Source organism: Macrotis lagotis, chromosome X (genome assembly GCF_037893015.1).
Source record: "Macrotis lagotis isolate mMagLag1 chromosome X, bilby.v1.9.chrom.fasta, whole genome shotgun sequence".
In the NCBI taxonomy this organism is placed as follows: Eukaryota; Metazoa; Chordata; class Mammalia; order Peramelemorphia; family Peramelidae; genus Macrotis; species Macrotis lagotis.
Genome location: NC_133666.1, coordinates 558,707,722 through 558,779,810, shown reverse-complemented (window position 1 = coordinate 558,779,810; position 72,089 = coordinate 558,707,722).

Below are 72,089 nucleotides of genomic sequence, written 5' to 3'. Positions count from 1 at the left end.
CACTAAAAGGCATCAGACTTTATGTCTAATGTGTGACCAAATCTTGGTCCCAGAGAACAATGAAAAAACATTCTTTTCTTCTTTTAGAAAAGAGATTCAGGACCTTGGGTGCAGGATATTGCATAAACTCTTAGGCATGGTTTCTGAATTGGGCAGTTTTGCTTAACTGCTTTTCTCTTTTGAGTGAGGGCTTTATGAGGGCTGGGTGGGGCATAGTGGGAAGTGAATGGTATTTTGCTGGGGTTTTTTTTTTAAGGCATCAATTAAAAAACATTTCCTTTCTAACCAGCAGACAAATAACATTTTGATGCTTTACAGACTATAGCAACTACATAGATGTATTGAATTTACTGAAATTAGTATTATGCTGTCAAATACCAAATAGTAGTTTAATGTAAAAACCTAAGTTGGAGATTTGTTGCTCAAAAAAATAGTAAGATTTTCTTGAGAATAAGGTGGGGGGTAGTCAGGGGGCATAATGGATAGAGTACTGACCCAGAAGTCAGGAGGACCTGATTGAGACCAAGAGGATCTAGTCTCAGATACTTGATACTTACCAATTGTGTGACCCTAGACAAGACCATTTAACCCTCATTGCCTTGCAAAAAAATTAAAAAGAAAAATTAATGGCCCACGACATGAAATGCAAGCATCCTATAGGAAAATGTACTTTGATTTGAACAATATTGATTGAAATATAGATTGTACTTTCTTCCCACATATGGATTATATAAAACCCATGTGCACCTATAATTATTATATTAGCTTAATTAATTTTAGTTATCTTTTTTCTATATGATGTCATAAAGCAGTAATTATTAAAAATTAGTTTAAAATCCTTATTTTAATGAAATCTTAAAAATAAAATTTCCTCTGATGACACAATTTCATACAATAATTTTGTAGAATTATTTTTCAGTCTGGTGTAAGGTAGCATGTCAGTGCATAAGGTCAGGAAGACAAGTTAAAGTCTTGCCTCTGCAATTTACTAGTTGTATGATTATGAATAAATCAATTAGCTACCCTAAGCCTGAGGCAACTCTCAGCAAACTAAAATTATAGTTGGTTGATGATCTGTTCAGGAAATTTCCCACAACTACAAAAATTACATGTCCTTGTTTATTTTTCAGTGAATATATGCATGCTTTTTTCCTTTCAAAGAGATCTTGATTTAGGGATATAACCAATATCTAGACCATTGTGTTATTTTCATCCTTTCCCTTTTTCCCCCCTTCGCTAATTTATAAAAAAAATTTTTTGCAAATATTAAATATAAAGTTAGGTCTTGTTATCATCACAAAAGGGGAAACAATTGGAGCACCTGGTATATAATCTTAAGAACTTGATGAATCTTTGAAGTTTCACACCATTTACTAAAGGACAATGATTTACCCGGTTATACATCAAGCAGTAGAATTAACTGAGATCCAGAACTTTCAGTGTGCCTCCTTTTTTTTTTTTACCAATTTTATTGGAAATGGTTAAGAATTTGTAGTTTGTGAATGATTTCAAGTTTGTGTTTGCATTTAGTATTTCCTTTTCCAGTGACATTTCTAGGTGACTTAACAGATACCTATTGTAGCCTAAAATAAAAAAGATTTCTAAGGGGTTGAAGAACCTATATTCAAGGAAGATAAGAGGGAGTTGCATTTAATGGGAGGGAGAGGGGGAGCATCCTACAGTCCCTTAATTTATTTCTTGATACATCTTGGTCAGACATACTTCATGTATCTGATTCAAAAGATACAGACTTTATATAAGCCAATATTCATAGAAGACCTTTTATGGTGGCAAAAAAAAAAAAAGGAAACAAAATGGGTGACAATCAGTGGGGGAAATGAATGAAAAAATGTGATCTATTAATATAATTTAGGGTTATAGGATCATAAGAAATTGTAAACTTGAGGGATTCACAGAAAGATGGGAAGATTTAAATTAAGCAGGCAATACAAAAAAAAGGATTGAACAGAAATAAAACACTCTATGATTGTAATAACATAAACTAAAGAAGACTAAAATACCATGTATATAGTAGGGACTTAATAAATACTTACTGAATGAAAATAAAGTTGAACTACAGTCTTTAACTAAGAAGACAACTGGAGATCTCCCTTCTTGCAATACATAACCGAAGGTTTTTTTTATGTTTTATGTTTATGTTTTATATATCATATATATGTATTATATCATATATATGTATTAATATATATATGTACATATAGATAGAGAAAGGTTTATCCATCTCTCTATCCACCCATGCTTGCTTATGGGCTAATTCCATCATTTATCCATTTAACTGCATGTAGTAATTTGGAAAATATGTGTTTTTCATTCACTTTGGATAGGTAAGCCTATCTTAATAATATCTTATTATATTAATATCTTTTGCTTTTACCTCTCAGTCATTCCTAGATATACACCCTGAACCACTTCCTTCCTACAGTGTTCCCTTGCTCCCTCATAACAAAAAAAAAGTAGCCCCATTCTGATGGTTTTGCTTAGCTACTTTTTTTTTGTTATGAGGGAGCAAGGGAACATTGTAGGAAGGAAGTGGTTCAGGGTGTATATCTAGGAATGACTGAGAGGTAAAAGCAAAAGATATTAATATAATAAGATATTATTAAGATAGGCTTACCTATCCAAAGTGAATGAAAAACACATATTTTCCAAATTACTACATGCAGTTAAATGGATAAATGATGGAATTAGCCCATAAGCAAGCATGGGTGGATAGAGAGATGGATAAACCTTTCTCTATCTATATGTACATATATATATATATATATATATTTTAATACATATATATGATATATAAAACATATCTTAATGTATACATGTGTATATACAAACATACACATATCTTGGGTAGGCATTAAATAAGAGGATATTGAACTGAATTTCCTTAGTGAAATCTTATGACATTTTTAGTAAAAAACAAGCTATTTGATTTTGCAAAAGACCACTCAAAAAAATAAAAAAATAAAAAATAAAAAAGACCACTCAATAATATGTTTTGCAACACTGAATATGCATAACCCTTATCAAATTGCTTACCATCTCAGGGAGGGAGAAGGTGAAGGAGGGAAAGTGAAAATTTGGAATTCTACAATTTAAAAAAAATGAATGTTAAAAATCATCTTTACATGTAACTGTGAAAAAAATAAAATATTAATTTTTAAAAGACCACCCAAAGTCTCACAAATGTCTTACATGATGAAATGTCCATCAGAAGTAGATCAAAAGACACCAGAAAAGGAGGCAGATTGAGAGTAAGGGATAACAGATGGGACTGAGCCCAACTGAAAGAGCAACTATATTAATGAGATTACAGATTGATTAAACTATTGAAATGCCTGTCTTGTCAAGGACAATCAACATAAAACTGTCTTTTTGGATAGAAGAACTTTCTATGGAAAGGAAAAATTATTCTTCAATTGTTTCTAAAAACTGAGAAGGGAGAGAAAAACCACAAGGAGGAAAAGTAAAAGATTAAAAAATATGGTATGAACATTCCAACTCTGTTGGAATCTGTTCCTTTAACAAGCTGTCTTTCATGCCTAGAGTTCTCTCTCCTAACCCTTGCCTCTTAGACTTTCTAAATCCTTATCAAAGCTCAGCTTATTGGGGCTGATAGGTGGCCTAGTGGATAAAACACCGGCCTTGGAGTCAGGAGTACCTGGGTTCAAATCCCATCTCAAACACTTAATAATTACCTAGCTGTGTGGCCTTGGGCAAGCCACTTAACCCCATTTACCTTGTAAAAAACCTAAAAAAAAAAAAAAGCTCAGCTTATGTACCACAGCCTCTACTGAATTTAATTCAACTTATAGAGTAACATATGTGTAACTGTTAATTAGGGTCTTTTGTTTCTTGGGGTTTTTTTTTTGTTTGTGCAAGGCAATAAGGGTGAGTGACATCCAAAGTCACATAGTTAGATGATTATTAAGTGTCTGATACTGGATCTGAACTCATGTCCTCCTGACTCCAGGGCCAGTGCTCTATCCACTTCACTACCTAGCTGCCCCCTGTTAATTGTTTATGCATGAAATAAGGTTATCTTGTTCCCTCCCTTACCTGCTATATTGAAGTGGTCTGACCTACGTAGCAAATCAGCAATGGACCAATTTGTGTGGAACACAGAGTGTAAGAAGAGTAAGCTCAAATTAATTTGGAAAGAGAGATTAGAACCAAACCATGAAGACCTTTAAATGACAAAGAGAGCAGTTTGTATCTTATTCTAAAGGTCAGATTTTAGAGTTGGGGAGTGAAATGATAAGATCTACACTTATTAATATTAATTTGGCAGCTGTGAGGAGAAAGGATTGAAGGTGGGAGAGAATGGAAGCAGGGTAAGACCAATTGAGAGACTATTACCTTGGTCCTGGTGAAAGATAAAGGAATGAATGACCAAATGAAGAGACTGTGGGAATTATGAGGAAGGGTTGTCCATAGGAGAAGTTGTAGAGATAGAAACTAAGCTAGAAGATGTGTGAATGACAAGGAGAAGACGTATGTAAGAAATGTAGAGATCACCAAAACAATCTAAGCACCTGATTCATTATGAAGAATGAAAGACAGAAAAAAAGGCAATGATGACTCAGGTTGTGAGTGACTGGAAGGATGGTAAAACAAAACTAAATGGGAAGTTTGGAGGAGGGTTAGATTTGAGAGGAAATATAAGTTTTGTTTTGGATATTTTGACTTTGAGATATCCATGGGACATCTGGGTGGTGATGATGCGCAGAAGGCATTTATCAATATGAGACTCAAGTTTAAGAGAGAGATTAGAATAGGAGATACAGATTTGGGAATCACTTGCATAGAAATGACTATGGAACCCATGGGAGTTGATGGAATAACCAAGAGAAGAAAAAGAACATCCAGAATAGAATCTTGGGTAATCCCTACAGTGAGTGACTGGAAACAATCATGATCTAGCAAAGATGAAAGAAAAGGGACCTGTCCCTTGCCAGCCAACCCTGCCTGTTGACCGAGTGTTACTGAAGCTGGGACATGATTGAGGGGCTCCCTGTGCCATGCTCTGCTGGGTGGGTGAGGGGCAGTACAAGATATCTGTCTGTCTGTCTGCCTCTGTCCAGTCTGATCAATTAGTGTCTATTAATATTGATCATCTGTGTACAGAATGATCCTTCTCACCTCTAACAAGGCCCTTCACCAAACAGTGTATTTATAACTGAAAAAAAAAAAAAGATGAAAGAAAAGGAGCAGTCAGACAGATAGGAGAACTGAGAGAGAGAACAGCATCATTAAAACCAAAGGAAGAGAAATTACTTGGGGGGGGTGGTGGTCAAAAGAAGATTAAGAAAATGTTATTCGGGGTGGCTAGGTGGCGCAGTGGATAGAGCACTGGCCTTGGAGTCAGGAGTACTGGGGTTCAAATCTGGCCTCAGACACTTAATAATTACCTCACTGTGTGGCCTTGGGCAAGCCACTTAACCCCATTTGTCTTGCAAAAATCTAAAAAAAAATGTTATTCCATTCAACAGTTAAGAGATTTCTGGCAAGGTGTGTGTGTTGGAGGGTGGGGAACAGGGTGGTAGGTGGGGAGATTGTTTATTAGAAAATGATTACTAAGTTGAAATAAAATGTATTATCAAGTCAAATAATGACCTACCATATGGTCAACTTGTTCTTATACCAGGATGGAACAAGTAGAGAATCAGATTTTATCTTTTGCAATTTAACTAAATCTGGGGCAGCTAAGTTTGCCTCCACATGCCTGTTTTAGGAGAAGAATATCTGGGAATTTATTTCTAATGAAAAAAGATGTTTTCCATAATTGCCTCCCAATTTAGAATGAAATAAAGTAGCCAAGAAATAAGGATCTAAACTGAGATGGCGGCAGAAAACAGACTGGAACAGTGTAGAAAGGATCCTTAAAGGGACAACTACATAGTGCAGTGGCTAGAGCACTGACCCTGGAGTCAGGAAGACCTGAGTTCAAATTCAGCCTCAGACATTTAATACTTACTTAGCTGTGCGATCTTGGGCAAGTCACTTAACCCCATTGCCTTGCAAAAATAAAAAAAAAAAGAAAGGATCTTTGGAGATCTTTTCTTACCCTCTCATTTTACTGATTGGGAAATTTAGGCCCAGCCAGTCATTCATCTAGAGCACCTAGATCATTAAATGACAGACTCAAGGATAGAACTCTTTCCTATGCACAATGGGAAATATTATAGGTATCATTCCAAACCTTTGTGGTTCACTGACTGTGAGAGGTTAGTGAGAGGGGAGAACTTAAAGTATCAGACTATCATTTCTCAGTTTACTTAGACTAGTGCAACAGAAAAAAAAAACCATTGGTTATGAAACAAAGAGTTTGAATATTGGATTTGAGTGACCTTAGGCAAATCATTTCTCTCTAGATCTCATCTTAAAATGGAGAAAATTGAATTAAATGATGTCTAAAGTCATTTCCTGATCTTGTAATCTTCATGCCTGGAAGAATAATAGAACCATAAAAAAAATAGTACAATATGAAACAAGAACTAATTTGAGTTGGAAAGGTGGAGGGTTAGTGGCAGGAAAAGACATTTAATTTGAGGTAGTATCAGGATCACCAAATGAATATACTTAGCAGAAATCATTGAGGATGTGGTATTAGAGCTTAGGAAGAAGAATAGTGATGGAAATGTGGGATTCTTTTGGACAGAGGTTGAACTAAGAATGGGAGCTCTTAGAAAATGAGTTCTCAATGGGTTGGATGATGTGCTCCAGTAATCCCAGCTACTGGGGAGACTGAGGCCCCCAGATCATTTAGGTTTATGAATAATTTGCTGGGTTGATTGAATTAATGTGATGATCTCAAGGCTGGCAAACAAGCTACCTAAGAAAAAATAAATTGACCCAAGTCTCAAATGGAGCGAGTCAAAGCTTACATGTCAATTAGCAGCAGTGGGATTAGAGATTGAGTAGTCCTTGTACCTCCAGCCTGTGTGAGATAGAAAGACAGAAAACATGGGGAGAGAAGTGAGAAGGGAAAGGGAATGGAGTGGAGATAGGTTGGGATATGCTCATAGCCATCATTTCACTTGGGTGGGATGATAGGGTGATTATGCTGTGTCTTAGATAGGAAATTCTATGGAAATTTTAATTCAATTAAAGAGTAAACTGGATAATTGAAAACTTAAGATTAACCTGAAACTTTTGACACTAATTTGCTTATTACCATCCCAATTGGTTTATTCCACATCCAATTCAATACTCTCTTACTTAACCCCCAAAAAGTTTCCTAAACAGGAAAAAGCAAGTAGAAAAGGGTGTCTATCGTCCAGATATTCACATGGAGTTAGATGGACAACTTATAGAAGGGAGAAAAACAGAGATAAACAAACAGAGACAGAGGGACAGAGACAGAGGCAGAGAGAGAGACAGAGACAAAGAGAATTTCTCCATCACATCTGGGACTGATTAAGAATACTTCCTCTCATATCTGGCATAGATTGCCTCTTTCAAATCAAGTCTATCTTTAAGGAATAAAACTTCCTTACTCAGACATCATTCTGAGTCTATACTCCCAGCAATACTTTTGCCACTGTAACCATCTCTCTCATATGAATGGCTTTGATCTTGTGTATAACTGAATCTCTGTTGTTGATAGAAATAGAGAGATAGATGGATAGATAGATATAATTAGACATATATATGTATCTGTATGTTTATATGTGTGTATATGCTTTTGTTTTTGCCTGCTTGCTGCCTGTCACAATAATAAAACTCTTATTTATACTAGCTTAGTAGATACCAATTTTCTATAAATCCTCAGGCCTGAATTTTTCCTCTAACTCAATCTGGGTGTTCAAATAAAGCAATATTATATCATTTTGAGAGGCAATCTATCTACTCTTCTGTTTTTTCAGAGAATTAATTCAGAGGACTACCAAGCCATGAATGAATGAATAAATGAAGCATTTATTAAACACTTACTGTGTGCAAAACAGTGATAGAAGTAGGGCATAGTAATAGAGGTAGGGCACTGAATACAGAAAAATAAGGCAGTCAGTGCTCTCAAGGAACCCACATTCTAATAGAAAAGGGCAATATATTTGGAAAGTCAGTGAAATCCCATATAATAAAAAATCATTTACAATTACTTGGAAAAGTTATGTTTACCTTTGGGATAAGTTACTTTATGACTATGTTCATTTTTGTTCTTGAAACATTTTCTATTCTGTATCTCCCAAATTTGAGAAAATTACTTCCTCTATGGCACATGATGTCTCTCCCCAAGTCTAATGATCATTTTTCTTGGTAGCAGTAGTTGGTGATTAAAATCTATACACAGGCCAAAACATGACTAGGATTAACAAAAGAACAGAGAACAAACAAGAACAAAGTTAGTTGCAGCATTTTGAAGCATTATCTCTACTTCTCAAATGTTCCCAATCCTCTGGTTCTATTTTTTACCTTTTCTATTTAATTTTTTATTCTGAACTTAAAATGCACACACAAAACCAGAATACAAAAGATAATTCTATTTAAAACCACAAATCTTTTCATATTACTTGCTTTTGTAAAAATAGTGCAATAAATTATATACATGACTTTCAAAACTGTCCAACTTGTCTATGCTTCCTTTTGAACTTCCTTCTGATGTTTTCTTCTATGTATTTTTAAAATGCTTTAAAGGTCCTCCTTGGGGGTTGGGGTAGGGAATGATCTTCATTTCAAAAATTAGAAATATTACTAGAAAAAGGATCTCATTATGAAGAAAATATTCTTTACTCATGGTTTTATATTTTCTTTCATCAAATGGAGGAATGTTAGCCTGAAACACACAAACATATTAAAAAAAAAAAAAGATGCCATCTACTTGACAGAAGCCAAATGAATCAAGACAGGAGGTAAGGCCTTCTAGGTAAAGCTATTTACCAAGATTAGAATCTTGAGTTACAATGAACTGCTAGTCCAACATCAACAGTGTCAACAACTAATCAGTCTGATAAACTGTGGCCTCTTGAGGAACCAAAGTATTAGAACCTAAAGAAGTTACCAGTGGAAACTAAGAGCAGGTTGAAGTAGCCTACACAGAAGTAAAGACTAGATTGAAAGGGATGAATGAAACAGAGAAAACCAGAACTGAAGAAGATAAGCTAGATGGAAGACTATGAAGTTAGGTCACTGTTGAAACAAGTTTCAAGCAACAAATTGAAGAATCAGCAATCTCCTTTTGATGGGCTGTATCTTGGGAATAGCCACACCCCACCTGATAATTTAGAGAGGCTATGTATGGTAAGATATGTCTAGACCCCAGGACCACTCACTGACTCATTCGTCAGTACTATAGTGAAGAGTAATGAATAATGGTTGGGAACTAGGATTAGGAAGCTAATTTATGAATTCCATGTCCCCATCTAGAGCAAAAGGTTCCAGAACCAGGCAAAGATTTCTATTTTATTGGTGTATCTTATTTGGAGACCTGCATATACCTATAGACCACTGCATGTAACAAGTGATCAATAAATGTAATTGACTGACAGAGTTTGGAATCGGTGAGAAATCAGACAAAAAATACAGTCATTAGGTGGGGGCTCTGGCCCTTATCTGTCTGACCTCAGAGACTAGAACAATCTTTGAAGAAGATACACTTACACTGACTTTTTTTTTCTAAAACATCTGAGAGGCACATATAGGGAAGATTTGCTGATCAGTAGTTGATTATAAGTAAATTTACCTGTTAACCATGCAGAATTCAGTCACTAAATAGCTGAAAAAATGTTGCATCCCCCCAAAATAGGAAATTCAACAGACATATAAATAAAACACTGTAGAAAACGAAATTGCTCATCCTAAAAGGAAACAACTAGTTTATGATGAAATAATTGCTGAATCAACTGCCTATATACAGTCAGACTGCTGAATTGTTAGAACAGAAGTATAGATCTATACCAAATTAGTATAGTATCCATTTTGTTCTATCTTTCCTTTTCCTGCTGGTGCTTGCTTAGATATAATCAGTCCAGGTTAAGGAAGGAAGAAAAGAAGAAAGAAAAGAAAAGAAGGAAGGAAGAAAATAAAGGAAGGAAAGAAGAAAAAAGAAGAAGGAAGGAAGGAAACATTACTAAACACCTACTATGGACCAGGCAATACAATTAATACTTTGCGAATATTATTTCAGTTGATCCTCACAACTCTGGGAGGTAGTTGCTATTATGATCCCCATTTTACAGTTGAAGATACTGAGGTGGACAGAAATTAATGACTCACCCAAGGTCACACAGCTATGAAGTATCTAAGAACAAATTTGAACTCAGTCTTCTTGACCCCAGGCTCAGTTGAGTCTATTCATTGTGACCATATCATAATGGGGTCAGAGGACCTGAGTTTGAATTCAAGTTCTGTGACATTAGATAAGTCACTAAACTCCAAGTCTCACTTTCAACTGACAGTTTGATTAGTTAAGCTGAAGTCTCTTCCAGTTACAAAGCTATAATTCTGTGAATCTAAGGTATAAAGTCCTCCCTGCCCCCACTGAAGAGAACGTTGCTCTGTCTGCATTACAATAAGGTGTCATTCTTTGATAAGGTGTGAACTGGCTTTGCCCTAGGATGCCATATTTCAAACAGTATTGATAATGAGGGATGCTAGATGACTGGTAATTCATAGCCAATTCTTACTCTTGAGAGTTGAGCTGAGATTTATTTTTAATACATAATTTTTTATTTTATAATTTTATAATATATATTTTATTTCCCCCATTACATGTTAAAATAAGTTTTGAGTTCCAAATTCTATCCTTCCCTCCCTGAGATGATAATCAGCTATAAGTTATACATGCACAATCATATAAAACATTTCCATATTAGTCATTTGTAAGGAAACTCAAAAAAGAATGAATAATAGTGAAAAAAAGCATGCTTCGGTCTGTATTCAAACAGTATCAATTCTTTCTCTGGAGGCTTCATCCTGAGCCTTTTGGAATTATCTTGGGTCATTGTTTTGCTCAGAATAGCTGTCATTCACAGTTTATTGTACAAATTGCTATTACTATGCACAATATTTTCCTTATTTTGCTTTCTTCACTTTGCATCAGTTCAAACCAGTTTTCCTGGTTTTTCTGAAATCATCCTATTTGTCATGTCATATAAACACAATAATATTCCTATATTGCAGTTTATTTAGCCATTCTTCAGTTGATGGGCATTCTCTTGATGTCCAATTCTTAGTTCTCACACAAAAAAAACTACTATGAATATTTTTTGTACAGAGTTTCTTTTCCATACACACACACAAACACACACATTTGGACATAGTTCCAAATTGTTCTCCACAATGGTTGGACCAGTTTGCATCTCCACCAACAGTGATTAACGGGGACTTGATCTTTAAAAGGAGACTGGAAACTACAGATGACAAACAAGAGAGAGCAGAGGGGGAGAAAGGAGTATTCATAAACTCAGAATCTGTTACCCAGAGGGAGGCTTGTTTAACCACCTGCTCCTTTAGCCTGATTCCAGACGTGGCCCCAGGAATGACAGTGAATGGAGGAAGTAATAGAGGAGTTCATTGGCCAAGCTGAGAGCCTCAGGAATTCAAGCCAGCAATAAATAGCAGTGGCAATGATGGAGTAGCTCTTGGATTGGCAGGAAACATTCTGGTCCAAACCTGCTTTTAAATGTCATCCTTCCCCTGCCTGCAAATGCATAGTTCTGGTGAATGAATTAACTACAGTTCACCAATCATTTGCCAACCCACTCTACCACCACATTCATTTGGTCACCACCATAATTCAAACCTTCCTCAACTTTCACCTGGACTATTGTAACAGCTTCCTAACTGGTCTAAGGAGATAACATATGTAAAGCACTGTATGAATTTTAAAGATTATTACTATGTTATTATTACCTATTTCTAATCTTGACCCTCTCCAATTCATTTGATCTCATCTCCAAAGACTAATAACATGGCATGGTGGATAGAGTGCTACACTTGAAGTCAAGAAATCCTGAATTCAAAGTCTGTTTCAAACACACTCTATGTGATCTTATCCAAGTCATTTGGTTTTTTCTGAGTGTTGCTTTTTTCACTCATAAAGCAAGGTGATTGAACTATGATCTCAAAGGACCCTTCTGGCTCTGATTTATGATCTTATAATCCTTCACATAGCTGCCAAAATTATCTTCCTAAGGCACAAGTTGCACCATGCTACTACTACTCTACTTTAGTGACTCCCTAGATCCTCCAGGGTAAAATAGGAATTCCTCAGTCTGCCATTTAAAGCCCTTCATAATCTAGTTCCAAACTACCTTTCTGGCCTCATTTCTCAGACTTGGCCTATCTCTGTTTCAATCAAAAGGCATCACTGCACATTCCCCCAATTCCATTTTTTCTCTCCACCTCCCTCAAATTATAATTTTTTGGCAAGGCAATTGGAGTTAAGTGACTTACCCGGGGTGAATTGGTACTCAGATCTTCATGACTCCAGGATCACTGTCCTAACCATTGCACCACCTAGCTATCCCCCACCCAAACTATTTTAATAGATTTTTATTGATGCCTTTTGTTTTGTTATCAAGTAGGTTTTCTCCTTAGTCCTCTCTTACTCCTCACTCCCAGAGAAGTATCTCTTACAGCAAAGAATTTGATGTTGTTCATTGTTTCAGTTGATTTTGACTCTTTGTGACTCCATTAGGGGTTTTCTGGGCAAAGATATCAGTGTGGTTTGCCATTTCCTTCTCTAATTCATTTTATAGATGAGGAAACTGAGGCAAACAGGGTTAAGTGACTTGCCCAGGATCACAAATCAATTAAGTGTCTTCCAGACTTCAGGTCCAACACTTGTATTCACTGTGCCACCTGGCTGCTCTAGCAAAAAATTCTTTAAATGCAGTGGCATAAACCAACAATCATCATGCTCATAATACACTCCATCTTTACCTCAACTTCTCTGAGTCCTCACTTCCTTGGAACCTCAATTCAGAAGCCATCTTTTTCTGTTTCACCTTCTTCGGTTCCTCTAGCTCTTAGTTCATATTTTCTTTGATTACCTTCTCATTGCTTCTAAATGCATATATTCTATCTTCCCTAATCAACTGAAATCTTTTTAAGGGCATGAATTTTTTTTTCATTTGTGTCTTTGTATCCTCACTACCCAACATAATAGGGCAATTAGGTGGTGCAGTGACCCTGAGGTCAGGACTTGAGTTCAAATTTGTTCTCAGACACTTACTAGCTGTGTGACCTTGGACAAGTCACTTAACCCTGATAGCCTTACATCCAGGGCCATCTTTAGTTGTTCTGATTCTTATCTGGTCACTGGGCCCATATGGCTTCAAAGGAAAAAGTGAGACTGGTGACTTAGCATTTCACTCCCTCAGATCCAAATCACATGCATACCATGGAATCACCTCCCTGATGTTATGGTCTTCTTCAAAAATGAATTATCATCTAACATGGGACCTAGCATATAGTAAGAGTTAAATAATTATTTGTTGATTTGAATGGCTGAATCTGATGATTACAAAACTTGTATAATTTGGAAACCAAGGGAAAGAAGGTACATACTTGGGGAAGGGGGAGATACAAATGTGAGAGTAATACCTGCTCTGCTAGGGTTTTGATTTTATGCTGCAAATCTGAGATTGGAGTAAGAGGGCATAAAAATAAAGCAGTCTCTGCTCTTTAGAGAAGGTCATCTTGAAAATTAGAATCTAGATCAGAAGTTAGTTTCAGTAATAGCTAAAGATTAATATAAGCTAAGTAGTGCCATGAACAGAGTACTGGGCTTGAAATCAGAAAGACTCATCTTCATGAGTTCAAATCCAGCCTCTGAAACTTAATAGCTATGTTACCTGGGCAAGTCATTTAACCCTATTTGCCTCAGTTTAAAAGAAGTTAAAAGAAGCAGCAAACCACTCCAGTATCTTTGTCAAGAAAAATCTACAATGGGGCAGAGCCAAGATGGCAGTGTGAAAGCAGGAATTCCCGGAAACTCAGTCCCCAAAGAGCTCCAAAAGCCATCAAATTATGACTCTAGCCAAAATTTAGAGAGGCAGAACCCACAGAAATTCTGAGTGATAAAATTTCCCAGTCCAAGACAACTTAGAAGTTCTGCAGGAAAGGTCTGTTTCACTGGGACTGGGGGTTGGAAAAAGCCATTGCCAGGTGAGTGCCTAGATCCCTGGAGGTGCCTAGGTTGGTGGAACAGCTTGAAGGGGTGGTGAGAAAACTCTGCTGCACTAAAGTGAGCCCTGGCTTCAGAGCAGCCTTGTAGTGAGAACCTGCAGTGGGAATCAGGGAAGTCATCCTGTACTTCCAGAGTGCAGTCCATAGATGGTGGTGGGGGGAGGGGTTGGAAGAGACTGCAGAGGTCCTCTCTGCTCTCCCTGGGGCAAGACTCAGCTGTTTGCCCACACCCAAATCCCAAATTGCAGTTTGGGCTCCCATTCCACCATAGCCACTTCTCACAGCTCCAGAGGGGAGGGCCTGTGGTCATCCACATACCAAAACACAGGCAAGAGAGCAGTCAAAGGCTCTCATAAGACCTTGGAGGAATTAAAGTCCCTGTGGGGTGTTCCAAAAACAAACCCCAAAGCTTTGGAAGTGTGATAAATCAGTCATAGGCTAAGGAAATGAGCAAACAAAAGAAAAAGAAGAATCTGACCACAGAAAATTGCTTTAGTGCCATGAAAGATTCAGAAGTTGACAAAAATTGAAGCTTCTATATCTAAAATCTCCAAGAGAAATAGAAAATGGGCTCGGCTTTGGATGAGCTTAAAAAAGACTTTGAAAAGAAAACCTACAATGACTCAACAATGCAAGCAGAGAAAATTTTAAAATTCAACAAAGTCTTAGATATAGGACTCCAGATACTGTATGCCAATATTGCCTTAGATCTATGCCTGCCTATGTCCAGGCACATTAGCAAAAGATAAAAACAAATTGTTCTTATATTGTGCCAAATGAGATAGTAGTGATACTGGACTTCAGGGGGTCTGTTTTTCAAATCTGACTTCTGACCTTAACATACTTTGTGGCCTTGTTGGTAGAATTATGAACTAATCATTCAGGAGAGCAATTTCAGGAGAGAAATTTGGAACTTTGCCCAAAGGGCTATAAAACTATGCCATACCCTTTGATCCAGCAATCCCACTACCAGGTCTGTATTCCAAAGAGGTCATAAAAAAAGGTCCACATATACAAAATATTTATAGCAACTTTTTATAATTCAAAGAATTAGAAATTGAGGTGATGCCAATCAGCATCTGATGACTGAACAAATGGGATGTGGTTCTTGTCCTTCATTATAGAAGAAAACCAAAATGACATCACTATGTTTGAGACAAATTCCAGTGTGTCCAACTGTGGCTGATCATATTATTCTGACAAGGTCAGATTGGGCTCTAATAGTCCATGTGAACACTTGGGGTAGGTACTCTAAATTTATGTATGTCACATTTCCTTTGAGCTCCTTCAATTCTGCCTTCCTCACAGAGTACAGCACCCTGACTGATGAGGGTATGCCATGCTGGGTGATCCTGTGCCAGTGTCTCCCATGCTGTACAATCAATTCTAAAGTTCTTAAGAGAGACCTTCATGGTGTTCTGATATTGCTTCTTCTGACCCCCTTATGAATGCTTGCCCTGTGTGAGTTCTCCATAGAATGGTCTGTTCCTCAACCCATTCTGATGCCACAGATAGGTGACCATCTTCCAGGTGAAGGAGAATAATTCTAGCAAGAATCTTGTCAGCAATGACTAAAAGTGAAACATTCTGCTTCTTTATAGTAATCTGATATAGGTTACCTTGAAGCATCCTTGAATTCTTGGGGGACAACCTCTTCATGCCATATAACCTGGAAAATTTTAGTCAATTTTTGGATGAGCAATGGACCCCCCCCACCCCACACACACACCTTGTAGATCTCAGCTGGAATAAAATCAGTACCAAGTGCTTTGCAATATGAAAGGAGCCTAAAGGCATTCAAAAACCTCCTCTTTAGTGGGAACTTCAACTGGAGATGGATTGACTTCAACTTGAGGTAAGTGGTCAATGGCTTCTGCACTGATTGATGAAAGTCTGTTAAGAACACTTAGGGGGGCAGCTAGGTGGTGCGGTAGATAAAGCACCAGCCCTGGAGTCAGGAGTACCTGGGTTCAAATCCCATCTCAGACTCTTAATAATTACCTAGCTTTGTGGCCTTGGGCAAGCCACTTTGCCTTGCAAAAACCTTTAAAAAAAAAAAGAACACTATGGAATTGTTCTACTCATCTCTCTAGGATTATGTCCCTAGCACTAATCAATGTGGCTCCATCAGCACTGAGCAGTTGAGATGTTCCAAAGTTCAATGGCCTATGAATACCCTTCAGAGCAACTGAATTTCATCTGCCTTCTTACTGAGCCAGGAGTACTTCATCTCTCTCTAAGCTTCTCTTGTACTTTACTTTTGATGTAATTAAATGTTGCCTTCATAGAAATGCATGAACTATCCCACTGGTAAACCCTATGGAATTCTCATTTTTTCATTTAGCAGCTTCTATATTTTCTCATAATTTTCATCAAACCAGTCTTGATGTTTGCAAGTATTCTGAGCCAGAGCAGCAATTGCAGTGCTGTGTACCAGATCTCTGAAAACTGCCCACTCTTTTTCTGCTCCACTGTTGTCAACTGTGTTCTTGGCTCAACGTTCTCTCCAAGTTATCAACAAACTGTTCCCACTCAGAGAGACCAATCTCTTGACATTGATTCTTCTGGTAGTCATTTTGCTATTTCAGCTGAATGTGACTGAATGAATGTGATATAATACTATTGTTCTTTAAGAAATCATGAGCCGGTGTATTTCAGAAAAACTTGGAGACTTTCATAAACTGATGCAGAGTGAAGTGAGCAGAACTAGAAGAACATTGTATACATTAACAGCAATACTGTGTGACTATCAACTACCATAGATTTAGCTCTTTTCAGCAGTACAATGATCAAAAACAATTCTAAAAGAGTTAAATGTGATGAAAAATACCATCCATATCCAGAGAAAGAGCTATGGAGTCTGAATACAGATTAAAGCATACTACTTTCCATTTTAAAAATTGTTTTATGCTTTATGTTTGTTTGTTTTTTAACCCTCTCATGGTTCTGTGTTTCCTTTTGTTCTGATAGTCTTTCACAACATGACCAATAGAAAAACGTGAAACTCAAATCTTACAAAAAAATGAAAGCTGAAAATTAGCTCTACATATAATTGGAAAAAATTAAATTAAAAAAATCCTTTGTGACTTTGGACAAGTCATATAACCTCCTTAGGATTCAATTTCCTCATCTGTGAAATGAGGCTTTTGGACTACACAGATTCTCAGTTTCCTTTTAGATTTAGTAATGTGGTCCTATCATTCTAAATTAAGGAAAGAAAACAATTAGCGGCTTATTCCATGGAGTAATTTTGTTTAAAAGACAATCTCAAGAATGCACTTGTTTTTCTTTTCTGAATTTGCAAGTGGAAACTCTTCTTGAATGTAACTTTTTTTCTTTCATTTCAAGTGGAGACTATGACTAATACCAAGGGAATTAGCTCATGCAGAGGATTAAGTTGGAAAATTTGGGTTTGTTTCCATGATTTGTCACTTATCAGTTTGATTTTGAGCATATTGTTAGGGCTTTGATTTCCCTATCTATAAAATTAGGCAAATGATTTAGATGACCTAAATTCATGGTCCTATTATTATGTAGAAATATATTATATAGAAATTTGCCTAACCTGATGAATTTCATGCTGAATTTGTCACCCCTCCCTTCCCACCACCACCATTATTATCATCATCACCATGGATGAATGATGTGTCTGTCTGTCTGCATAGAATATCTTGTAAAGCAAATAGGAACAAGATGGATCCTTTATTTTCTAAGAGCCTAAATCTAACCATGCCTATCTAACTTCCCCATCAGACAATCATAGTACCCTAATTATTGGGAGGTAGTAACATTCATGGCAAACTGGAATCAAACTACCTGGGTTCTAATCTTGTTTCTACCATTTATTAGTTTCAGGATATCAGGAAAGCTACTTAGCTCTCTAGGTATTCTTTTCATCCTTTCAAACCAAAACTCCAGAGACCACACTGAGGGAACAAAAAAAAAAATCACAACTCTGAACTGTCAGGAACCTTATTTCTTCATTGTGGTGCATAACCAGACCACCTTTCTTTCCCTTCTCCTTTGGTCTTGGCCTTGGGTAAAGACCCATCTTTGGAACCTACCTATTACTTCAAAATTTCTCTTCCTATCCCTTGCTAGCCCATCGCCACCCCTGGGTGCACTAACAATAGTCTTGGATATCTAGAGAAAATGGTCCCAGATTCATGTAAGAACCCCTTTGATGCTCTGTAAAAAATTCATTATTATTATTAATAAAATACATTTAAAATATCTCCTTAACCTCCAAGAAGCATTTAACACCAATGAAACGAAATATCTTCCAGCCAGTTATACCTTATGAAATGAAATATCCAAAGTATGTCCAACTTCATTTTTTAATTGCAATTTAAAGATATAAATGGTGAACAATTAATATTGCTCTCTTATTTTATCTAGTGAAATCATACTTTTAGAAATGCCATTGAAAAGCAAAGAAAAAGTTAAAAAGAAAACAGGAATCTTTGGATTTAAATAGCTTCCCTTTTGGATGGAAGAGGAGAGGGGATGAGAAAGTAGAAAGGTAATAGCTAAGTTCCTCCTCTTTTGAAATGTTTCTTCATAGTCTAAGCTCAGAAGAAAAGAACAAGTCTCTAAGACTATAAGCAATCTCTACCTTTCCAATCACCATTGTTATCTTCCCATCAACTCCTCAGGTGTTAGGGAAGGAAGATGCTGATGGCTCCACAACTGTGAAACACTTCCCCCTGAAGTACCTCACTGAACTCTCTCCTACTCAAGTTTCCCACAGAATTGCATAATCCCATACAATTCAGTACAAATTGCACAATACGCCTTCCTTCCTCCCCCTCCCCCCAATAGGCTGAGAAGTCTCTTCTCTTTAACCTGCTATACTCCAAGTCTCTGGGGTCTATATGCTGGACTTGGGAAACTTGTTCTGATACAGAACTATCTTCAAAGGGTATTACATTCTCTTTCATTTTTATTCCTTGTTAGAAAAAAATTGGTTCTTTGGACAGAAGAAAAGAAAACATTTTTGGGAAATGAAAATGATATCCAAAAACCCCAGACACCAAAAGTTTCAGTAAAAATTATTATAATAAAAAATTATAACATATTTTAAAAAGTATGATTCATATCACTAAATGGCATATAACTAGATGTCAACATTTACTTTTTAATATTATCAATTCATAGGTCATACATTTCAAACTAGAAGGGACTTCAAATGTAATCAACACTTGCCTTGTTATTTTACAGATGAGGAAATAAGTCCAGAAAAATTAAGAACTTTGTCACAAGTCATACAGATGCTAAGGGAACTGGGGAAAGGGGGATATAAGTTCCCAAATTCTGAATAAGAACTCTTTTCCCCATGATATACTATCTCTACTAGATATTTATCAGAATCATTATTATTAAAATGCTGATACATTTCATATCAGAATCAATAGCTATAACCTAGGATCAGAGATTTAAAATTACTATAATTAAATTACTATTTCTTTTATAGTAAAGATTAGATATTAAATTGGGTGTTTGACATTTATCTCATCATAGTATCACAGATTGAGAGTTAGAAAAAAATTTTAAGTAATGTATACCTCATTACACCTCATTTTTGTTGTTACTATTCAGTCATTGCCATGTCTAACTCTGTGACTCCTTTTGGGGTTGTCTTGGCAAAGAGACTACAGTGATTTGCCCTTTCCTTCTCCAGCTCATTTTACTATGTGCATGAGAATTGGGCTTTGGAACCAAAGTTCTCTTATTCCAAATCAAATTCCAGATTTTTAGTTATTTTTAGTCTTATTCCATTTGGTGCTTTGAAGCTTCCAATCCTCTTTCCTTTTCCTGGACCCAGTTTCTTGGATATCCTGGAGCTTCTGACTCTCTCTGACTTTGTACTCTGATCTTATGCCTAGAATCCTCAGCCAATGATGATGAAATTGGCTCAGATCCTTCTGGACTCTACCCCTTCTAAAAACCTTGGACAATTGTGCCCATAATAGAGAAACCTAGGGGAAACTATGAGCTTCCTACTTTTTCTTCCTTCCTTCCTTCCTTCCTTCCTTCTTTCTCAATTGCATGTAGATAGTTTTCAACATTCATTCTTATAAGATTTTGATTCCACATTTTTCTACTTCCCTCCTTTCCCTTCCCCCTCCTGTTGACAGCAGGTAATCTGATATAGGTTATACATGTACTATTATGTTAAAAATATTTACATATTATTCATGTTGTGAGAAAAGAACAAAAAGGGAAAAAACCATGAGGGGGAAAAATAAAACAAAACAAATTTTTAAAATTGAAAATTGTATGTTTTGGTTGACATTTAGATTCCATAATACTATCTGGTATTTTTTCTTTTTTTTTTTGATTAATGCCTTATTTTTTATTTTCACATAATTTGTTGAGAGGTCAATAAGTTCACATCAAATTTTAATCATAACTAAGATAACATTTTAAAATTATATATACAAATTAGCATAGCATGCACAATAAAATTGATCTTTAGGTGAGTAGATCAAATAACTATACAGACTGCAGTCCAATGGTGTTCATTGATGGTCAGAGTAATCAATGAAGCAAGGTCCGTAAATATAATTTAGTCCAACTTGAAGAAACTGATATCTTTCAAATATTGCCGGAAGCACTGGAAGCACATGTTCTGATCATACCTGAGCAGGCCATGCCAGTTCAAACAGTTGTGGCATGACTGAGACCCCTGACCAAATTTGTGTGGGTGCTTCCAGTAGAGCTGTTGGTGACTGATGGTACGTACCACTAGCAAAGATGCAAGAAAAAATCTGGATGGTATTTTCTGTCACAAGTCTTTCAGAATTGTTTTTGATCATTGTACTGCTGAGAAGAGCTAAGTCTATCATAGTTGATCATCACCCATTGTTGCTGTTAATGTGTACAATGTTCTAGTTCTGCTCACTTCACTCAGTAGCAGCTCATGCAAGTCTTTCCAGGCTTTTCTGAAGTCTGGGTGCTCATGATTTCTTACAGAACAATATGAATGAACATATTTATATACCACAATTTGTTGAACTATTCCCCAATTTCTTGGCATCCCCCCTCAATTTCCAATTCTTTGCCACTGTGGAAAGAGTTAATACAAATATTTCTGTATCTGTGGGTCTTTCCCCCTTTTTATGATCTCTTTGGGATAAAGACTTTTTAGTGATATTGCTATATCAAAGGGTTGGGCATAGGAGTATATATATATATATATATATATATATATATATATATATATATATATGTTTAAACTCAATCTATGATTGAATTTAAACTATTTCTCCAGTGTGGCATCACCCTAGATTCAGAGTCCTGGGTAGAACAACCCATATTGCCAAGAAATTTTATCAATGGGTATTCAATCAAGTGATTTCTCAGTGGGACAGATTTGTTAGGTTGAGTTAAGGGCTAAGACTGGAGTCTTCTTGGAGTCTAAATTTTTAATATTTTGGCTTCCTTATCACTTCAAACTTACAGGTTTTTAATCTAATTGTACATAGTGGACATTGGTACAAGAATATTCATAGAAAAATAAATGAACATTAAAAATGAATGTCAATTATTTTGTATACTCTTTGCCAAGGCTGAGTGATAATCAATTATATATCATCCATTATTTAGTGAATTAGTTCTAGATGAATCAGAAGAAAACTTTCTGGTAATATAATATGATTCAATTTTGACCTATAATCATTTCATCTGCTGATTGTAGCTAGAATATATGACTGACAGTCTTCAGTATTTCTTGTCCAGAATTTACTTTTTTCATAAAATTCCTGGGATTTCTTTCAACAAACCTAGGGTTCCACTTAACCCAAGCGGAAAAAACAATGATTTAAAGGGATGTCTTCAAGAGGGCACCTAGGTGGTATAGGGGATAGAGCAGTGGTCCTGGAGTCAGGAGGACCGGAGTTCAAATCCAGCCACAAACACTTGATACTTACTAGTTCTATGACCTTGGGCAAGTCACTTAAATCCCACTGCCTTATCAAAATAAAAAACCAACAACACAAACAAAAATGAATAAAGGGATGACTTCAGCCATTATTCCTTTCTGCATTGATATATAAGAGACTTGTCCCTGATTTTATCCTCAGATAAATTTAAATGCATAACTGATTCTGCCAGTTTCTACTTAAGGAACAGGAGGCAGTGAATTCTCTTAACAGAATTGCTGTCCCTAAAATGTCCTGCTTTTCAAGGTCTGAGAAAATTCAAATGCCAAGATCTTCAGTTTTTGTCTGTGATTTGGATCCCAGCCAATGTGCTTTGTAGTATAGTGATAATTTATAGCTTGCTCACAGCTAATACAGCATTAACTACATTACGTAAGGTTTGAAAATTAAATAAACAATCTTGAACATATAAATGAGATAAAGCCCAAAGAAAAGAAGTGCAAGTTGATCTTAGTGTAATGTTTCAGGACACAGGTCTACAATTATACAGATTATTGGAAATCCAGTGAGTGGAGATAGGGAAAGGTAATTAAAGACTTAATTAACAGAGAAACAGTTATGGAAAAATATGGAAAGAAATAATTAGGGAAAAGAGTGTCCTTCACTGGTATATAGGGGAAGCAGAGTTACATAATGGATATAGTGTTAGAATGAGAGTCAGGAAATTCTAGATTTGGATGTTACCTTTAAACATTTAGTAACTGTGTAACGCTGGGCAAGTCAATTAACCTCTATATGTTTCAATTTCTTTATCTATAAAATGAGAAGGGGTGGACTCCATTACCTTAATAATCCTTTCTAGTTCTAAAGTTATTATAGCATTATTCTATGATAATGTAGTTATATGGCATCAAACTCAAATAGAAATGGCTATTCTAAACTGTATATAAGCATTTCTAGGGGCCACATATTGACTTGAAAAACCACCAAACAACATTATTTGTGTGCCTTTGTTTACTTTGTTAAATGTATCCCAATTACATTTTAATTTGGTTTCCCACTCAGGAGTGTTTGACATCACTGATGTAGTGGTCCAAGAAGGAAGCAGTAAAATGTCAAAAAAAAAAGTAGTTTAACAATGAAAAGAGAGAGTAAACAAAACAAGGATTTGAAAATCAGATAGTTATAGTTAATATAACAAAATATATCAAGGTGAATATACCTATATTAAATTTTCATGGCAAGAGATTGCAAAACACTAATGAATCTGCTATCTCAGTCAATGATGTAGATTGCAACCCCTCTGTTTCTTCTCAGTTCACATAACTCTTTTTTTTTGCAAGGCAAACGGGGTTAAGTGGCTTGCCCAAGGCTGCACAGCTACGTAATTATTTCAGTTCATGTAACTCTTGCCCATGTTTTTCTATAAGTCTGTCACAGGGAGTCTACCCCATATGCTTCCTTTCATTCTATTCACTTTGAGCAGATGCAAGTGGTATCTATGAGCCCTTCTTCAGGTATCCCACATTCTCTTAATGTGACTGGGTGGCACAGTGGATAGAGTATTGGCCTTGGAGTCCGGAGGACAGGAAGTCCAATCAACCTCAGACAGTTGACTTTTACTAGTTGTGTGACCCTGGACAAGTTACTTAACCCTAATTGCCTCACAACCAGGGCCATTTCTAGTTGTCCTAATTCATTTCATATCTGGCCACTGAAATCAGATGGAGGAGAAAGTGAGACTGGCGACTTTGCACAGCATTCCCTTATTCAAATTCAATTCATGTTCTTGTCATGGCATCACCTCCCTGATGCTGTGGTCTTCTTAGAAAATAACGTACAAACATTATTAATGTGACTACCAGTCATCTGGACTTTTGTCTTGCCACTGGACTTCAATAACTTTGGAGGAGTGAGGTTGATGATTTTGCCTAGTTCCACCTTACTTAAATCCAATTCACTCAAAAGTCAAGATATCATCCTTGTGGTATCATTGGTCCTCTTTGAGAATGAAGGATGATCAACAACAACAGCTCTGGTCCATAATTTTTTTATCTTACATTTCTCTGATGATATCTTCTACTCCTTCAATGTAGTTCATTTCTAATGTGAAGGAAATGAACAAAACTTGTTTGTTCTGTGTTGTTAGCTTGAGCCAAAAATAGCTTAGAGATCAAAGAAATGTAGTCTGCAGGATTGTGAAGACAAACTCTCTTCTAAGGGAAGTTTCTACTATCTTAGACTTCTGGTTCTAACTATGGTATTCTGATGTGATGAGATTAATAACAGGGAAGCATGCCTATCCAATATAGATCTGATCTTGGGTGGTACCACCGAAATTAAGACACTCTCCCCACAATAAATTATCTGATATTCTGTCCCAATTACTTAACTTCCCAAATACAGAAGGTGGTTGAACAGCTTCATCTAATAGGTTCCTTTTATCATCTGTCCTAAAGCTATGTAAAACCTTATCTATGAGTGTATCTTCCTATTCTGTGGATTAATTGCCTGGTAATTGCCCATCAGCCGATGCTAATTTAATTCTCTAGCTTCTAACTTTGCCTCTTGAATTATAGACCTCCAGCTACATGGACCTAAGGGGAAAGAATTACTCTCCAGGAGGAACTTAGGCTCTCTAGGCTGAGAAAATTCCCAGCAATAATATATTGTTATCTATGCCCACAATGCACTTCTTCTCTATTGCCTTCTATGTGATGCTCCACTTTGGTTCTTCAGAGACAATGCTATTACTAATAGCAACTATAATCATATCATATAATAATAGCTAGCATTTATATGGCTCTTTAAGGTTTGCAAAATGCTTAATATATATTATCTCCTTTGATTAGCATAACAATCTTGTCCACTGTTGTCCCTGTACAGAGAAGGAAATGAAGACTGAGAGAGGAAAAGGGACTTGCCTAGGTTTACCCAATATCTGAGCAGGATTCAATGTTACTGATTCCAAGCTCAGTACTCTCTGGAAAAATACTGTTGTTAAAAAGATGGATCTTTTCCATAGTCATATGAAAAATTGCTATAAATCATTACTTATTAGAGAAATGCAAATTAAAGCATCTCTGAGGTACCACCTCAAACCTCTCAAACTGATCAATATGACCAGAAAGGACAATGATCATTGTTGGAGGGATTGTGGGAAATCTAGGACACTAATACATTGTTGGTGGAGCTGTGAACTCATCCAACCTTCCTGGAGAGCAGTCTGGAACTATGCCCAAGCAATAAAAATGTGCATACTCTTTGATCCAGCAATACCACTACTGGGTCTATACCCTGAAGAGTTGATGAAAAAGGGTAAAAACATCACTTGTACAAAAATATTCATAGCAGCCCTGTTTGTGGTGGCAAAGAACTGGAAATCAAGTAAATGTCCTTCAATTGGGGAATGGCTTAGCAAACTGTGGTATATGTATGTCATGGAACACTATTGTTCTATTGAAAACCAGGAGGGATGGGAATTTAGGGAACCCTGAAGGGATTTGCATGAACTGATGCTGAGTAAGATGAGCAGAACCAGAAAAACACTGTACACCTTAACAGCTACATTGGGGGTGACAATCAGCCTTGATGGACTCACTCATTTCATCAGTGCAGCAATCAGGGACAATTTTGGGCTGTCTGCAATGGAGAATACCATCTGTATCCAGATAAAGAACCATGGAATTTGAACAAAATCTAAAGACTATTGCCTTTAATATGGAAAAAAACTGATATCTTATTGTCTGATCTTGCTATCTCTTATACTTTATGTTTCTTCTTTAAGGATATGATTTCTCTCCCATCACATTCAATTTTGATCAACGTATACCATGGAAACAATGTAAAGACTGGCAAATTGCTTTCTGTGGGGGGTGGGGGGAAGGAAGTAAGAATAGGGGAAAAATTATAAAATTCAAAATAAATAAAATCTTTATTTAAATAAAAGGGGGGTGGCTAGGTGGCGCAGTGGATAGAGCACCGGCCCTGGAGTCAGGAGTACCTGAGTTCAAATTCAGCCTCAGACATTAATAATTACCTAGCTGTGTGGCCTTGCCTTAACCCCATTGCCTTGCAAAAACTAAAAAAGGTGGATTTTTGTTTCAGAGAGAAGTTTGGTTTCTTTAACGGGAACTTTTCCATTTTTCCAAAGGCAACCCAGGTCACTCTTCCTTTTCAATTCTGGGTCCAGTTTAGCAGACATTTATATGTCTATCAAATATGTGGATATTGTTTGATGTGCTCTATGGGTTCTCTGACTACATATTTATAGTTTAAGCAAGAAATATTTTTAATGGAAGGAGAAAAAAGTTAATTGAATGAATTAAAAATATCTTTGCTTTCAGTTTAATATAATAGGTGAAGCTCATTGGGAGCCATAGTTCTTATCTAACATTCCCTTCTATAGGACTTTTGCCACTTCATGATACTCTTCTGATTCTGAACTACATCCCAGACCTTCAACCTTCATAGGAATTTAGTTCATGTTTAAATATTTTGATTCTATACTTTGTGCTTCTATTTATAAAATGAATAAATAAGGTTCCACATAATGGTGGAGAGAAGAGAATAAGCATTAATTATATGCTTAATAGGTGCTAGGCACTGTCTTAAGCATTTTACAAATATTATCCCAATGTATTTTCCTTATAGCCCTGGGATGTAGGTGCTGTTATTATCCCCATTTTACAATTGAGGAAACTGAGGTTAAGTAATTTCCTTAGGGTCATGAAGTATCTGAGGTCAAAAACTGAACTCAGATCTTACATTCTTACTCTAGGCCCAATACTCTATTCTTGGGTTATTAGCTACCTGCCCATAAATATTAAATAGTACAACTGATTATTAGGAGAAAACACTAAAAATAGTTGCAAAGAACTTTCCAAACATAAAAATGCCATCTGAACAGAGCAAGCATTGTCTAAATGGAAGCTCAATGTACTATAAGTGGAAAAATATGGTAGTAATATAAATCTTCCCTCCCTCTGTATCTTAATCTGTAAGCATATACACTCTGCATATCACATACAAATCATGAGGAAGAAATGAGATAAATGTAAAAAAACTTGGAAAACTTTAAGTATCAACTAGTATGGAGACCATTCATTTTTGCCTGACCTGAAATCTCAAACTTAGATAAGTTTAGATCTGTATTCCATGTGGTAGGTGGCAGCCCTTAAAAATATGGTTTTAAAAAAATAGTGGTCCAATCCTAGGCACTACTGCTAATATGGAGATTAAAAGAGAAAGAATAAGAAGTTTTAGGAGAAAATATAGAATCAAAATCTTTGAACATGAACTGAATTCCTATGACTGAAGATTGAAGGTCTGGGATGTAGTTGAGAATCAGGAGAATACCATGAACTGCTAAAAGTCCTATAAATGGAAGTATAACTTCTATGTGGGAAATATGGCACCCAATGAACTTAACCTACTGATATTAAACTGATAAGCAAAGATATTAATTCAGTTGACAATTTTTAAATAACTATCCAACTCATTTCATTATGATTCCTAACAGAAATGTCCCTCTAACATAAAAACACATATTAATTATATTATATTATATTATATTATATTATATTATATTAAAAATAACAAACAGAATGAATCTACATACTGTTGCTCAGTCATTTTTCAGTCCTGTTTCACTCTTCATTCTCTAGTTGAGATTTTATTAGCAAATATGCTAAAGTGGCTTGCCAGCTCCTTCTCATTTTACAAATGGAAAAACTTGAGGCAACAGGATCAAGTGACTTGCACAGGGTCACACAGTCAAATCTGAGACCAGATTTGAACTTGGGAGATGATTCTTCCTGACTCCAGGTCTGGTATTCTATCTACCTCACCACCTAGCTGCCCTAGAGCTACATATATCAAGTCAATATCTATGATATAAAAACAATTAGGAGCCATATTAACAATGATCCTGTAAATGGAGAACAAAATACTTGCTTCTTAGTTAACAGAGGAATGCTTGCTCATTTTGTGGCAGCAAAGAATTAGAAATTGAGGAATGCCCATTAATTGGGAAATGGTTGAACAAGCTGTGGCATGTGAAAATGGAATATTATTGCTCTATAAGAAACAAAAAACAGGGGGCAGCTAGGTGGTGCAGTGAATAAAGCACCAGCCCTGGAGTCAGGAGTACCTGGGTTCAAATTCAGTCTCAGACACTTAATAATTACCTAGCTGTGTGGCCTTGGGCAAGCCACTTAACCCCATTTGCCTTGCAAAAAACCTAAAAAAAAAAAGAAACAAAGAACAGGTAGATTTTAGAAAAACCTGGAAAGATGTGAAATTATGTTAAGTGAACAGAACCAGAAGAACATTGTACACCTTAATAGCAACCTTATGTGATGATCAACTATGATGAACTTAATTTTTCTCAGCAATACAGTGATCAAAGACAACTCTAAAAGATTTGTGATAGAAAACACCAACCATATCCAAAGAAAGAACTTTGGAAGATCAAAACATATGATTTAAACTTTTTTTTGTTTTTTGCTTTTTCCCCCTTCTCATGGTTTTTCCCTTTTTGTTGTGATCCCCTTTTTTCCCCAATGAGACCAATATGGAAATATGTGAACATGAATGCACATGTATAACCTATATTAGATTATTTACCATCCTAAGGTGGGGTGAGGGGAAGGGAGAAAACTTTACAAAAGTGAATGTTGAAAATTATCTCTACAAAGAACTGTAAAATTAAATAAAGAGGAGTGCCCTTAGTTAAAGTATTAGTCGAAAGAGCATATTATAGAACTGTAGTTTCAAAATCTCTCACTTAAAAGTTTTCAACTCAAGTTTATTAGTTTTTATTTTTCAATCCAAGAATACAAATCCAATTTCATGATCAAATTTAATGTTTTTTTGTCTCAGTTATTTCATCCCTAAGATAAGGATAATAATAGCACCTATCTGCAGGATTGTTGTGAGAATCAAATGAGATAATATTTTTAAAAAGCATTTAGGTTTTTAAAAGTCTCTGGCACAGAGTAGGTACTAGACAGAGGGCACTACATAATAATCACTATATAAATTCTTATTCCCTTCTTGTCTGCTAATCCATATAAATGAGTGTGTAGGGAAAAGACAGAGAGTCAGTTGGCCCTGGGGTCAAATTGATTACCTCTAACTGACTTGACCCTACACCATCATCTGCCTATACCTGCCTATACTGTTGGGGCAGTTAAGTGGCACAGTAGATAATCAGCTGAGCCTCAAGTCAGGAAAACATCTTCTAGAATTCAAATCTGGCCCCAGATACTCATTAGTTGTGTGACACTGTGCAAGTCACTATAAACTTTGTCTCAATTTTCTTATCTGTAAAAAGAGCTGAAGATGAAAATAGCAAACCACTTCAGTATCTTTACCAAGAAACCCTCAGATGGGGTCATGAAGAAACAGACATGACTGAAGAATGACAACCTAAACTGATTCTTCTTAACTGATGTACTTTATCTAGAGGTCCCTATAATAGAAAGGGCAAAGTCTTTTTTTAACACTCCTTTGACCCTCCCTAACAGCTGATAAGCAAAATCCCAATGATTAACTAAGGCATTAACCTGACTTTCAGAAAGTCACCATTTCTTAGCTACCTATCACCTAACCCAGATGATTCTGGAGGAGAAAGTGAACCTGATGACTTTGCATAGTGCTCCATCATTTAAACCAAATTCACACACACGACATGAGATCCCCTTCTGATGTCATAATCCATTTTGATAAAGGATGAGCAACAACAATATCTTTAATACACCTGTGAAAGGCCCTGTTTCTCAGAGTAATCAGTTCTTTCATTCATTTATGCTGTGCCTCTCAAAACAACTATCTCTCTGGCATTCCTGAAGCTATTCCGTCTTTGTGTAATTGGAGGTTCCCCACAGCAGTATTGTCAAATTCAAATAGAAACAGGTGCCACTAAATTATATATAAGGATCCCCCACCTGAATATTGACTTAGCTATCCATATAATAGCATTATCTATGATATGGCATTTTTATTTACTTTGTTAAATATTTCCCAAATTTCACATTTATTGAGGCAATTGGGGTTAAGTGACTTGCCCAGGGTAAGTCTAAGTGTCTAATGGGCAACTAGGTAGCTCAATGGATAGAGTACTTGTTTTGGAATCAAAGGATGGGAGTTCCAATTAAGCCTCTGACACTTAGTAGCTGTGTGACCTTGGGCAAGTCACTTAAATCTGATTACCTCTCATCCAGGGCCATTTCCAGTCATCATGATTCATATCTGGCCACTGGATCCAGATAATTCTGGAGGAGAAAGTGAGGTTGGTAACTTAACACATATCCCCTCACTTTAAATCCAATTCATCTGTTTGTCATAGCATCGTGGTCTTCTTCAAGAATAAAGGACAGGGGCAGCTAGGTGGCGCAATGGATAGAGCACCGGCCTTGGAGTCCACTTAACCCCATTGCCTTGCAAAAAAAAAAAAAAAGAATAAAGGACAAATATCATCAAGTGTCTAAGACTGGATTTGAAATGGGGTCCTCCTGACTCCAGATTCAGTCAGTATTCTTTCTACTTTGTGGAAAACTTCCCCCTCTCCAATTATATTTTAATTTGGTTTGGGTTTCACTAGGAGTGCCACATGTGAAGTTTGGGCTTCATGTTTGATACTTCTGCTCATGAGATTATTATTATGTCTGTTCTTTCACCTCCCTTTCTCTTCTAGGTCTGCCTGGATTATGGTAAGAGCCTTTTAATTGATCTCCTTGTCTAAAGTCTCTTCCATTCCAATCTGTTCTCCATAGAGTTGCCAAAATGGTTTTCCTATGACCTTTCTATAGCTTCTATGGTTTTTCTATTAGGTCTAGGATAAAATACAAATTCTCTTCTAGTATTTAAAGCTATTCACTGGTTGATCCCCTTTCCTGTTTCTGAAGACTTCTTACATATTACTCTCTTTTACAGACTGATCCTCAGTTAAGCTATCTCCCATCTTTTTACCTTTGCAAGAAGCAAAAGACTTAACTGCCGTGGTTAGAATGGTCACCTTCCTCATTTCCACATCTTAAGAAATCTTAGCTTTCTTCAAGTCTTAACTTAAAGATGCTTTCTTTGAGAAAGTCACCTTTCCCATTTCTACCCTAAATAGACCTGAAACAGTCTTTTCTTTTCATAATTCTCTCTAGAACAGGGTGGGATCTCCTCAAAAAGATTTCATTCTAGCTTATGGTTACTATCTAATACAATTTCAAAATTCATATAACTTCAGGCTAGGCCACAAACTAGTTCATCAATTCTATATGCATTCTCTGTGGATCAAGGATCATAGGATCATAGTTTTATACTGGGAGAGACTTCCAAAATCATTTAGTTTAACTGCCTCCTCTCATTTTGTAGATGAGGAATCCCAGGCCCAAATTGGTTAGGCAATTTTACTGAGTTTATCCAGGTATTAATTAAACCCAGATCTTCTGACTTCAGAGGCATTAATTGTTCTTTTCACTATACCACACCATCTTTTCTTCCTTACAGGCTCCTTGTGGTCTAGAATTCTCTTGGCTTTTTCTTTGTTATCCCAAAACTTAGTACTTTGATAAATTCTTGTTGACTGACTTGTTGCCTGACAAGGTAGTTGGTCTCCAAAACCAGGACTTAATCACAGAAGGTAGGTGGTCAGAAATGAGGTGCTATATATTTATAGATTATGTTGTTTTTCAGTCTTTTCAATTATATTTAAGTCTTTGTGATACCATTTGGGATTTTCTTTGTGAAGAAACTGGAGTGGTTTGCAATTTCCTTCTCCAGCTCACTTTACAGATAAGGCAAACAGGGTGAAGTAACTTGCCCAGGGTCACACAGCTATTAAGTGACTGAGGTAGGACTTGAACACAGGAAGATGAGTCTTCCTTATTTCAGGCCAGATACCCTACCCACTGTCCTACCAAGTTTCCCTTTTATAAGACATAGTTCACTATAAAAATACAGTCTAAAAAATGTGATCCCTTATAAAGTTCAAATTAACCTACTGATTGAATTAGAAAAAGGAGCATTGTTACCAGCTGGGAAATGATAGGCCATGCCCTCCCAGGTAGATTTTATAAGACAGTAGAACAATCTGATATAAGGATAAAGCCCCAGCAGGAACCACACTTGAGAAAGAATACAGCTCAGAAAGACATAGAAGATACAGGAGTTGGAGAGGTGAAGCTGGAAGAAGAGGCAAAGAGCTGAGAGAACAGAAGAACTGGCAGAGGCAGCCACCATCGACTACAGACCTTAAAGCAGTAATTCTATATTACTTCTTTCCCTTTGGGCTCCCATATAGAAACCTTCTGCCCTGTGTATTAGGAGAATCAGTTTACTTTTTCTCATTTTCAATGTTTACTTTTCTTTATAGATAGTGTTTACCAGTCGCTGGTTTGAGTGTACTCAATAGAATTACATTAGGAAGGAAGCAATTGAGGGGGAAAGCATCTTGGGAGAAGAGAGAACAATTTAAAACTGAGTTGCTTAAGCAGAGCATTGTCTCTTCATGGGATTCAGAGCTAAGAGATAGGTGAGGAGGGCAGGGGAATCAGAGTTATAGATTCTTTTACTAAAACTTTCCAGAGCAAGAAAAAATACTGGGGAAATTGTCCAGGGAATGTTGACTGGAGAGGGGTAAATAAATGTGTTTGAACAATTCTACTTACTACAACTCGGCACTGCTACCCACAGTTTTACTTTTAGGAGATGAAGTGAAATAGTTTAAAGTCCCTTGGAAAAACAATGACAAAACCAGAAAGTAATTCAGAGCCATCAGAGTTCAGGCTCAATTTCATTCTCAAGTGCTGGAGATTCAAACATTGGGAAGTTCCTCAATTCAATCTGTCAATAAACCTATGCTCCTTTTATATTCTAGGTAGTGCTCTAAAAACTAAAGATACAAAGAAAAAGATCAAATGGTGCTAGAACTGGAGGAATTTATATTCTAATTGAGGAGGACAATATGTCTATATAGAGAGACATATAAAATAATTTCAAGATAATGGGGGGGGCAGGGACTAGAAAAGGCCTAAGGAAAAAAGCAGCAGTTCACATGGAGTCTAGGGACTTTAAGGGACAGTTAGGTGGTGCAATGGATAGAACACAGGGCTTAGAGCAGAAGTCAGGAGGTTCTGAGTTCAAATTTGACCTCAGACAATAATTAGTTGTGGGGACCCTGGGAAAGTCACCTAATCCTATCTGCCTCAGTTCTTCGCTGGCAACTATTCCAATCTCTTTGTCAAGAAAATACCATAGACCAGGTCACTTAGAGTGATCAATAACAAGAGATTCTAAGAGGTAAAGATAAGGAAAATGTCTTTAGATATGGGGGATGGCCAATGCAAAGATAAGGAGATAAGGAGAAGGAGTAATCTACCTGAGTAACAATTTCAAGAAGGCCAGTTTGACCAGGCTAAATTATGCAGGTAGGAGAATTGTTTACAAAGAAGCAGGAAAAACAAGGTTAAAGCTAGGTGGTGATAGACTTTAAATGAGAGCAGACAGATTTGATTCTAGAAGTAATAAGAAATCACTGTAGTTTATCAAGTAGGAGTGATATTATCAAACCTGTGCCTACTAAAAATCACTTTTGTAGCTGTATGGAGGTGAGATTGGTATAAGGAAAGTTTAGAGGCAGGATGATTGATGAGGAAACTATTATAATAGACCAAGCAAGAAATGATGATCACAAGAATTTGAGTGGTGGCTGTGTGAAATGGAAGAAGGAGACAAGATGGGAAAGATGCTGTTGAGAGTAAAACAAGACAACCAATTATCAACTAATTGGTATGAGGGCTGGCACAGAGATTGCAAACCTGGATGGCTATAAGGGTTATGGTGTCCTTGACAAAAACAGGGAAGTCAAGTCAACAATCAGCATTTACTCAGTGACAGATATTGTAATAAGTATTGGAGAAACAAAGAAAAGTAAAAAATAGTCCCTCTACTCAAGGAACTCACATCAAGGAGCCAACATAAAAGCAACTATGCATTGACAGGATAAATTGGAGAAAATCTCTGTAGGGAGACACAAAGTTGAGAAGCAGGCAAAGTTCTTTATGAGGGGGAGATGAGGAGGGAGAGCATTCCAGACATGATTGGGGGGGGGGGGGGGAGCCAGTGAAAATCTCTGGAATCTGGAGATGGAGAACCAAGTTTGAAAAACAGAAAGGAAGCCAGCATCACTGGATCAAGGATGGAGAAGAGTAAACTGTAAGAAGTAAATTATAAGAAGACTTGGGGAGGTAGAAAGGGATAAGGATATGAAAAGTTTAAAAAAAATACAAATAAAGGATTTTATATTTGATCCTGGAGGTAGTAGGGAAATGGGAAGTCCAGAAAAAGGGGCTGAGCATACTATTAAATTCAAGAAGTAATTAGTGAGAACTTACTTTGAACTATTTGTTAATTATAAAGACAAAAATGAAAACAATCCTGACCCTCAAGGATTTATCCTTGAGATAAGACTGCAGGGATTTGAACTGGATGAAAGTAGTTCAATGGATTTAGAACTAGTAGAATAGCTGAAACTGAAAAGTGTTGATTAAACCCAGAGGGAGGTGTCTAAATGGATAGATTAGAGTATAACTGGTCCTTTCTACTTAAAATTTTCAACAGTGGTGGATGAAAAGAAATGATACACCTAACTAATCAAGTTTAGGTTTGCTAAGAAGTTGGTAGGAATAATTATAATCTTAGATGACAAAATTAGTGGTCAAAAATTTTTCAACTGTGGACCAGATCTAACAAAATTATGTTGAATGAGATAAATGTTAGTTCTACATCTGAGTTTAAAACACACATACACACTGCACAAATAGGGACCTAGGAAAAGTGGGGAAAAGACCTAGGAATTTTGATAACCAATAAATTCACTATGAGTTGAGTAGTATGATGACATTGCAGAAGTGGTCGCCACGTTAATCCAGTCCTGTGCACCAGATTTTAGGAACCATATTGATTGGCAAACTAGACTACATTTAGATGAGAATAGCTAGTAAAATGAGGCAATTTACAACCATACCATAGGAGGAATTGATTTTAATCCTGAAAATACTTGGGGATGTGACTTGCTTCTTTCAAATATCTGAAAGGTTGTTTAATTTAAGGAATTTAACTTATGCTGCTTGAACCTAGGAGGTAGAACTAGGACAATGGCTGGAAACTACAGGGAGACAGATTGCATCACAATATGTGGAAGAATGCCTGAAAAAAATGAGTTTTCTAGAACTGGAATGGGTTGGCCAATATGATTTAAGTGACAAAGTGAACTTTGAAAACCTCCAGGCAGGAGCTTTATCACTTGTCAGGGTTGTTATGAAAGAGGACAAAGTGACTTCTGAAACACCTTTAAAATCTAAGATTTTCTGGGGTACTTTAGAAAGAATTCTGAATTTGGAGTCAGTACCTGGATTCAAATCCCTATCTCTGATATCTACTGCCTGTGGACTATGAGTAAATCCCCTAACTTCTCCAGACCCCATTTTCCTCACCTGTAAAATGAGGAGGTTGGTCTAGATGATTTCAAAGGTCTTTTCCAACTCTGACTCTATACTTTTATAACTACCAGGGCTGGTCCAGTAAGTTTGGATAGGCATCTATTTGAAGATATGATTTAAATGATATGAGGGTCAGGGGTGGCTAGGTGGCGCAGTGGATAAAGCACTGGCCCTGGAGTCAGGAGTACCTGGGTTCAAATCCGGCCTCAGACACTTACTAATTACCTAGCTGTGTGGCCTTGGGCAAGCCACTTAACCCCATTTGCCTTGCAAAAATCTAAAAAAAAAATGATGAGGGTCACTCTGTCGCCAAATATTTGCTTCACTGGTCTATCTTCATAGTGATTCCCACAGCTCAAGTCATTTCCATAAGATATGATATTATCTACAATGCTCCTTTACTATTTACCATTTTAATATACATTAGTTCATCTATTCCTTAGCAGATATGCCTATTGTAAGGGGACATAGGATAAGTAATGTTTAATGTGGATCAGAAGGTACAAACTGATCAAAGCCCCCAAGTGAGGGAAAAAGAGAAAAGGAAAAGGGAGAAACCAATAAGAACTTGGTATCAGGCAGAGATGGTAGTTTTGAAAATCCAAAAGATGCCAAAGGTAGGTAGGAAGAGAAAAAGGTATGTGAGCTCTCTCTACAAACTCCTGTTTTCATGAATTCATCTGATGAGCTTCAAAAATCCAGCTGATCCTCTTGAAAACTGAAAGCTCATCCAATGAAATTCTGAACTCTATTGAAAAGTGGAGCTGAAGCAGGATTGCTCAACCATATTCTTTTAAGTGTCATTAGAGAGTGTTATTCTTCTAAGTGTCATTTGAGAGTGCCTGTATCTTTTGCCAAAACTCTGAAGGATTTGGGGTTTTCCACAGCCACTTAACAGATTCTTCAAGATTTAATAGAATATTAGTTTAAGACAAGAGTTCTTAACCTGGAGTTCAAGAACTTATATTTAAAACTGTTTTGTTAACTGTATTTCAGTATGATCAGTTTCCTTTGATTTTAATCCTGAAAATACTTGGGGATGTGACTTGCTTCTTTCAAATATTCATTTTATCTTATGCATTTAAAAACATTGTTATGCGAAAAGAAGGTCCATAGACTTCACCAGTCTACCAAAGGTGTCTGTGACACAAACAAGGTCGAGAAGCCCTGGGTTAAGGGCATTTTGTACTCAAGATTATAACTATACCCTGAGTTTTGAGCTCTGAAGACAAATATCTAAGTTACTTCAATAAAGCAGGTATCTTTGTTTTTACCTTGTGATTTGCGTCATTGTTTAGAATGACTTAACTATTTACAATCTGAAACAGGATTATTCCAGCCAGTTAATGGTTGGAAAAATAGGGAGCAGTGGTATAAACTGGCAGCATTATTCCATTACTAATAGAGATCCTGTGTACATGTATGCATTTTTGGAGGGTGAGGTGGTGTTTGGATTTGTAATGTCATTGGTGTAGTGAATTCCTGGGGAGAAAACTCTCATCACATTTTAAGATAGAAAGTTGCCCTGGGGTCATCAAGAAATTACGTGATTGAGCTCAGGTCAAATAATCCATATGTGCCAGAGACAGTATTTGAACCTGGGTCTCCAGGATCAGTTCTTATCTCACTGTGACAGACTGACTTTAGTGTTTGTGTATTTATCTCCTCCAAAGTCTGAAGCTATTGGGGTGGCTAGGTGGAGCAGTGGATAGAACACTGGCCTTGGAGTCGGGAGTACCTGAGTTCAAATCTGGCCTCAGACACTTAATAATTAGCTAGCCATGTGGCCTTGGGCAAGCCACTTAACCCCATTGCCTTGAAAAATCTAAAAACAAAGAAACAAAAAAAAACAAAAACAAAGTCTTCATGCTTCATTTTTTTCAGTCTACTAACATGTTTTTTTTAAAAGATTTTATTTAAAATTTTACAATTTTCCCCTAATCTTGCTTCCCTCCCCCACCCCTAGAGAAGGCAGTCTGTTAGTCTTTACATTGTTTCCATGGTATACAGTGATCTAAGTTGAATGTGATGAGAGAGAAATCATATCCTTAAGGAAGAAAAATAAAATATGAGAGATAGCAAAAATTACATAATAAGATAACAGGTTTTTTTTTAAATTAAAGATAATAGTCTTTGGTCTTTGTTCAAACTCCACAATTCTTCTCTGGATACCCCCAAATTGTCTCTGATAGTTGCAACTCATGGAATGAGCAAGTCCATTAAGGCTGACCATAACCCCCATGTTGCTGTTAGGGTGTACACTGTTCTTCTGGTTCTGTTCATCTCGCTCAGCATCAGTTCATGCAAATCCTTCTAGGCTTCCCTGAATTCCCATCCCTCCTGGTTTCTAATAGAACAATAATGTTCCATCACATACATACACCACAGTTTGTTAAGCCATTCCCCAATTGAAGGACATTCACTTAATTTCCAATTCTTTGCCACCACAAACAGGGCTGCTATGAATATTTTTGTACAAGTGATGTTTTTACCCTTTTTCATCATCTCTTCAGGGTATAGACCCAGTAGTGGTATTGCTGGATCAAAGGGTATGCACATTTTTTGTTGCAAATTTTGTTGCATTTTTGTTTCAAATTGCTCTCCAGAAAGGTTGCATGAGTTCACAGCTTTACCACATTGTATTAGTGTCCCAGATTTCCCACATCCCTTCCAACATAGATCACTGTCCTTTCTGGTCATATTGGTCAGTTTGAGAGATGTGAGGTGGAACCTCAGAGATTCTTTAATTTGCATTTCTCTAATAAGTAGTGATTTAGAGCAATTTTTCATATGACTATGGATCACTTTGATTTCCTCATCTGTAAATTGTCTTTGCATATCCATTGACCATTTGTCAATCGGGAAATGTCTTGTTTTTTTTTAAATTTAATTCAATTCTTTGTATATTTTAGAAATGAATCCTTTGTCAGAAATACTAGTTGTAAAAATTGTTTCCCAATTTACTACATTTCTTTTGATCTTGGTTACAGTGGTTTTGTCTGTGCAAAAGCTTTTTAAATTAATGTAATCAAAATTGTCTAGTTTGTTTTTAATGATGTTCTCCATCTCTTCCTTAGTCATAAACTGCTTCCCTTTCCATAGAACTGACAGGTAAATGAGTCCTTGATTTCCTTGTTTGCTTATAATATTGTTTTTTTATGTCTAAATCCTGTATCCATTTTGATCTTACCTTAGTATAGGGTGTGAGATATTGGTCTAATCCAAGTTTCTGCCATACTAACTTCCAATTTTCCCAACAGTTTTTAATCAAAGAGAGAGTTTTTATCCCAATAGCTGGACTCTTTGGGTTTATCAAACAGAAGATTACTATAATTGTCTCCTGCTATTGCACCTAGTCTATTCCACTGATCCACCACTCTATTACTTAGCTAATACCAGACAGTTTTGATGACTGATGCTTTATAATATTATTTTAGATCTGGTAGGGCTAAGTCACCTTCTTTCGCATCTTTTTTCCATTAAATCCCTGGAGATTCTCAACTTTTTATTTCTCCATATGAATTAACTTACAATTTTTTTCTAACTCATTAAAGTAATTTTTTTGGAATTTTGATTGGGGTAAGTGTACTAATATGCTTTTTGATAGTGTTGCTCAAACCTTATTTAACAGTGCTTATAATTCAGATGTTAGTTCTAGGGTTTTGAAGTAAGGACACCAACACTTTGATCTTTGAACATAAAGCTCAGGATTCAGTTACTGTTGTCCAAAGTCCCTATATCCACCTCATCGAGTTGTGGCAAGAATTAAAAATGAGATCACAGGTAGGAAAGCATGTTATAAAAGTTAAACATCTACAGATTACTCAGTTGGTTAGTAAACATTTAGTCCCTACTATGTGCCAGGCCCTGGGAATACAAGAACAAATGAAAAAGAAAAGCAGTTCCTGCCCTCAGGGATCTTATAATCTAAGGGGGAAACCATACACCCATAAGAAAACTCAAACCTGGGAGCAGAAAGATGGTACACCAATTCAGAAAAAAGATGAAGTCCAAAGAAATCTTTTGAGCTGAAAAGCTGACAAGAAATGGGGAGGGAGCAGTTAGGTGACACAGTGGATAGAGCCCTGGCTCTGGAGTCAGGAGGGACCTGAGTTCAAATCCCAGCCTCAGACACTTAATAATTACCTAGCTATATGATCTTGGGCAAGTCACTTAACTCCATTGCCTAGCAAAAACTAAAGAAAAAAGAAGAAAAAAGGAAAAGAAATGGGGAGAACACTTTTGCTGGGATCCCTCCTTAAATGAAGATTTTATAACTCATTATTCTGTCTTCAGTCAAATAATCCAGGCTGAGAGGCAGCAGATATTGATGAGATGTGAGTACAAAAGTTGATTCAATCTTTCAGGATAATGAGATTTCCCATTGATGTATTTCTTAGAACATGAAGGCTTGATTTAGAATTCCAAAAGCAGTGAATCTAGGAAAGTTAAATGTTAATCAGCATATGTTCATTGTAATCTAATTAATGTCTAATTGATGATGATTAATGTGGTAAAATGTGGATTCAACAGAACTGATATCAGTTACCCAGCTATATATACTTTGCCACACAGCTAGGTAATTATTACATGTCTGAGACTGGATTTGAACTCAGGTACTCCTGACTCCAGAGTTGGCGCTCTATCCACTGTGCCACCTAGCCACCCCTTTTTACATTTTTATGAATGTTTGAGTTCCAAATCCTCTCCCTCCTTCTCCTTCCCCTCCTTGAGAAGCAATTTGATATAAACTGCACATTGCAGTCATGCAAAATATTTCCATATTAGTCATGTTGTTACAAAAGAAAATGCAGATTTTTAAAAAGCAAGAATGATGAAAAAAGTTTAAAAAGTATATTTCAATCTGCATTCAGATGCCATCAGTTCTTTATTTGGAGATGGGATTTTGTTTATGTCATTTCAGTCATGTCAGACTCTCAATTTTGGGGGGGTTTCCTTGGTAGAGATTTTTCATCATAAATCCTTCACAATTGTCTTGGATTACTATATTGCTGAATATGTGCCTTAAAAAAATAGGTCTGTCATTGTTCTAAAATCTCCTTTGGAAAGATATCTTCAATGAGGGGTCTGGTCAATAAGGTATGTGTTCAGATTTGTCCTTTCTGGTGGGTTATACATGGGCAACTTAGAAAACCTGTTAATTATCATGTGAGTTAGTTTCTAGAATTAATGTGAAGAAATGATGACTCAGTCAATACCAAGTTTGTTTGCAAAACAGGACAATAGTCTAATTATTTAGTTATCTTTTTCTCATCAATAAATTAGGTTGTCCTTCCAAGAGCACTCTTGCTCCTGTTTCTTTGTACCCAATCAACAAACATCATTAAGCACCATCTATTCTTTCCTGGAGCTTGATAAAGATTTCTGAGGCCATATTTGAACCTACATCTTCCTGGCTCCAAGATTAATATTTTATTAGTTTGATACTTTAAGTGAGACCTTTCTGGAGAATTTACAGAAAGCTATTAATAGGAGGATTTGCATGGGTTTCAAATTCACCAGCAATAAGAATATCCACAGGATCTTGGAATCCACCGGAGTTGAATTTGTGATTACCTAACTATGCTTCTTTTCACATAAAATCCAGGGATGGGAGGTTTAGCTATTTAAAGACCTCCAGGGAAATAACTAATTCCAACATACCTTATGATTCAACAAAATTTTTCATACTTTATAAAAGATTTACCAGGAGATATGCTTATGGTTAGTTTAACATCTAGTTAACACCTTGTGATTACATTCTGTGTTTTATGGGGGGGAAGAGTTGTTGTTTGTTCTTTGTTCTCAAAAAAAAACCCCATGATTATCAGGAAGGTGATGCCATGACATACATGTGAATTGGATTTAAGTGAATGCTGGGCTAAGCCTCACTTTCTCCCCCAGAGTTATCTGAGTCTAGTGGTTAAATATGAATCAGGACAATTGGAGATAACCACTGATATGAGGCAATCAGGGTTAAGTAACTTGCCCAGTACTCAGTAACTATCAAGGTCTGAGTCCAGATTTGAACTCAGGTCCTCCTATCTCCTGGATCAATGCTCCTGGGTCACCTAATACCCCTTACACCTTGGTGACCAAGGGTTTACATATTTAAGGTGACTGGATCAAGATTAGTGCAGCAACCTAAGACCACAGAACACAATAAAACTAACTAGCTTAAAAAATTCAATTCAATTCAATACTGAATAACAAAAACTATGTCCCAGACACAGTGCTAGAGGTTGGAGTTACATAGACAAAATAGAAACGATTTTGTCCTTAAGCTATTAACAGTTTATTGAGGGGGAATAATTAATTATAGTTAATGATCACATATGGCCTCATTTATTTTGTTGTTTATTGTTTGGTCCTGTATGACTCTTGGTCCTGTATGACTCTTCATGACTATTTGGGGTTTTCTTGGCAAAGATACTGTTGAGGTTAGCTATTTCCTTCTCCAGCTCATTTTATAGATGAGAAAACTGAGGCAAACAGGGTTAAGTGACTTACCCAAAGTCACACAGCTAGTAGGTGTCTGAGGCTGAATTTGAGGTCAGAAAGAAGAGTCTTCCTGACTTCAGGTCTGACTTTATATCCACTTTACCATCTAGCTGACCCAGTTTCATTTATATACTTCCATTTAATTGAGTTACTTAACCAAAGACATATGACATGGAAATCAATGAAATCAGATTATATATATATATATGTGTGTGTGTATGTAGGTATATATATAAAATAGATATACATATGTGTATATGTATACATATAAAAAGTATGATAATGTTTAAGGCACTATAATTTACTATTTCTTTTTCATCGTTCTAAGTATTTTATACTTTTTTCCTCTCTTTTTCCCAAGTTATTGAGACAAGACTGGGAATTTTCATTTAGGTAGAATTTAGGAATTTTAGAGGTAAGTTTTCCAAATCTAACCCTGCTGCCAGGTGGAAAGCAAAAGCATTAAGAGGCAAATGGTTTCACATATCTAGTAATATTATAAAGGGTTTGGTTCCTGGCACCTCTTTCAGAAAAAACCTCGAAAGTAAATGCCTGAGAGGAAGAGAACTTGGGGTGGGGGAGGCATGGATCCGCTGTTTCATCATCATTGGGCAACTGAATCTAAACTTGTCACAACTAAACCACTGAAAGTCATTTTCAAAGGCACCTCCAGGATAGACACCCATGTTCACACCTACCCAAAGAATTTTGAAAGAAAAGATTAAAGAGTTAGGAAGAGTGAGAAAGAGCTCTATCCTACTTATCCTCTATTTCCATCTAATATTTCAACAAATAGAGGTGGAGACTGTGGAATCTAACAAGCAAAAGAACTAAAAGGATGAAAGACACAACTCTCTTCTGCTAGTTCTCCTTTCTAGAGAACTGTTCAAAGAATAACTACCAGAGAAGACCCTAGGAAACAAATAGGAGTAATTCACTATAACTCTGCTCTGACCCTACTTACAATTATACAAGGTGTCCCAAAAACCTTAGTGTAACCTTAAGTTTTAGTAGCTTAAGTTTTAAAAAACTTAAGATTGCACTAAAACTTTTGCACTAAAACTCATCCATTCATGAACTAGTCTTTTAGTAGTTCATTTATCCATTGGACAAATATTTACCAAGTCTATTATGTATTTAGCACAGCCATTAAGTTGAGTCATTGAGGATACATTCCAACTACAGAACTCAAGAATTTACAGGGACTTTTGAACAGAGACGATTATGGCAATGGGTGAATACAGGCAGGTAGAGGTCCTTCTCCCCTATCCTTCCCCAACTCCCACAAAAGTCTCAAGTTGTCCTTCAAGATGGAGTAAAAAAAGATAGTGCTTAAATACAGATATCTTAGAGAGGTTAGCATTAGGGTTGAGAAGCCAAGATTTTGCAACTCAATGCCACATGGGTTGATGAAGGTAATACTGGAGGTTGCTAATACTCTCAAAGTCCTGCAAACTTGGCACTGTTTCTATTTAAACAATGATGAGTTTAAACTGAAGCCAACAAATTTAGGCAAGTAAGATTGCCTTAAATGAATGCCCCCAATAAATATTTAATTCACTCTCTTGCATTTTAGTTCTAAAATTGATATGGTCTTTGGTAACAGGACTGAAGAGTTTATATGAATGTCAATAAAATTATGTTGTATTATAATCCTTTGCAACAAAGTCCATTGATACCTTAGCAATGACTAGGATATAGGACATTTGTAGGAAAGAATCACCTTGGGAAAAATGACCCTTTTTTTTTTCAGTCATCAAATATGACACATGGTACAGTGGATAGACTTTTACCTTGGATTGGAGTCAGAAAAAGTTAGGCTTAAAACCTACTTCAGACACTTACTAGCTCTGTGACCAAGAGTAAATCACTTCATCTATTTAAACCTATTTCCTTATCTGTGAAATAGGAATGATCATACTGTGAAAAGAGGTTTGGCTCCTACCCAGATAACCTAAGGAAGCACCTGATGGAAATGCAGGGACCAACTTCTGGGAGAACATATCTTGTCTTTGCCTGCAACATGGATGGAGTCAGCCTGTTTCCAGTGACTGTAGCTAGAACTGAATGTATCTTTAAATCTACTTGACTGAGGCATAGTCATGTATCTCTTCACCCACAGTGAGAGCATCATGCACCAATACAGGTGGGAGAAGGGCTATCTTTCCCTATCCCTTAAATAATATGACCCTAAGAAGTGAACTTGGAATTTTAGTCTTCTTTCATCCTTCCTCCTTAGTTCTAGATACAGGAAGTGGAATCGAAGACCTAGAAAGTCAAATTATGGTGACCTTGGAAGCCAGATGTTGATACCAGCCCTGGAGGGAAGCTCTGAAAAGCCAGGGGATGCCCACATATGAACCCGGAGATCAGTGGGTTTTCAGGTCAGAGGAGATTAAAAAAAAAGTACATATCATTGCATTCATTATCATCATCAGTAACAGCAGCCTACAGTCACTAGATTTCCAGTTAAGTAATAACTACATTTCCTGAGCTTTCTACTCCACTGTTGATGAGTTCAAAGAGTGTTTATAGAGTAATACAGAATAATGAAATGTTTAACAACCAGACTTCTAGTAGCCCCCCACCCCTCCTGCTTAAAAAGCAAGTACATTTTAAATTTACTTTATATTAAAAATTCTTAAGGTTCTACAATCAACAAAACCATAAATCAAATCCTGATTGTAGATTTCTGAGGTATAAACATGCTGAAAATTTAACAAGCAGATTTCATAAGCTGGTTAGAGTTAGTACTAGCATACTTCTGCCAAAGAGACTTTGGGACTTGGAATGGGGGGGGGCTCTAATGCTACATAGCAGAAAAAATAATAATAATTACTGTGAATCTCCAGAGACTATATAAGGAGTACCATGCTCTCGGGTATGTGTAGGAGGGAACTTTGTTCATACTATTTCTCTGAAGTAAATATTCCTTTGTAAAAGCTAATCTGAAAAAAAAAACCCTAAAAAAAAGCTAATCTGACTGGTAAATGGTTAAATGGAACCATATTACTTGGACCCCTAAAAGTGAGGAAGCACCATTGGTAGGGCCTTGAGGGAAGAAACTGGACACCCTCTAATCCTCAGTTAAGTTATGGGAGAACTCTTGTGGAAATGTAACAGATCTTTCCTTCAGGCAGTGGGGCATCAGAGCAATCACTGTTACATCTGAACCACCTAATTCCTGGGGTCTTGAGGCACAAATGAAAAATATATGGTAAACATCTTATTAACAAGCAAAAACAAAACTTTAATGCATCACATAATTGTCATTCATGAATAGAATTATCATTGTTGTATGGGGGTGATTCTGGATCCTCAAAGACTATTCCAATGAAGTATAATCTTCAACTATTCTGATATATCCTGATAAAGGAGAGAGTTTTAGGGGTAGCTAGGTTACCTCTCCTCCCACTTTGTTCCCTTCAAGACTTAGTTTCTAAAGAATTGGAAAAATGTCAAATGCTCATGGTTGTCCGAGCTAATATAATAAAAATGACAATTTACCCAAATTAAATTACTTATTCAGTGCCAGATCAATCAAACTACAAAATAACTACTTTACCAAACCAGAAAAATTAGTAACAAAATGCATCTGGAGTAACAAAAGGGCAAGAATAGCAAGGGAATTGATGAAAAAAATGTAAAGAAAGGTGGCCTAGCTCTACAAGATCTAAAGCTGTACTATAAAACAGCAGTCATCAAAACTGCCTGGTACTGGATCAGTAGATTAGGATAGGTTCAAAAGAAAATGCAGGGGCGGCTAGGTGGCAGTGGATAGAGCACCCAGCCCTGGAATCAGGAGTACCTGAGTTCAAATTCAGCCTCAGACACTTAACAATTACCTAGCTGTGTGGCCTTGGGCAAGCCACTTAACCCTATTGCCTTGCAAAAAGCCTTTAAAAAAAATAAAAAAGGAGAGAGCTTTAAAATGTAAGCCCAACAACAGACTGTGTGTCTATCATCTGACAAATCTGAAAAGACTCACTAATAGAATGTTAACCACAAGGGGATGTCAATTTTTTTTGGCCACAGTAGCTCATGAGATGCCAACTGAAAAGGTATCGGTTGTTTTAGTTGAGGTTGTTGTTGTTTGTCCTCATTCTCATTTGTCCTGATAATCAGCAAGGTGATGGCATGATAAGCACATGAATTGGATTTGAATGGGGGGGGGTCCTCTTCGAAGTCACCAGCCTCACTTTCTCCTCCAGAGTCAACTCGGTCCAGTGGCCAGATATGGATCAGGATAACTGAAGACTTGCCCAAGGTCACACAGCTAGTAAAGTGGCAAGTGTCTGAGGCTAGATTCAAACTCTCATCCTCTTGTCTCCAAGGCTACTGCTTGATCCTCTGGGTCACTTAGTTGCCCTAGTTGAGCTAGTACCCATATCAATGAAATCATTTAAAAAAAAAAGAAATCATGAATTTTTTTTAAAAGAATTCAAGGGCTAGATTGGGTTTTTTGTATAGGATGACTGTATCAAATGCTTAGTGAATCATAAATTGCTTTTGGCTAAAAATACAGCAGATGTTGAGTTACCATTTTGCTACACCATCAAAATCAAATTGGTTAAAATCAGCCATAGTGGGGTGGCTAAATGGTACAGTGGATAGAGCACCAGCCCTGGAATCAGCTATGTGACCTTGGGCAAGCCACTTAACCCCATTGCCTTGCAAAAAAAAAAAAAGTAAATTAAAATAAAAAAGAATTCAGTCATAGTCATAGGTCTAAGGATTTAGGGGAGGGAAATTTGCTCAGGCAAGCAACTAAAAATATTTGATTTCATGTTTTGTATTGATGCAGTAGAATATTTTATACTCTAAGTTAGTTAAGGTTGACCAAGTTAATGATGCTAAAACAAAGCCTGCATGTCTAAACTATAAGATACACCCTCCCTTCCAACCTATCAAGAAAAGGGTCAAAGTAACAAGCATCCATATAAGTGGCAGTAGTTACAGAGGTCAGGTCTGAGATGGAAGGGGGAGCCACTTAAAGCTGGAATAAAAAAATAAGGATTTTAATCATGAAAGAAAAGATTGTTTTGCCCTCCATTCACTCCCCTCAACAATCAGCTTCCTCCTTAACCCTTATCCTATTGCCAGCTGGAGATATATCCACTCCTCTTTTCATGGTCTGAGATCACAAAAGGATCTTGTGAGATCATACTGTGTACAGGGCTTCATTTGCAGACAGCCAAAAGAGAGGGGCTGAAGGGCTCAAGGTCCAGAAGTTGAGGAAAAATACAGGAAATAGAACAACATTTGGATTCTTTTGTTCAAATGAATGAGTATATTTTTGTTAAAGCTGGCCTTAGATTCCCTAAGACCCAAAACAATTTAGTTTTTTCTCAACCACCTGCAAAAACTTGAATTGTGAAAATACAACTGAATTTTGGCAGCCACCCAAATTTGGGCTTTTTACAGTATGCTTAATTCTCTAGGCTTTCTCTTTTCTTCATCCTTGTATCATATAGAATATTGTATCATGTTTCATATTGAAGCTTCTTCTATTCTTGTATCAACTTTCATGATGGACTTTGTCATTAAGGATACAAAATGGAAACTTTCTCTTACTGTATTCTTTTTTTTTAAGGTTTTTGCAAGGCAAAATGGGGTTAAGTGGCTTGCCCAAAGCCACACAGCTAGATAATTATTAAGTGTCTGAAACCAGATTTGAACTCAGGTACTCCTGACTCCAGGGCCGGTGCTTTATCCACTGTGCCATGTAGCCACCCTCCTCTTACTGTATTTTTAAAGAGCACTTGACTAGGAGTTAGCAAGGACCTGAGTTCAAATCCTGTTTCTAATACTTACTGGTGGCATGATATGGACAAGTTGCTTAACCTCTCGAACCTTGTTTCCTCAATGATAATATGAAGATAATGCCTATGATATATACACTGCATAGTTGCTTGAGGAAAAAATACATATTTTAAAATGATTTATAAATTTCAATTTATTATTCTATCACTCACTCTAAGAAATGATGTAGGCATTGGCCAAGGTAAGTACTTGAAAAATTATAGTTAACAACTGAATAAGGCTATTGCTTTGTTAGCACAAAGATCAAAATTGGCACAAAGCTAGAAGAAATTATATATATACATACATATATGTGGTCTGCTACAGTTAAAACTCCAACCTGACCTGTGGTGTTGATGTATTATTAATGATGAAGAATTTGCTCTTTATGAAAGGAAAAAAATGACATCAATTAAATTTTTTTTCCCATATATAAGTTATCCTCAACTCCTTTGGTATAACTGAAGAGGCTAACCCTGGAGAGGCAAACCTCTTAAAGTTGTAGTGAGAATCAAAAGAGAAAAAGCATATAAAAAATTCTATAAAATACATTTTGCAAAATATGTAGGTTAGCTAAATAATATTCTTGATATCTTTTGTTTGTAGAGCATCAAAATTTCCAAACATAGCATTGGTCTTGGAATCAAGAGGATGGGAGTTCAGATACAGCCTCAGACTTGACACTAGCTGGGCAAGTCACATAATCCTGATTGCCTTACATCCAGGGCCATCTCTAGTGATCTTTATTCATATCTGACCACTGGACCCAGATGGCTCTAGAGAAGAAAGTGTGGCTGGTAACTTAGCACAGAACCTCCTCACTCAAATCTAATTCACCTGCTTGTTATGGCATCACCTCCCTGATATTGTAGTCTTTTTCAAAAATGAAAGAAAAAAAAATTATTCTTCCTTCCTAGATTCCCTATAGATTCCCTTTCTAGAGAGGCATTCCTGTGAAAAAGAATTGACCTCGTTGTTTGACCGAAGATATAAACAGGGAGTTAAGTTCTTGCAAAATGACTATGTCCCAGGCCCTGTGATAAGGGCTGAGGAGTTATTTAAACAGTGCAAATACAAGGTGAAATGTAAAATGCCTAATTATCCATCCTTTAAACTGAGGTCAACAGCACAAGTACAAGGTCAGGATGACCTTGCTTAAGGGAACTTATGTGAAAAAGCCTAAGGGATTTCTGCAATCTTACTATGAGTCAAGAACAGGATGTGGACTCTGAGAAAGCTGATGCAATCTTAGGCAGTATTATAGCTATAGAGTTCAACAGAGGAACCAATAGTTCCCCTCTGTTTAGATCAGACCACACCCAGCTTATTATGTTCAGTCCTGAGAACGATGCTTTTAGGAGAGTTATTGACAGACCAAGAAGGCAACCAAGAGAGTGAGGTTACTCAAAATAATCTCTTCTGTGTAGTAACTGAAGAAATTATTGAAGTTTAGTTTAGTAAAAGAAAAGACTAAGGGAAGATATTGATATTTTCAAATTTCATAAGTACTATCACACGGAAGGGTGATTAGATTTAAACCCTTTTAAGGAATGAATTATAGAGCAGCTTATTGGGACTTCATATAAGGAAAACCTGAGATAGGTAGGTGGTGCAGTGGATAGAAGCCAGCCCTGGAATCAAGAAGACTTGAATTCAAATTTTGCTCAGATACTAATTTAGCTGTGTGATCTGGAGCAAGTCACTTAATCCCAATAGTCTTCCTCCCTCCCTCCTAAAAAAAGAAAAACCTTTCTAACAATTAGAGTTTACCTGCAATGCAAAAATAGGATTATTCCATCCTTCACGGAAGAGGTATGTAGAAGTGTTAAAAAAAAAAGGCTGAATAAAGAATTCCTTGTCAGATTCCATAGAACGGGAGTTCTTAACCTGAGGTTTATGGATCTCCATGGATAGATTCTAAAGGAATCTCTGTGGATAGATTCTAAGGGATCAGTGAATCTGGTTGAGGAAAAAAATTATATTCCTATTCCTATGTAATTGATTTCTTTCATAATCCTATGTATTTTATGCATTTAAAAACATTGAGAAGGAATTCATAAGCTTCATCAGACTGTCAATGAAAGGGTCCCATGACACCAAAAAAAAAGGTATAAGTAAATCCTACTTTAGAGGGAATTTTTTCATGTCACAATGGGAAAATTAACTGTAGGATTTCTAGGCTCCCTCTGACTATATGCACTTTCTTTGTTGATGAACATACAGGAGAAGAGCATGTATCAAGTAAAGTTAAAGGAAGACTGATAGTAGAAAGACCTCTGGACAAGGAAGGTTGTCATGAGTTGTTATGGTTATGTAATTAAAATAGGTGGATGGAGGCCCAGGGAGCAGTTATCTCAGGGTCACAGAAGGAAGACTGGGTGGTTGGTAGATGGGGCACTTCCTTTATCACTTATAAACACACCCATCAGAATGGATCATGCATCTCTCATTCCTAGATAAAGTTGCAAATTAGGAGGGACAGGTTATAATTGGAAAGTCACAGCCCCCGTTCTTGTGGGATTAGGAACTGGAAGGCTACCAACCTGAAGGACATTTAATGAAACAGCATATGTGGAGACATCTTGAAAACTATAAAACATTATAAAAACATAAGGAATGACTCATGTCAACCAGTAGAACTTTGGAGTGAGGCATACCTGCATATACTTATGTAGCTTTATATAGCTTTGGTGTACATTTTGTAATCTAGAAATGAAAGTATTTCTCCTTGGGTAAGGGAAGATAAAAAAATATTTACATAGCATCTATAGGTGTTGAGCACTTTATAAATATGATCTTATTTGGAAGACCTTTCCAAAAACATTAAGATTTCTGAAATTCTGAAATTGATTAAATTATATTGGATGTTGAGCTTAACAATTTTTTTTTAATTCCTTAACACTTTTTGGAAGCTAGGTAGCACAGTGAATACCATGCTACACTTGGAATTAATAAAACCTGAGTTCAAATACTGCTTCAGATACTTACTAGTTCTGTGACCCTGAGCAAGTCAATTAACCTTTCTCAGTTTCAGTTTTTCTCTCTGTAAAATAGGGCATAATACTAAACCCTACCTTTGTTGTTGTTATTATTATTATTATTATTAATATTATAATTATTATTCTAAACCAGGGATATGACAAACTAGACTGCAATATGATGGAATGGATAGAGTCCTGAACTTACCTAAATTTAAATCACACCTCTGATATTTGATAGCTTCACTATCATGGACAAGCCAGTTCATATCTTCAAGTTTCAGTTAAGGAGGTATTATAATACCTCTAAGTTTCAATCTCACAAGGTGAGAAAATGTAATCTTCCTGAGAGGAGGTAGTTTCATTTTTTTGTATTTGTATCTCCAATGTCTAGAACAGTTTGACACATGGTAAAAGCTTAATAGATACTCGCTAGTTGCTAAGAGGCACAAATGAAAGAAAGAGAAGGAAATAAGAATTTATACAGTTTACTATGTGCCAGATATTCTGCTAAATAAATTTTTATAAAAAGTATTTCATTTGAAAGGTAGGTGTTTATTATTACCTCTATTTTATTGTTTGGGAAACAGACTAACAAGTTAAATGATTTGTCCAGGGTCACACAGTTATTAAGTATCTGAAGCTGAATTTGAATTTAGGATTTTCTGGTTCCACTAGTTGAATCTCTGAGATGATTTATATTAAGTACCCTGCAATCTTTAATGCTATATAAAGTTCAGCTATTTCAGCCTTGCAGATCAGGGACACAAGAATGCAAGAAGATACTAAGCAATTTTTTTCTTTCAAGGTAAGAGAGTTGGGAAGAAGAAATCTTTAAAGGTTCAGCAAGAATGAGCCTGATTCTGATGTCAGAACCACCCTAAATTGCTCTTGGGATGGGTACAAATTTGTTAAAAAAAAACAAAAACAGCCAAGAGTTGTTTGCTTCCAATTGATCTGCCACAGGAAACAAAAACAGAAAACACAGGAAACAAGTCTGCCAACCTTACTTTGTTTGGCAAACCTTCTCTCTACCCCCATGTGAGATTATTTCTGGGGACTGGGAGTAATTGGAGCTAGAGAAAAGAGATACTAGATTTGCTCTTGGTTCTAAATAAACTAGAATTTTAAATAATAAAAATAACTGCCCTTGGGAAAAATAAAAAAAAAAGTAAGGTGTTTTTGGCCAGCATTCTTATGTTTGCTTCACAGAAACAGTAACTACAACAATCAGTGAAAGACATTAAATGACTTTTTAAGATGAGTACTGACTTTACTTGTTCTTCCAGATGGACAAAGGAAAGAAAGAAGGAGGGAAGGAGGAAAAAGGAAAAAGTAGAAAGAGAGGGAGAGAAAGAAAGAATGAGGGAAGGAAGAGAAAATAAAGAAAGAAAAAAGAAGGAAAACAAGAGGAAAAAATAAAAAAAGGGGAAGAAAGAAAAAGATAAAGGAGCGATGGAGGGAGAAAAAAGGAAGAAGGAAAGGAAGGAGCGATGGAGGGAGAAAAAAGGAAGAAGGAAAGGAAGGAGCGATGGGGGGAGAAAAAAGGAAGAAGGAAAGGAAGGAGCGATGGAGGGAGAAAAAAGGAAGAAGGAAAGGAAGGAGGGATGGGGGGAGAAAAAAGGAAGAAGGAAAGGAAGGAGGGATGGAGGGAGAAAAAAGGAAGAAGGAAAGGAAGGAGGGATGGAGGGAGAAAAAAGGAAGAAGGAAAGGAAGGAGGGATGGAGGGAGAAAAAAGGAAGAAGGAAAGGAAGGAGCGATGGAGGGAGAAGGAAAGGAAGGAGGGATGGGGGGAAGGAAGAGGAAAGGAAGGAGATGGGGGGAGAAAAAAGGAAGAAGGAAAGGAAGGAGCGATGGGGGGAGAAAAAAGGAAGAAGGAAAGGAAGGAGGGATGGGGGGAGAAAAAAGGAAGAAGGAAAGGAAGGAGGGATGGAGGGAGAAAAAAGGAAGAAGGAAAGGAAGGAGGGATGGAGGGAGAAAAAAGGAAGAAGGAAAGGAAGGAGCGATGGAGGGAGAAAAAAGGAAGAAGGAAAGGAAGGAGCGATGGAGGGAGAAAAAAGGAAGAAGGAAAGGAAGGAGCGATGGAGGGAGAAAAAAGGAAGAAGGAAAGGAAGGAGCGATGGAGGGAGAAAAAAGGAAGAAGGAAAGGAAGGAGCGATGGAGGGAGAAAAAAGGAAGAAGGAAAGGAAGGAGCGATGGAGGGAGAAAAAAGGAAGAAGGAAAGGAAGGAGCGATGGAGGGAGAAAAAAGGAAGAAGGAAAGGAAGGAGCGATGGAGGGAGAAAAAAGGAAGAAGGAAAGGAAGGAGCGATGGAGGGAGAAAAAAGGAAGAAGGAAAGGAAGGAGCGATGGAGGGAGAAAAAAGGAAGAAGGAAAGGAAGGAGCGATGGAGGGAGAAAAAAGGAAGAAGGAAAGGAAGGAGCGATGGAGGGAGAAAAAAGGAAGAAGGAAAGGAAGGAGCGATGGAGGGAGAAAAAAGGAAGAAGGAAAGGAAGGAGCGATGGAGGGAGAAAAAAGGAAGAAGGAAAGGAAGGAGCGATGGAGGGAGAAAAAAGGAAGAAGGAAAGGAAGGAGCGATGGAGGGAGAAAAAAGGAAGAAGGAAAGGAAGGAGCGATGGAGGGAGAAAAAAGGAAGAAGGAAAGGAAGGAGCGATGGAGGGAGAAAAAAGGAAGAAGGAAAGGAAGGAGCGATGGAGGGAGAAAAAAGGAAGAAGGAAAGGAAGGAGCGATGGAGGGAGAAAAAAGGAAGAAGGAAAGGAAGGAGCGATGGAGGGAGAAAAAAGGAAGAAGGAAAGGAAGGAGCGATGGAGGGAGAAAAAAGGAAGAAGGAAAGGAAGGAGCGATGGAGGGAGAAAAAAGGAAGAAGGAAAGGAAGGAGCGATGGAGGGAGAAAAAAGGAAGAAGGAAAGGAAGGAGCGATGGAGGGAGAAAAAAGGAAGAAGGAAAGGAAGGAGCGATGGAGGGAGAAAAAAGGAAGAAGGAAAGGAAGGAGCGATGGAGGGAGAAAAAAGGAAGAAGGAAAGGAAGGAGCGATGGAGGGAGAAAAAAGGAAGAAGGAAAGGAAGGAGCGATGGAGGGAGAAAAAAGGAAGAAGGAAAGGAAGGAGCGATGGAGGGAGAAAAAAGGAAGAAGGAAAGGAAGGAGCGATGGAGGGAGAAAAAAGGAAGAAGGAAAGGAAGGAGCGATGGAGGGAGAAAAAAGGAAGAAGGAAAGGAAGGAGCGATGGAGGGAGAAAAAAGGAAGAAGGAAAGGAAGGAGCGATGGAGGGAGAAAAAAGGAAGAAGGAAAGGAAGGAGCGATGGAGGGAGAAAAAAGGAAGAAGGAAAGGAAGGAGCGATGGAGGGAGAAAAAAGGAAGAAGGAAAGGAAGGAGCGATGGAGGGAGAAAAAAGGAAGAAGGAAAGGAAGGAGCGATGGAGGGAGAAAAAAGGAAGAAGGAAAGGAAGGAGCGATGGAGGGAGAAAAAAGGAAGAAGGAAAGGAAGGAGCGATGGAGGGAGAAAAAAGGAAGAAGGAAAGGAAGGAGCGATGGAGGGAGAAAAAAGGAAGAAGGAAAGGAAGGAGCGATGGAGGGAGAAAAAAGGAAGAAGGAAAGGAAGGAGCGATGGAGGGAGAAAAAAGGAAGAAGGAAAGGAAGGAGCGATGGAGGGAGAAAAAAGGAAGAAGGAAAGGAAGGAGCGATGGAGGGAGAAAAAAGGAAGAAGGAAAGGAAGGAGCGATGGAGGGAGAAAAAAGGAAGAAGGAAAGGAAGGAGCGATGGAGGGAGAAAAAAGGAAGAAGGAAAGGAAGGAGCGATGGAGGGAGAAAAAAGGAAGAAGGAAAGGAAGGAGCGATGGAGGGAGAAAAAAGGAAGCAAGAGAAGGAAGGAGCGATGGAGGGAGAAAAAAGGAAGCAAGAGAAGGAGGAAAGTGAGAAGGGAAGTTAAAAAGAAAGGAAATAAGGGGTAGCTAGGTGGTGCAGTGAATTGAGCACCAGCCCTGGAGTCAGGAGGACCCGAGTTCAAATGCGGCCTCAGACACCTAATAACTACCTAGCTGTGTGACCTTGTGTAAGTCACTTAACACCATTGCCTTGCAAAAAAAAAGAAAGAAAATAAATCCCAGAGTTCCACTGGTTCCCTAGTCAAAGGAAAAATAAAATCATTGTTATCTCTTGGGTATGTAATAGAAAAACACTGGCTTTCAGGTCAAAAGACCTGTGTACAATATAAGTTCCAAATCTGCTCTTTGTCAATGAATAAGTCACTTAACCTCTCCAAGTCTCTGTTATCTCTTCTGTCAAATGGGAATAAAATAATTGCATTATTCTCCTTTAAGATTTGTTTTGAAGATCAAATGAATTAATGGTACAGAAAAATCCTTTCATTAATTGGAAAATACTATGACAAATGCAGGTTGCACTCATCAAATTGTTCTCATAGCCTCTAGGTAGAAGGATCAAAAGATAGTCCATGTTTACTGAGTCCCTCAATTCTTAGTCCAATTTTTTTCTCAAAAAAGGTCCTTGAATTGTTTTCAAACAAATTCCAAGTTTCTATCCTCCTTAAGAGTTTGCTGTTATTGACTACTCTGTCATCACTACTCATTTTTACTCTCCCACTGAGGGTTCTCACTGATGGGGACAGTAGGAGCTCCAGAAACAAGTTCAACCAGCAATCTTTATTGCTGCTTCCTATCCACTGTGATCTGATCAGTGTTCCTTTGATTCTTATTACATTACCCACAGACAAATACAAACCAATTAAACATCTATTAGATGACTCCATTGTCCTCAACACAGGAGACAGGAAAATCTGTCCTAGGATTGAGTCCAGAGTCACAAAAACCCAAGAAGACAAAAAATCATACAGAGAGATATGTACAACAGGCATTCTGAATCCCCTATTTCTGGGACCCTGAGTCAATAGCATGCTTACATTCATGATACAGCAAGCACATTTTTATGTAACAGGGAAAGGATCCTCAATTAACAAATCACCAGAGGAGAATTTCCTCTTCAGTGTGGCTTTATGCATTGAGTTGAAAATTGGCTCTGTTTGAGAGCACTATTCATTTTGGGGATAGTTCTAAATTGCTCTCTACAATGGTTGGATCAGTTTACAACTCCACCAACAATGCACTAATATTCCTATTTCTCACATCCTCTCCAACATTGATCATATTCCTTTTTTGTCATTTTTTCCGACCTGATAGTTGTGAGGTGGTAATTTTATTTTATGCATTTACTTAAAAACATTCTAAGAAGTGGTCTCATAGACTTCACCAGACTGCCAAAAGTTCATAAAAAAATTTGGGAACCTCTATTCAATACTAACAAAAAATCTTCCTTTTTAGGACAGATGAAATAGTTTTAATTCTGAAAAATGGAGTACTGTACAGGGTAGATGATGTGTTCTGGTTGTACATACTCTGAACAAAACTGCACAGAGGAGACAACTTTAAGAGGAAGGGATGTGGGGAAGGAAAAAAGGGAGAGAGAAAGTAGAGGAGGGAGGAACAAGAAACTTTGACTATCAGGCTTGGAGGCAGGTGTCAAAGTATAAAGCTCCCTAAGATCCTGTCCGGGGGAGGCAGGAAGATAAACAAAATTACATGAAGCCAGAAAACCCTGACTGCAAAGGGAAAGAGAGAAGGACTGTGTGTAGAGACATGGTTCTCTGCAAGGCAAGGGTAGTTGTTATCTTCATTCCAATTTTTTAAAGTTCATAGATCCATCTAATTTAAAATATAATCTCTTTCTGACCAAATTATCTTTTCTTCATATCATGCATTTCCCAAATGGCATCTTTAACTATTTTTTCAAAGTTTCTCATTGATTATTGATGTGAGCTGCTCATATCTGCTATCTGTATAACATTTTCAAAAAATTCTTTGAGTACTGATGCACTATATGTTCCAGTGTTCAATGTTGAAGAAAACAGTGTTAAAAGGATGACCCATAACTTCCTGCTAAGATAAATGAAAGGTAGGATTCTCAGCTCTCCAACACTAACCTCTAGCAAAATCCTGAAGTTTGCACCACAACAAATAATGCTCAAGAAATTTAATGAAAAAAAAAACAGCACTCCAGAATCATGCGCATGCCACACATACACACAAATCAGTCAGTGGTCCCAGAGCAATAGGAAAGCAAAACAAACAGACGCTGGACCTGTAGCTGAGAAGTCTCTCTGGTGCTTCTTGAATAAGGCCCTGACAGGGCCAAGATCTCCTCTGTTGAACCAGTTCATATGTTCTTGTTTGTTTTGCCATGGGTGTAGAAATATTCTTTTTTGTAGGAGGCATTTAAACTCAGAATAAAAAAAATGAAATTTGTATGGAGTAAAATAAGTAAAAGATGGATCATTGTTTTTATTCAAAGCTGTGTTTTCATGGGTCTTTCAAAGAGCTTTGAAATTTCCTGATGACAACCCAACCTTCTTTTCTTCTGTTCAATTTGGGGTCCAACTTGTTAACTCATCTGTATTTCCAGTTCCAGATACAAAATGACTTATTCTAGACCAGGCTAGTTATATCTCTACTCTTTCAGGTTTTTAGAGTAATCCTAAGGGATTTGTGAGTCTCATCTATTGTTTCAGCAGGAATGTCTATTGGCAAGGTATCTCCCATTTTACATACCCAGAGACTATTTACTACTTAACAACAGGTAACTTTTTTAAAGGAATATTTACTTCACAGATATAATAAAAATAAATGTTCATCATCATCAACATTCAAGACCTAAACCCCCCCCCCTTCCCACAATCCATTCCTACTCCTATCCCCAACCATTTTAATCTCAGGGGAGGATTAGGCTTAAAATGTAACTCCTTTCCTATAGAGCATTGTTACCAAATTCAAATCCAAAGGTAGAAGAGTTGATGTTGGCTTCTGCAGAGTTGTATACCCAAAAGTCACAGCCTAGGGAGATGGTCAAAGAAAATGGCAGAGCAAAGAGAGATGAAATGTTTTGCTTGAACAGCCAGGAGACCAGTGACACAAAATCAAAAAGTATGTGGAAGGGAGTAAGGTACAAGAATTCAAGAAAAAGTAGAAGGTGGTTAGGTTTCATGGGCTTTGAGTCAAACAGTATTTTGCATTTGCTCTTGGAGGTAATAGTGACTGGATCAGACCTGCATTTTAGGAAAAACACTTTAGTGGCCAAATAGGAGATGGACTGGAGTGAAGAGAGTTGAGGCAGGCAGACCCACCAGCAGGCTATTGGAGTAATCAAGGCAAGAGGTGGAGGGGTTGTTCCAGAGTAGTGACAATGTCAGAGGAGAAAAGGGGACATGGTGGAGATATTTTACTAACTGATAGGTCTTGACAATAGATTGGATATAAGGGTAGGGTGAGTGATGAAGAGGAATCCAGGATAACTAACAGGTAGTAAGCCTGAGGGACTAGGAAAATGTTGCTGCCCTCAACAGTATTAAGGAAGATAGGAGGAAGGGACAGTTTAAGGGAGAAAGACATAAAGAGTTTATGATGCCTACTGAACAACCGATTTGAAATAACTGAAAGACGGTTCGAGATGAGAGAATGGAGGTCAACAGAGAAATTGGGGCATAACAGTTAATATTTGAGAATCATAGCATAGTGATGGTAATTAAATCTATGAGAGCTGATGAGATTACCAAGTGAAATAGTATAGAAGAAGAAGAAGAAGAGACAAAGATACAGAAAGGAACCTTGAAGGACAATAATGGAATATCTGGAGAAGGATCTAGAAAGAGGAGAGAAAGAAGGAATAGTCAGATAAGTAGGTGAAGATGTTGTCCTGAAAACCCAGAGAAAAGAGTATCAAAGCAAAGAAAGTGATCAACCATGTTGAAAGACTTCAGAAAGGTAAAGGAGAATGAGGACTGAGAAATGGATTTGGCAGCTAGAAGATCATTGGTAACTAGAGAAAGCAGTGCTGGTGGAACGATGAGATTCAAAGTCAGATTATAGGGATTAAGAAGGGAGTAAAACAAAACTAATACAGGCAAGATTAGAAGGAATGCAAAAATCTAGTGTTTCTGATAAAGGACTTATTTCTGAAATATTTGGAGAACTGAGTCAAATTTATAAGAATACAAGTCATTCTTCAGTGGTCAAAGGATATAAACAGGCAGTTTTCAGACAAAGAAATTAATGCTATCTATAGTCTTATGAAAAAAAATGCTCTAAATCATTATTGACCAGAGAAATGCCAATTAAAATAACTTTGAGGTACCACCTCACACCTATCAGGTTGGAAAAAATGACAAAAAAGGAATATGATCAATGTTGGAGAGGATGTGAGAAATAGGAATATTAGTGCATTGTTGGTGGAGTTGTAAACTGATCCAACCATTGCAGAGAGCAATTTGGAACTATCCCCAAAGGGCAATAAATTTGTGATTTTCTTTGATCCAACAATACTACTTCTAGGTCTATATCCCAAATAGATCATTAAAAAGGGATAAAGACTCACATGTGCAAAAATATTTATAGCAGCTCTCTTGATGGTGGCAAAGAATTGAAAAGATGCCCCATCACCAAGAGTTGAACAAATTATGGTTTATGAACGTGATGGTATTTTGTAAGAAATCATGAGCGAGTAGACTTCAGAAAAGACTAGAAAGATTTGCATGAACTGATGAGTGAAATGAGCAAAACCAGGAGAACATTGTACACATTAACAGCAGCATTATGAAATGATAAACTTTGATGGTCTTAACTCTTAGGAGCAGTTCAGTGATCAAGGCTGATTCTTATGATGGAAAATGCCATCCACATTTAGAAGAAAAAACTATGGAGTCTGAGCAAAGCAAACTATTTTCACCTTTTAAAACTTCTTTTATGTTTTTTCTTTCTTTCTCATGATTTTTATCTTGTTAGTTCTGATTCTTCTTTCACAACATGACTAAAATAAAAATATGTTAAACATAATATCTCCTATATCAGATTTTTCACTATCATGGGGAGAGAGGAGCAAAGAGAGGGTGGTAGAAAAATATAGAACCCAAAAGCTTACAAAAAGATCTATACTGAAAACTATCTTTGTACATAATTGGAAAAAATAAAATAATATTTTTAAAAGGGAATGAGAGGAGAGGCGATGGAGGGTCTTATTGTAGACAAACTTTTTGAGGAATTTAGCTATAAATGGCAGAAGAGATATAGAACAATAGTTAGCAGGAAGAAAAAGATCAGATGAGGGGTTTTTTTTTAAGATGGGGGAGACATGAGCATGTTTGTAGGTAGTAAATAATGAGCCAGAAGAGAGGGAGAGATTGAAAATAAGTGCATGGTGGCGGCTAGGTTGGCCAGTGGTTAGAGTACCGGCCCTGGAGTCAGGAGTACCTGACTTCAAATCCAACCTCAGATACTTAATACTTACCTAGCTGTGGGGTCTTGGGCAAGCCACTTAACCTCATTGCCTTGCAAAAAAACAAATAAATAAAAAACAAGTGTAAGAATGAAGATTTTTTTTTTAGGTTTTTGCAAGGCAAATGGAGTTAAGTGGCTTGCCCAAGGCTAGGTAAGTATTAAGTGTCTGAGGCTGATTTGAACTCAGGTACTCCTGACTCCAGGGCCGGTACTCTATCCACTACGCCACCTAGCCACCCTGCAAGAGTGAAGATGACAGAGGATTGTCTGTTGGCTGAGACAACAAGAAGAGCTTAGCCTTGGGGAGTATTAAGATCTCTTCATCATGGGGCGGCTAGGTGGCATAGTGGATAGAGCACTGGCCTTGGAGTCAGGAGTACCTGAGTTCAAATCCGGCCTCAGACACTTAATAATTACCTAGCCGTGTGGCCTTGGGCAAGCCACTTAACCCCATTCCCTTGCAAAAACTAAAAAACTAAAAAATAAAAACTAAAAAAAAAATCACTTCGTCATGTGAGACAAGGGTGAAGGAGACTCTTGTGCCAGAAGATATATGAATGATAGGAGATGGGGAAGTAAATGGCCTCAAATTTTTCTGTAATTTATGATGCAAGGTTTTCACCTGAGAGAGAGAAGAGGGAAGGAAGACATGGAAGGCTTGAGGGAAACCAAAAGGTTTGAAAGAGACTCTGTGAAGGGTGGGACGGTGAGTTGCTAGGACAGGTGTAGAAGGTTTACCTAGCTCCATGAGGACACAGTGAAGGTTATGTAGCTTAAATTTGTTACGGACCTAGTCAAAATGGTTATGTGATTTTAAAGTATTAAATAGTCAATTAATGTTTAAAGATGTGAGGGACTGATCAATGGAAGGTCCAGGCCTCTAAGCATGTGAAGGAAACCCTGCCTGTTGTCAGTTCAAGGTTTAGTGAGCCTGCTTCTGAAAGTCTAGAAAGTATATGATGTAAAAGTTCTCTCATCAATTCATAGCATACACAGGTACTCTCTGAATATTTTCTAAAGACTTATTATGTAATAAAGAAATATTTCAATTGGTTGCTGAGCCATGACTGAGAACATTTATGAAAGGCTCTCCTTCAGAACTTGGTCTCTTTTTTCACTGGTGGTCATTGAAGAAAGAACCACTGTAAGGGAGGATTTCAGATACTTATCTCCTTATTTGGAGCTATCATAAAGTTTTGTGTGGGGAGTTACTACTTTCTATCTCTATTGTATTTCATCCTATCTCTTATTTGAATGAGTATAAAACAGAATAGACTGGATTAAGACTTTGAAATCTTCAAAAGTTTGGAAGAGCCACCAGAGGTCCAGTAATTCACATCTCCCTCTGAGGATATCCCTCAAACCCTGAGAGGGAGATTTAGACATCTTATAGGTCCAACCTCCTAGTGCATGCATGGTTTGAAAGAGCCCAGAACCTTGTATACATGGTCTAAAAATGATGTTCTTCTTAGCACCTCTGTCCCATTCTCATCACTCTGCCATCATCAGTGAAGAAAAGGAAGGGGACGTCATAGAATTGAGGACTTTTTTCATGTTTTCTTTGTTTCATGTACTATAACCAAAGGAATTATTACTAAATGACTACCCATTGGTGGTGAACCGATCAGCTCAGTTGGACTAGTTCACCTAAATCACCTAAACTGCCATATTTGGAGCTCTTCCAGCCTGATAAAACCTGCCAGAGCTTACTGTCAGGCAAAACAGTGATCCATGGCTACTCACATGATAGAAATGAGGTATCAGAACAGGATGCTGAGGAGATTATTTAATATTAAAACATAATAACAGGATAGTAATTTGTCCTAGAACCATTTCTATCTGAACTCCATCAAAAATATTAAATATAAGAGGATAATAATAATAACAATAAGCTTACATTTGTATTATTTCATAATTTATGACTTTGTTCACATAACTCTGCAAGGTAGATATTCCCATTCTATAGATTGAAATAAACACTTAAGAGGTTAGATAAACTAATTTAGAGGCACAAAGAGGCACAAGAATAGGACTTAAATTCCCCCCATCCTCACTATAAGGCAGCTAGCATAGAGCAAATGTCCTGAAGTCAGGAGGACCTGAGTTCAAATCTAGCCTCAGACACTTGATACTGGTGTGATCTTAGGCAAGTTGCTTAACCCTAAGTGCATTCTACGCTGGGCCAAATCCAGTCATCCTGATTCCTCTCTGGCCACTGGACCCAGATGGTTCAAGAGGAGAAAAATGAATCTGGTGACTTAGCATAGCCCCCCTCATTCAAATCCAGTTCTTGTGCTTGTTATGGCATCACCTCCCTGATGTCAATAATCTTCTTTGAGAATGAAGGACAAACATCAGGACTTAAATCTAGAAATTCTTACTCCAACTCCAGGGCTCCTTTTACTACAATGCACTTGAAAGACCATAGATAAATTTTTCCAAATAGAGAATTCCCTACTACCAAAGAGAGAGAACCTTGAGTCCTAGAGTTTAATACTGTATCAGGACATGTCCACAACCCAGATAGTCAGATTCAAACCCCTAAAATTGTCTTCAGAATCAACCATTTTCTAGAAATGCTGCCTTCTGTCTTGCCCTTCCCATATTTATTTAAAAGAGTCAGCTGTTATGGACTAAGTAATAACAATGAAATCAGAAGTCCATTCCAATCAAAGTCAAAACAAAACACCTCAAAACTGTTAGTGACCTCTTAGAAACCCCCCCAAAACAAAAACCTCTAGAAGGAACAATAAGAAAAATGAAATTAAGACACTGAGCAAAGTATGCAAAGAAACTCCAAAATACAAACACAGATTCCACATAAAAGTAAAAAAAAAATTTCAAGCTACTGGAGAAAAAAAGGCTGAGCCAGTATCAGAGTAAAAAACTGGGAGAAGTTGGAATAAATAAGAGATCCATTTTGGTATTCCTTTGTGAGTAAGTAGCTGGAAGAAGTTAGAAGGAAACAGAAATAATGAGAAGTCATAAAACATCTTCATTTTCACCCCAGTCCGATTTCTCTTTTCAAATTTATGAAGTATATATTGTAGAAGTTTCTCCATTGTGGAACTGTCCAGTTATTTCTATAAGGAAATTCCCCCCAGTAAGGGAGAGTTAAGATTTCCTTAGACCCTCTGCATCCCAAAAGCAGAGATTTGCCTTCATCTTCAAAGGACGGCTATAGTCTTCCAAACTTTGAAAGTCTAAGATAAATCCTGCTTTTGAAGCTTCTGCATTATAGGGGAGGAGCACAATGGAATGTTTATTTCACAGTAAATAAAAGGGAAGGAGGTCTTTTCTGAATTTTTACATAAGGTTTTTTTTTTTTTTTTAGATTTTTGCAAGGCAAATGGGGTTAAGTGGCTTGCCCAAGGCCACACAGGTAATTATTGAGTGTCTGATTTGAACTCAGGTACTCCTGACTCCAGGGCTGGTACTCTATCCACTGTGCCACCTAGCCACCCCAACATTAGATCTTTCTTGAAACCTCCAACTGTTAAAGATTTCTTCCCCCCTCAAAAAAATCCTCATTTTTGCATTTATTTTGCATCTATTATGTATATATATATATATATGTACATATATATATGTATGAGTTTGTGTATGTACACGCACACACACACACACACACATTCTCGCATATTTGGTGTACATATTATTTCCCTCTAACAAGATGTATGTTTTTAGAAGTCAGGGATGGTTTCTGTAGCTGTCTTGGTATCCCTAGCACCCAGATTAAGGCCCAGTATATAACAGTCATTTAATAAATGCCTACTTAATTGAATTGAATTCTTATTTCGTGATTTGGGGGCTCAGATTTTTTTTTTAGCAAGGCAATGGGGTTAAGTGGCTTGCCCAAGGTCACACAGCTAGGTAGTTATTAAGTGTCTGAGGTCAGATTTGAACCCAGGTACTCCCGACTCCAGGGTTGGTGGTGTATCCACTGTGCCACCTAGCTGTGGGGTTCAGATTTTAAACTCATTAATTAGAGGGGTTCTTGGACAGGGTTGGGAGAATCAAGGAATATCTTACTTATCAAGTCAGGTATGCTGAAACTAGATACAGTTGAAAGAGAACTGAAGTTGGAGGGTCTGGTTTCAAATCCTTCCCTTAATGCTATACCTATGACTTGGGGCACATTTCTTAGCCCAAGTTTCCTCTGTTGCAAAATGAAGTGGATAAACTAGATGTCCTATGGGACCTTTCCAAACAACCTTTAATTAAGTGCCTACTATGCAACAAGCACTGTGGGGAGTGCTTTCCAGTCCTATAATTTCAAGGTAGTCAAACCTCAAAGACTAGGATTTAATATTTGAACTTTTGAGATGTGTTTAACATTTTATATTCCCAAGATAAACTACATTTTATCAGCTTTACAAAAATTTCAGAATTTAGGAGTTGGGAGGAATTCTAGAGTCACTAATATCTGAAAAAGGGAATCTCCTCTATAAAATATCTAGCACAAGTATCCACCAACTTGCAAGGAGGAGGGAAGTACTTCCATCCAAGGAAAACCATTACACTTATAAACAGCTTAAATTTGGGGGAATTTATTCCTGACATCAAGCATAATTTTTTTTGGCAGTTTGCATTCAACTAGTCTACAAGTATTTATTAGACACTAACAGAAACTGTAGTTAAGCTCTGAGAACACAAAAAAAGCAATAAATGGATGAATGAATGAATAGATAAATGAATGGATAGATATAGAGAGTAAATAAATAAATGAGTGAGTGGATGAATGAGTAAATAAACTGTCCCTGGAAATTTTCAAATAAACTAGATAATGGCCTTTTCAGGAATGCCAAGCAGGGAGATTGCTGTGCTGCAGCTGGTTGGCTGAGACTGGTGGTGGTGAACTCTAAGGTGCTCAGCTCTAGCTTGAGGAATGTCCTAGTCCACTGCTCTGCTTTGTCCTTCAGAGTGAGGACTTTTTATATCTCAGTTCTTTTTTTTTTAAGCTAGCCTAAAATTACTTCCTTCTCCTCAGGTAGCTTTCTCCTCAAGTTACTACCTCAAAGAGTAAGTCTAACTCAATCTTACTGATTGTACATGCCCTTAGATTTTATTTATTTGTTTATTTATTTTATTTATTTTGGGTTTTTTTGAGGCAATGGGGTTAAGTGAATTGCCCAAGGTTATACAGCTAAGTAATTATTAATTATCTGAGGCTGGATTTGAACTCAAGTCCTCCTAACTCTAGGACCAATGCTCTATCCATTGTCCCACCTAACTGCCCCCTCCTTAGAGTTTATTTGAAAATTTCTAGGGACAGAAAACTATTTCACAAAATAGAACAAAAAGAGATGATGGAAGGGTCCTCAAGATAAATTTTACCTACTTCCCAATTTTCCCCATTCTACTTTGGCTCCTCTTTAATTCTTAGAATGCTCTTCCTCAAAAGTTGCCTCCTTGTAACTTCTATCCATTGACATTGGTCCTGCTCCCTCAGGACAACTACAAGAAGAACTAAGACCTTCCACATTTGCATATTTGAAGATGACTCACCTGTTTCCCACCCTTAACCAAAGGCTTTTCAGCTTTCATTTTTCTTTCAACTCTGGTTGTCCCCGAACACTCATCTTATCTTATCTCTCCTATTTCACAGGCCAGGTTAACTGGCCAGCTATATTACCAAAGCTAAGTGACACCAGTATCAATTCCTTTCATCCTTATACCATAGGGACTTCTCAGTTCATTTTCTTTACGGCTATCTTTAGTTAATGTATAGCAATAGTAATGATTTATATATCTTCCCCCCCTTCTCACCCTCTCTCCTCCAGTCTCTTCTTCCTTCTCTCTCTCTCTCTCTTTCATTTGCTCCAGATCTCCCTTCCAACCTAGCTCCACTGAGTGGCTTTAACAGAAAAAGCCTTGCCTTCACCTCTCAATCTTGCCACTTGTAACAAATAGCTATATTAACTAGGACCAGGGGTGGCCCCCAGTTTTTCTTATCTATTATATTATAACTTTATCTATTCTGAGATAGTTATCTATCAGGAAACAAAGGCTGAGATGTGGCCACTTTTTAACTAGCAGACACAGAAGAGAGCAGCTGGATAGAATACTAGTACCTGAAGTCAGGAGACCCAGAGGTCAATTCCTACCTTAGACAATTGCCACTAACTAGTTGTGTGATCTTGGACAAGTCACTTAACCCTGATTGCCTCAAATCCAGGGTCATCTTCAATCCTCCTTATCCATACCTGGCCTCCCCAGAGAAGAAAGTGAGACTGGTGATTTAGCACAGTGCCGGCTCACTCACAGCCAATTATCTTGCTTTTCCAGGCATCACCTCCCTGAGGTCATGGCCTTTTTCCAGAATGAAGGAACAACAGCAGCAACCAAGGTGGATGAAACCACAAGTAAAATGTGAGGCAGATAAATAAGAAAATAAGCATTTTCCGACTAAGCTGGGGGAAAGAGAAGAACAAAAAATATCAACTGTCTCATGGACTCTTACTTATTATGCCTTCTGTTTTTGTCTATCAGTTTCTAGAAATCTGAGAAGGATTTGTTTACTCAAAAGCAGATCTTTTCTATATCTGATGTTCTCAAGGCAATCCCACAAGAATTTAGAAGTAGAATGTTGGAATGGGGTAGATTTAAAAAGGGAAAGAAGGAATGGAATTAGATGAGCACCTGATCTCTTTTAGTTCTGCAATTCTACATCCTATGAACCTTGTAACTCCATGACTAAGATAAATGGTGAAACAACACTGAACCTGTGCTCACAAAATATCCATCAGTTTTAGAAGCTCCACATCTGAAGTTGTCTTCATTGACCATTATCCAGTGACCCAGATAGAAATTTTAGAATTTGAATATTAATAAAATACATTTTAAATTTTATGGTTTTCAACATAATCAGAACATGATAATATACCAAAATGATCTAATAAAATATTTTATTATCACAAAATCATAGAATTTTAGAACTGGGAAGCACCTTAGAGATCATTACTTTGTATTTTATTTACTTTTTTTTTATTTAAAAGTACTAGAGAGGGAAAAAAAAACCAGAGTTCTTGGCCATAGAGTCATATAGTTCCAGAACTTCCTAAGAAGAGACCTTAATATTTTCTTAAAGTAGGGTTGGCCTAAATAGAGTAGTTTATCTTCCACTGTCTTTTTTTTTTAAATTCTATTAAGATTTTACCTTGTTATTTTAATTTTTAACAATTAAGCTTTGAAAAATGAAGGAACTTTCAATATTTTCTAGTTAAAACCTTTTTATCCCCCCTCCCCCAAGGGTTACAGGGATACCAACCCCTGAAGTGTGGAGGCTCTTTGATTGTTATTGACTAGAACCCCATTCTGATGTCTTCTTTCCAACATTAATCACTCTCAATGATTAACATCCCCATATCATTTAACCAATTGATAGATATTACAAAAAGAATATTTTACTGCATAAATATAGCAAAATCAGAAGTATAAATGCATTCCTCTAAATAAGGGAGATGTAGGCTTAAGCTTATAGCAGTTACTCCATAGTATTCATCCTATTAAGTTCACTTTTGATGAAGTCATTATGTTGCTTGCAGAAAACTATGTCTCATGCCATTTTCTTTTCCAAAGGTTCATTGGATGTATAACATTGACTATAATGCCATATTTGTTTAATGTGTTGACAGGTCTTTCTGATTTTTAAATCTTTCTTTTTTCTTTTAAAAATTATTTTGTTATAAGGGAGTTAGATCACTTACCAGAAGGGAAAAGATAGGAGGGATACGAGAAAAATTTAGGCAATGTAAAAGTAGAAGGTATAAAAACAAAATGTGTCTTGGTTGCCTGCTCAATTTGCACAATATAAGGAATTGGGATGCATAGTCCTAACCCTTGTCACACTTCACTGGGCTTAGTTATTGGCAAGATCTGATATGGACTTTAGCCCTTAGGTCTTTTGAGAACTCAAAAAGTCATAGTCTAATTCATTCCATTTCCAGCATAAATTCACCTAAGAGTAGGAAAGAACAAATGCAAAGAAGCAAAGAAACAAGATGGCATGCCCATATGCAGTTGGCTTCAAGAGACCACTTTACCTCTTCTATGTCTCCCTATCCAGGGAATTAAGGCAATTCCTGTCTCAATCATCACCAGGATAAAAAAAGAATACTTTGGCCAGATGATGCTTTTTTATGAATACTCAGTTCCAACTCAGCAGTCAAAATGAAGCATGCTCTGAAGTGGAGAGCTGGTTCCTTGTCATCAAATACTATCAAAATCAGAATCACTGAATGCCTTCCTTACATTTAAATGAGGAAACTGAGGTGCTAAGAGGTTAAACAATTTGAACAAGGTCACAGAGCAAGTTAGTGGCCAAACTAGAACTAGATTCCAAGTCACCTTAATCCTCAGGACTATTTTCACCATATCAACTCTTTGTTTACCTTTTATTAAAATACTTCCATGAATAAAAATCAGAAAATAGATAAACTCATTCCTCTCAAAAAAAAACCAAAACTGAAAGAATACAACCATCAATCCTCTTAGCAAAAATCTTTGTAGAGTAAAAAGAGGTCACAAAAATAATTTTATAGCCTTCATTACTTTCAAAATAATTAGCTTCCCTATTTAACTTATTTCGAGCTGCTAATCTTGCAGATCTGAAGTATTTACCTTAGCCCCATTTTGTGGACTAAGATTCAAAGGATGGAAAATACCAGGAAAAGTTTTACCCTTGTATAACAGAAACCAACTAAGAGATTTTGCTTAAACTTTCCAAAGAATTCACCTTTGGATTGGGACCAAGTATGGAAAATTTTGCCTCTAAAGAATTATTAAGGACTTTTTTTATGCTACTGTTTTAAATCTACATTTTTTTTCATCATAAGCAAAAGTAAATTTATAAAGGAAGGAAGTCAATTTTGGTTGAGTCACTGAGAGCAAGGGTGATACAGTAGCAAAAACACTAGAATTGGAGTTAGAATGAGTAGGTCATTTCAGCTCTACTACTTATTCCCTAGGTAACCTTAAGGAAAACACTATTTCTCTGGGTCTCAATGTACCCATCAGTAAAATAAAGAGGCTTAGATGACACAACATTTGATGTCATTTTTTTTTGTTCTAAGTTCTTTGATCCTGTTGCCTTTCTGGGTGTCAATTTCTCCACATATAAAATTTTGAGGTTAGTCTAAGTCTTCAAGGTCTTTTCAAATTTTAAGTCCAATGAACCCATATCTATTTAACTTTGTGAAGCACTTGAAGAGTTTGAAAGTCATGGCAATGTTTTATTTGTCTTTTCCTGTGATTTTTCACTTCTCCAAAGTAGTTAGTATTTTGACCTTGATCTACTGATGAATGTATCCATGAATATATCCATGATGAATTGCAATAGTTTCCTTTATTATGTAATTTTATGAATTAAAAATTATTCTGAGAAAAGTTTCACCAGATTACCAAAGGAGTCATGACACTCAAAAGGTTAAAAACCTTGGTAGAGAAGGACCAAAAAAAATTGTGGCCAAAATAAATTAAATTAAATTTTGTCCTTCATTTTCTAGATAGGCAAACTAGGTTAATCACCAAGGTCATAGACAAGCATATAGGGACCACTGCTGGTAGTACAGTGCCTGGTATACTTCTTATCTCTGTTCTGTATCTAAAGCAGGGCCCTGTACCTGATATATTGTCAGGTACTTCTCATTAGAGAAATAAGGCTTATTAAACACCAATCCCAACATTCTAATTTGAGTTATGGTCCAGTTTGGGCTTTCCCCAAAAATGAGGGAAGCAATAAAGGTACTCAAGATACAAACATAAATCAAGTATGAGAGAGGTCTTTTTTTCCCCTACACAAAGAAATGCTAAGCATAAGGTAATTACAAGGTACATTAACAGAATGATTAGAGCAGCATTCAGTAATTTAATTCATAACTATGGTTACAACAGGTTAGAAAGTTTTAAAACTCATCAGAATATATAGCAGTTGTATAATACTTCTAATTAGGCATTACACATTTCTCTTTGGTACTGGGCACCAACTAAATAGCCAAGCTTGATTTTCTTTTTGGAAGCCTTGCTCCTCTATTGCAGAGTCTTCCCCTGTTGTCAGCTAGGTCCATTCCAAAGCACATCACCCTCTGTTAGTCACCTCTAAACACCAATGGCACCTCTAATAGGAGGTTCTTGCCCCAACCACACACCCATGTAGTTGAGCAGGGTTACTATGATATCATAGTAGAGGCCTGTCTTCTACCTATCACTGGAATAATATCTTGGCACCTGGAGACCAGCAGCCAGGTGGCCACAGGAAGAAACTCTCTCCTTATTAACATGATCCTTGAGTCATCAGATTTTCCAGCTGAGCAGTCCCACAACATTGAGTCATAAATAGACTGAAGTTGACCCCCACAGTGCTCTGCCAACTCATATTATAATAATCTTAGAGGAGGAAGGGACCTTAGAAGCTATTTGGTCTGACCCCTTCATTGGGTTAGGAAACTGAGGCCCAGAAAACTTGTATAAGGTCATCAAGGTTCTCAGTAACCCAGCCAGGATATAAAGTGAAGTCCTCTAACTCTAAACCCAAATGTCACATTGTTGTTTACCATTTTTTTTTGAAGATGTACAATGGCATCACAGGATTGATGTCTTGACTTGCCCATTTCATAAAATCATCAGCCTTCCAGAGTCATCAAAGTTCATTGGCAAAACATGTCAGGACAACAGGAAATAGCCTGGGGTGCAGTGAATGACTTTGGTGTCTTCCATGCCTGACCAAACTCTAGATACTCCACTGCACCTGCTTCAACTGCCTTCATGGCCATTGGAACAAACTGTTCTCATCTGTCCATTTGGCTGAGGGAAATCTTCATATGCTTGGGGTAGACTTCCCCTACCTCACTGTCAGGTTTGAGGCCTGATGGTTACTCTCAACCTTGTTTAGCCAGTCTGCCAAGATGGTTTTACTGAGGTATGACTGCTGTACTTACTACAGTTTCTTGGAGCCTCTGGTGAGCCTAGATTACATAGTGCATTAATAACATAGCCAAGATGAAAACCAAGGTGATTAGTAAAGAGATTAAAGTAGGCTCCAAAAAATAACTGTAAAGTACTTAATAAAATAATCACTAATAACAATGTAAGTCTGGAGTTGCTTATGACTCTTAATTAGTAAAATATATTGGATTAAATCTAGGCTGAATCATTATGACAAAGTGATATAATCAAAGGAGCCCATTGTTTAGACTCAGAGGACTTGGGTTCAAATGCTACTTTCTACCTATGGGACTGGGTAAGACATTTAATATCTTTAGGCATCAGTTTTCTGGTCTATAAAATGACCTTAAGGTACTTTCCCTTGGAAAATGTATTATTTTATCCTTGCCCCAAATCTATGGGTAGAAAGTAGAAAAATTGAGAAGTTATTGGAAATGGCAGATAAATGGGTTATATTTACCTTACCTGAAAGTCTGATTGTGCTGTTCAGGGCTTCAGAAAATAATTTTTGAACTATGATAACCTTGGTTTATGATCTTACATTAAGTAATATATTTCAATATTAAATCTTTTTCTTGATAAAAGAATAACTTTTGAATACAGATCTAATCATTTGAGGACAAGATCTCTGGTTTACAGCTTAGGCTTTTGGATTCTCTTGATTGTGAGAGTCTAGAAGAGTCAATGACTCGGTATGTTACTCTATAAGAAGAAAGATGTTTGGAGAAAGAATGCTACCTATAGAGTATTTCCCATTAAAAATTTGAGACCCAGTGTTTCTATTCAAACACTCTCAAATATTTGATATACTTTATCTTCCTCATCAGCAAAAAATTGCTGATTAAGATTTTAGAAGAAAATACTATTAAACATATAATACATAAATTAAGCATCTATCTATGCACCTTTTTGGCACTAGATATACAAATTTCAGTCGGAATACAGTGCCCCTGTCCTCTAGTCACAGTTTAGTAGAATTATAAGATACAAACACAATTAACCAGA